Raw genomic sequence first — 72,089 nt, 5'->3', positions numbered from 1 at the left:
TGGTTTATCTGCTTTCATCCCTTCACCCTCCCCCGGCCATCATGTACAAATAGCCAGAACATTCCTTCTGTAGCTACCTCTAGATTGGTCACTTCCTGAAAATACCCAATATTCCAATTAAACAGTGCTACTTGCCCACCCTGTTTGGCCTTGACTTTTTCTAACACCCACAGTACCTGTATTCACATCTCCTGGCTATTCCATGCTCTACCCTGGTGTCTGCCCATCCAGACAAAGCCTTTGATGATGATGATGATGCTGATGATATGTTAGCTACTCTACACACACGTAATAGGTACCTGACATTTTACATACATTATCTCATTTGGTTCTTCCAACTAATATTATCCCCAATTTACTGATAAGAAAATTATTGTTTAAAGAAGTTAGGTTACATCCCAAAGTCACAGAAGCTCATAAGTTGACAGAGTTAGGGTTTAAAACCAAGGCTATCTGACTTTACTTTTTTTATTTTCTTTATTGATTTTAGAGAGAGAGGAAGGGAGAGGGAGAGAGAGAGAGAAACATCGATGAGAGAGAACATCGACTGGCCACCTCCTGCATGCCCTTTACTGGGGATTGGGGCCCACAACCTAGGCATGTGCTTTGACGGGGAATTGAACCAGTGACCTCTTGGTGCATGGGCCGATGCTCAACCCCTAGCCACACCGGCTGGGCTGACTTTAAAGTTCATAGATTTAACTATCTGTTCTACTACCTTTTCCTACCTTACAGCTTTCTGAGCACACTTGATTTAAGCTTCTTGTATGGTAAATATCACTTCATTTTTTTTTATTTAATTTATTTTTGTTACAGATATTCCCCCCCACACCAGACACCCTCCTCCCAATTTCCCCCACCCCCCAAGCATTGTTGTCTATGTCCATTGGTTACACATACATGCATATAAGGTATTTGGTTTACCTCATCCCTCCCGTTTGCCCCCTTCCTCTGAGGTTTGTCAGTCTGAACCACACTCCTTTCTATGTCTCTGGGTCTGTATTGTTCATCAGCATTTTTTGTTCATTATATTCCACAAATAAGTGAGATCATGTGGTATTTGTCTTTCTCTGATTGGCTTATTTCACTTAGCATAATACTCTCCAGTTCCCTCCATGTCATCTCAAAGGATAAGAGATCTTTCTTCCTTACAGTTACATAGTGTTCCACTGTGTACATGTACCACAGCTTTTTATCCACTCATCTATTGATGGATACTTGGGCTGTTTCCAGATCGTAGCAATTGTAAATAGTGCTACTATGAACATAGGGGTACATATATTTTTTCTGATGGATGTTTCAGGCTTCTTAGGGTATATTTCTAGAAGTGGGATTACTGGATCAAATGGCAGTTCAATTTTTAATTTCTTGAGGAAACACCATATTATTTTCCATAGTAACTGCACCAGTCTGCATTCCCACCAGTAGTGTACTAGAGTCCCCTTTACTCCACACTCTTGCCAGCTCTTGTTGTTTGATGATTTGTTGATGGCAGCCATTCTGGCAGGTGTGAGGTGATACCTCATAGTCATTTTAATTTGCATCTCTCTGATGATTAGTAACGTTGAACATTTTTTCATATGTCTCTTGGCCATTTGTATGTCCTGTTTGGTGAGGTGTCTATTTAGGTTCTCTCCCCATTTTTTAATTGGGTTCGTTGTCTTCCTTTTGTTGAGTTGTATGAGCACTCTATATATTTTGGAAATTAACCCCTTATGTGATGTATCGTTGGCAATTATGCTCTCCTGTATAGTGGGTTCCCTTTCCATTTTGATGCTTGTTTCTTTTGTTGTGCAGAAACTTTTTAGTTTGATGTAGTCCCATGTATTAATTTTTCCTTTGTTTCTCTTGCCTTAGGTGTTGTATCCGTGAAAGTTCTGCTGCGTGTGATGTCTGAAATTTTGTTGCCTAGATTTTCTTCTAGGATTTTATGGATTCATGAGCCACATTTAAGTCTTTTATCCATTTTGAGTTTATTTTTGTGTATGGTGTAAGTTGGTGGTCTGGTTTCATTTTTTTGCATGTAGCTGTCCAATTTTCCCAACACCATTTATTATTATTGTCTTGGGTCAATTTCTGGGTTCTCTGTTCTGTTCCATTGATCTATATGCCTTTTCTTGTGCCAGTACCAGGCTGTTTTGATTATAATGGCTTTAATTTTATTATTCACGTGTATACATCTTTTCTGCAATATTCAGTCAGCAAACTTTTTTTTATCATGTAATCCTTTTATTAATTCACATTCACAACAAAGAACAGATACTTAAATAAATAATAATAATGGAAGTTTTCTTATGTTAAAGTGTCACTAAGTAATATTTACAGAAATGAGGATAAATACCCAAATATTCCTTGGCTGTTGGTTGATGAAACTCAGAGATCTGGAGTTCTCTATATATTTCTGTTCTTCCATAGAAAATCTACTCTCAGCTATTGATGGACACTTGGGTTGTTTCCAGATCTTAGGTATTGTAAATAGTGTTGTTATGAACATAGGGGTACATATATTATTTCTGATTGGTGTGTCAGGTTTCTTAGGGTACATTCCTAGAAGTAGATCACTGAGTCAAATGGCAGTTCAATTTTTAACTTTTTGAGGTAACACCATAGCGTTTTCCACAGTGGCTGCTCCAGTCTGCATTCCCACCAGCAGTGTACTAAAGTCTCCTTTTCTCCACACCCTCACCAACACTTGTCATTTGATGATTTGTTGATGGCGGCCATTCTGACAGGTGTGAGGTGATACCTCATAGTTGTTTTTTGTGTTTGTTTTTTAAATCTTTATTGTTGAATGTATTATAGATGTTCCTCATTTTTCCCCCATTGACCCCCTCCTCCCCACTCCTGCCCCCCTCCCGCCTTTTCCCACACTATTATCTGTGTCCATTGGTTATGCATATAAGTTCTTTGGTTTATTTCTTCCCACCCCCCCAACCCCTTTCCCTTTGAGGTTTGTTAGACTAGCAATGAATTTGTACTTCTTAATCCCTTCACCTTTTTCACCCATTCCCCCAACCCCCCTCCCATCTGGCAACCAACAAAATGTTCTCTGTATCCATGAGATTGTTTCTCTTCTGCCTATTCATTTTGTTTGTAGATTCCATTGTCAATAGATATGTAATCACTGCCATTTTGTTTGTTCACATATTTTATCTTTTTCTTCAAAAAGACCCTTAACATTTCATATAATAATGGTTTGGTGGTGATGAACTCCTTTAACTTTTTCTTATCTGGGAAACTCTTTATATGGCCATCGATTCTAAATGACAGCTTTGCAGGATGGAGTAATCTTGGTTGTAGGTTCTTGCTTTTCATCACTCTGAATATTTCTTGCCACTCCCTTCTGGCCTGCAAAGTTTCTTCTGAGAAATCAGCTGACGGTCTTATGGGAACTCCCTTGTAGGTAACTAACTGCTTTTCTCTTGCTGCTTTTAAGATTCTCTCTTTGTCATGAACCATTTGCATTTTGATGATGATGTGTCTTGGTGTGGGCCTCTTGGGGTTCATCTTGTTTGGGACTCTCTGTGCTTCCTGGACTTGTATGTCTGTTTCCTTCACCAAGTTAGGGAAGTTTTCTGCCATTATTGTTTCAAACGAGTTTTCTATTTCTTGTTCTCCCTCTGCTCCTTCTGGCACCCCCAAGATGCGAATGTTGGCACGCTTGAAGTTGTCCCAGAGGCTCCCTACACTATCCTCATTTTTTTGGATTCTTCTTTCTTTTTGCTGTTCTGATTGGGCGTTTTTTGCTTCCTTATATTCCAAATCAATGGTTTGCTTCTTGGATTTACGTACTCTACTATTGAATCTGTGTAAATTATTCTTTATTTCAGTTAATGCCTCCTTCATTTCTTTTTTTTTTTTTATCCTCACCCGAGGACATTTTTTCATTTTTTGTTCAGGTAGAGTGGGAGGGAGAGAGAGGAACAGAGAGAGAGAGAGAAACATCTATGTGAAAGGAACACATCGAGTGGCTGCCACCCGCACAACCGACCAGGAACGGGGACAAACTGCAACCGAGGTACGCGCCCTTAGCGGGAACCGAACCCGGGTCTCTCAGGACCGCAGACCGACGCTCTAACCGCTGAGCCAAACCGGCCGGGGCCCTCCTTCATTTCTGACTGTGCATCCACCATTTCTGAATGGTCCTTTTTTATGCTCTTGAGGCCCTCACTAAGTTCACTAAGGTTCTCACTAAGTACATTGAGCATCCTTATAAGCAGTATTTTGAACTCAGCATCTGTTAGGTGCTTATCTCCATTTTGTTTAGTTCTTTTCCTGGGGTTTGTTCTGTTCTTTCATTTGGGACCTGTTTCTTTGTCTCCTCATTTTGGCTGCCTCCCTGTGTTTGTTTCAGTGTATTACTTAATGAGAGGTATGGGGCTAGCTGAGACCAGATGCTCCTTGTTTGAAAGAATTTAGGAAAACCTGAAGCAGGATCCAAGACAGGCCAATCCTATAGTAAAGCAACTGGCAATAGCTTGGGTGGGCCTGAAAATTGGGTGGGGCGGGGCCTCAGGGAATCACCAGAGCAGGGCTACCAGTGTGAGCCAGCTTGCTGGAGTCCCAGATATGGCTGGTGTCTGCCACCCCATGGAAGGGCTCACCAAAGGAACAAAGGCCTCTGACAGCATGTTTGTCCCAGAGAAAGCCCCCTCTCCAGCCCTCGCTCTAGTGCCAAACAGCTCAGTTCTTCCCTGGATGTCTCTGGTGCCCCTCGAGCTGCCTCCCCTCCAAGCTTAGAGAGAGAGAGTCCGATAAGTCCATGTGCGGGCCCTTTAAGGAGCTGCCTGGGACTCCAGCCGCATCATCTTCCCTGAGCCTCAGTTCCCGCTGGATTTTCCAGCCAGAAGTTATGGGGATTCTCTTCCTGGCACTGGAACCCTGAGCCGGGCATCTGGTGTGGGACAGGGAACCCTCAGTCCTCAGGGAGGACCTTCCCAGCCGAGGTATCCACCTGATTTTTATCCGCCACACGTGGGTGTGGGACCAGCCTGTTGCACCTCCGCCCCCTCCTACCAGTCTCGATGTGGCTGCTGCTTTAATTTAGTAGTTGTAGGACTTACATTCAGCTTGATTTCAGGCAGTTTTGAAGACGGTTGTTCTGTAGTTTAGTTGTAACTTTGATGTGGTTGTGGGAGGACGCGATACCGCGTTTACCTACCCGCCATCCTGACCGGAAGTCATTCAGCAAACTTATTTCTTGCCAGCCCCTTTGCTAAGAATTAGAGACATAGTGGGAAATTAAACAGGAATCCTTTCCTTCAAGGAATTCAATGTAATTGAGGATGGCACACACGTAAATCTGAATTTAGAATATAATACAGTGTGATAATTATATTATCAATATTTCCAAATGTTCTGAGAGTAGAGGTAGTGCTTCATTCTGCTGCCATAGAAGCAAAAAGATAAGAATATTATATTGTGTATCCTATGTCTATAAGTCTCTTTTCATAACTGCCTTGGAATGACTTTGCTTTGGTCAACAAGTCGAGTTAGAAAAATGATGACCCCCTATATGTATATAATAGTATTATGTACTTTTCTACCTTATAATAGTGTTTAGCTCTTTCCCTTTTATTAATTTCACAGAAATAATAATAATAATGATGGCCAATATTTTTTTGAGCACCTGCTTATCAAATGTCAGACACTATTCTAAGTACTTTACATGTAATGATTCATTTGGTCTTTCAACATCCTTTAAGGAGGGTACTATTGATATCTTTGCTTTATAGATGAAGAAACCGAAGCATGGGCATTGAACCTGTGTGCTAAGTCACATACTAGTAAGTGGCAAAGCTGGGTGGTTTCAATCATATGCTTAACTACCTTGTTCTCCTCCCTCTCAGTCCTACTTCTTTCATATTTAATGAAATAAGGTAGCAAAGAGTATCCTTTTTCATCTTCTCTTTCTCCTTTCTTCCCTTTTCCCCTCTCCTTCATGCTCTGCCTTTTTGTTGACCTCCTATTCTGTCCCAAACTATGCAGGGTCCTAGGAACACATATACAAATATTTAAAAAAACAATATACAGAGAAAATTAAGGGAACATAGATGAGGGACATTGAACCAAGATGGAGAATAGGGCTCAAAGAAGTCTTTCTGGAACAAATGATCTTGAGCATAGTTTTGAAGGGTGAATAGGAATTAACTACTGAGATATAGCAAGACTAAGAGGAAACAAACATAGGCTCTGGAATCAGATCTAAGTTCATTCAAATCAGGTTCTGGGTGAACTTGGGCAAGTTACTTAAACTCTTCCAGCCTCATTTCCCTCATATAGAATGGAATTTTAACACCTACCTTTCATGACTATTATGCATATTAAGAGTGATGACTAGCCCTGGCCAGTTTGGTTCAGCGGTTAGAGCATCGGCCTGCGGTCCTGAGAGACCCGGGTTCGGTTCCCGCTAAGGACGCGTACCTCAGTTGCAGTTCATCCCCAGCCCTGGTTGGTCATGTGGGTGGCAGCCACTCGATGTGTCCCTTTCACATGGATGTTTCTCTCTCTCTCTCTTCTTCTCTTTCCCTTCTACTCTATCTGAACAAAAAATGGAAAAATGTCCTCGGGTGAGGATAACAAAAAAAAAGAGTGATGACTACGGAAAGCATCCAGCACACAGCAGACCCTAATGCATTGGTTGCTATTACGATTGTTCATATCTCAGTAAGTGAAATATAGCTTTGCGCAGTGGCAGTATCGTAGCCAATGAGGTTTATCCAAGGCGCGATTATTGCTAAAAAACATAATAATAATAATAATAAGTGAGAGACTTCCGGTCAAGATGGCGGGTAGGTAAACGCGGTATCGTGTCCTCCCACAACCACATCAAAGTTACAACTAAACTACAGAACAACCATCATTCAAAACCGCCTGAAATCAAGCTGAATGGAAGTCCTACAACTACGGGATTAAAGCAGCAGCCACATCCAGACTGCTGTCTTCAGTGTGGTTTTATCATCACGAGTCTTCTGGCAAGATGGTGACAATAATCACCCAAGGTGGGACATCCAGACTGAATGGAAAGAGAGAGACTCCCTCATCCTTTTCTAAAGGGAGAACATTTTTATGGAAGCCTCCTCTGAGACTCTGCAAACCCACTTCTTCAACTGTGCTTACCCTGGAGATGGCGCTCCTTCCTGAGCCTTGAGGGTCAGTTGCCCCTGAGACCCCCTAAATAAATAGGGCTTGGGAAGATATTTAAATGAAAGAAGCAAGTTATTCTAAAGGAAAATAAGAGGACTAAGTACTGGGGATTTAATCAACAGTAAGTATTCACAGTTAAAAATCTCTAGGTTTAACTTTTGTCAACATTTTGGTAAATGTCATTTTTCATGCATGTAATAATGTTTATTCTGTCATAATGTGTGTTTTCCCTTCAACAATAATACATCATGAATATCCTTTTATGTCATAAAGAATTTTCTATAACATTAAAAAAAAAATAATAAGTGAAATAGGACCACTAAGTAATAAAGCTAGGCAAAGCATTAGAGTTATTTTACCAATAAGGAAATGGAGATCCGGAGAGAGGCCATTGTCACACGTTTAGTGCCAGTTGGAACTGGGATCCAGATCCTCTGAGAACTCTACCATTTTCCCTTCACCTGTCTGGTGTTCCAAACTCTTTTGTCTATCTACAAGTCAATCTACCTCATTCTCTAGCTTAAGGGAGCATTTCCCAAACTTTCCAATTATTTACATTCCATGTTTGTGATTTTTGTCATATTCTTGCAATAACATCTTCTGTATTTACTTAACATTTTTCTTCAAATAAATTTATTTCCACTAAAAGTATCTTAAATGGAAATTTTATATCACCATCATAAATGGGAAACCAACGATATCATCTGTGAAATCATAGGTTTGTGGTATGACAATTTCTTTTAAAGTACATTAAAATACTGAACTATTAAAATACATACAAGATCTTTCATCTACAATTATCTTTACTTCCCCGAGTAGAATGCATTCCACATCTTGGGAAATGCAAACCTATGTAATTAATCAGTGAATTCTTTTCATTGAACAGAACTGCTAGATTATGTCCCAATCTATCCTAAAACCAAACTGCTCTTTGCAGTGGGTGATTTATAATTCAGAAGGGACAGAGCAAAAGACCCAACTTACTTCCTGGCCTGTCGTGGACCCACTGTTATTCATATCAGCTACTCTCAGTGGCATCTCTAGTTGAAGACGGCCCCTCCTATTTTTCCTATTTCTTCACCCATTGGACTTTTAGCTACTCCGGCATAGAAAATGCACTAAAACCTAATGATGCTTTAGTCCCGTTTGTTTGGAAACTTCAACTCCCCGCTTCCAGCAGATACTATCTCTGGCTTTGGTGTTTAGAGTTAGAATAACCTAGATCAGTCCCTGCCTGAAAGGGACCACTGGTGAGGAATTGCAACCTTCCACATGGTTCAGGCCTCGTGCCTGCCAGAGCCACTGGCACAAGGTATACATTCAGAAGTCATCGCCTGAACCTGCCAAGGTAGAGGTGACTATGGCCACATCTGCTGCCACTAGGTGGACGTCAATGGCAACTGCACCATTCTCACCTATCAACTAGGTCTTGAACTTTGGCTCTAGCACTTTCCCATTGAGGCAGCCTGCTAGCTCCCTAATTCTCTGACACTCTGTGTTCCCCCTCCCTCCAAGTCCTCCTCTGGGTGAGGTAGCACAGGATGTTGCATACCAAACACTTAGCCTATTGATATTCTGTCACAATCTGTTCAACAAATGCTAGGCTTTTTTAGTGTGTGTGTGTGTGTGTGTGTGTGTGTGTGTGTGTGTGTGTGTTTGTGACACTTTGGTTATATTTTTAGCCAGGCTGGGGAGGGAAGGGAATTAGTTATTTGAGCAGGCAGAAAATGTATTGCCAGGTTTTTTTTGCCTAGCATACTCCTAAGCAGCTGTGAGCACCTTTAACAGATGGAGCTCAGGATATGCTCAGATCTGATTTTATCAGCATATATCCTGGGCAAGTTCTATGTGAGGATGAAGACTTCCTTTGTGCTTCTTTATGCTCTGTATTGTCATGGTTTATTGTTAGTACTCTCATTTCATTTCAAGGAAGCCAGCCTGGCTCAGCCATGATAGACACCTGTGTAGGGGTCACATAAGCAAAGACTGATGTTCCACTGGAAGAAAAAAGGTGGCAGGCCTGGTCCAGCACTTTATGATGAGCCCACTCCCCATCAGCAAGAGCACCTTATTCTAACATTTAAGTGTCAGAATATTCTTGGTAATCAAGAGAGAAATTAAAACAAACCCAGACAGACTAGCCATCTTCAACAACTGCCAACACCACCAGAATTACCCAGAATTCTTCTATCTGAAGGGCCTTGGACTTCTTGATGAAAACAAAAATAGGATGTTACATGTTGTTATTGATATAGCCTTTCATTAAAATTGGACACTGCACTTCACTTCTCAGGAAACATTAACTAATAAGTGCAACTATAACCCTGAAGAGTGTGTGGTGCAGTGGATAGAGCCTGAACTCTTGAATCAGAAGACAGGTAGGGTGGCTATTAGCTTCTGTTTTTACCCAGTTCAGATGGGCGTACAATACTTTGTTCTCAATCAGGAAGGCTGGGGAGAATCTTGTCAGACTAAACTTAAGTAACTTGGTCCATCCAACCAAGGCAAGACTTTCCTTTCTAGAAAATTATACACCTACCCTGACCTATGGAAAACTCCATTCCCATATTCCACTACCAAATATGGCACCCAGCAGGATTTAGTCATCTCTGAGGAGGGACAAAAAGAGTGAACCTTCACTAATCCAGTCAACATAATTCCCCTTTAGTGGGGAATTAAATTAAGATCTCAATAATACATGATGACAGTTCTGCTTTCTAGACTTATAGAGAAATTAGCCTCTAGCGCTAAATCCTAGTTATCTCTGACCGAGGAAATGAGCAGTTGATCATGTAACAGAGTTGTCATGTTGTAGGGAGCAGGAGTGGAAAGAATAGATTGATGACTAGGTGATGGATAAGTGAGTAATAGGCTGGAGACTTCTTGGTAAGTCAGACGGATGCTGGGCCGGGAAAAAGAGCTATTTATTTTGGAAATTACTTGCAAGCTGATAATTGTACTTTATGGAGTTACATGAGCCTGGGACACAGTAAACAGTAAGTTTCATAGAATTTCATAGCTTTAATGCCATCTAGTCGAATTTCCCAAGAGATGCCTGAAAGCCCCCTAAAGACTAAATTTGCTAGAAAATGTTTCTGATTTTAAGCATTTTGCTAAAGAAAAGCCAGCAGAGATTTTAAAAGTAACCCTCATATGTTATAGGTCTGTTTACTACTTCATGACCCTGGGAAAGTTGCTTCATTTTTATGGGACTTTGCTCAAAACGTGACCTTGGGCAAGTCACTTCACCTCTCCAGATATTTGTTTCCTCATCTATAAATAACAACCCCAGCTCTCTCTTGTCTGCCCCACAGGGTGGATAACAAGCTAAAGAAGATAGAAATGGAAGTGTCTTGGTAACCATAGGCATGGAATACTTTTTAAAACATAAAAAATGTTGCTATTAGCTCCTACATTCCCTTGCCAACCATACCAGAGTAAGCAATGTTTCATCCCTCTCCATTCTACTAAGAGGTTTCTCCTTCTTGCTCATAATTCCCTCCATAGAGCTGCCCACAGATGGGTCCCTACAGGAGCATTCTCCAAGGGGGTCAGTTCCGTGTTATCCCACACACACACACACACACACACACACACATAACAAGGAATAGGTTTGTGCTGGTCATAGCGTCTGCTGGGGGAGCAGCCAGTGTACAGTGAGGCTTTCAGTGGGAACAGCTGCAGGCCTCTTGCTTTCCCCACATCCTCAAACACCAGGCAGGGCCACTTATCCATAGGCCTCTGTCAGCATGGGTGGACCCAAGGAGCATGGCAGCAGCAAACCACACAGAGGATCCTCATAGTCTTCATTTTGGTCACAGTAAAACCTCATAATGACAAAGACCGTTGTTCATGCTAACAGGCCTTTAGCAAGTGTTTGTTATGAGTCAGGCCCTGTGCTTGCAACTGGGGGTAAGAGATGAGTCAGATGTGCTGCCTGCCCTTGAGACCTCACAGTTTAGTGGGAGAAACAGACTCATGAGTGCCATACACAGGATGTGTTATGACCAAAGCCTGTACAGTGTTTGGGCACAGCTAATGGATCACTTAAGTCTGTCTGGGGCTCAGGGTAGGCTTCTGAGAGGAGAGGAGATGGAACCTTAACAGGGGTGTAGAAATTCCTCAGGGGAAATAAAGTATATAGTGGGACATTTCAGACAGGGGGAGCTGCAAATACAAAAGCACAGAGAGATGTGAGTGGGCACCTCGGTTCTGAGTAACAGGGAGGCTGGAGTGTATGCTACACATCAGGGAGTGGAAAGACCTGAAACCAGAGAGGTAGTTGGGGACCCAAGGAGCAGGCCTTTATATGTCATGGGGAGCCACTGAAGGGTTACAGGGAGGAAAATGTCATGGTCACGTAAGGTTCTTAGAGCATTTAGGTGGCAGTGTAGGGCCTGTGTGGGAAAGGAGGGAAGATAAATTAACTGAAGGTATTGAAGTAAGGGACAGATTCAAGAGATTTAGAAGGTAGAACTGATAGATCTTATTATGAGAAATTCTAAGAGCTTCTGGCACAGGAAATTAAAAGAGAAAGAGGCAGACTGAAAATTTAGTGAGGGCTAAATTTTACATCAAGCATCAAGCAAATCAGACCTTGACTTCAACTTTTTGACTGCCTGGCCAAGATAGCCTATGTAATGTTTGTGGACTGGAGGTCAAAAGCTTTTATTACTAATTATTTTTACAGCTGCGGAGATGAATTCAGCAAATATGGCTGACTGGGCCAGTGTTCTCCTTTCCTTCTTCCCTCCTGCCCCACAGGTCTTAGCCCCAAAGCTAGTTGCTTTGTCAAGGAGGATGCCTTCCCCAGATAGTGGGTAAGGATTGACAACTAGCTGTGCTAGGATCTCCATACTAAGTTCTCTCTAGATCTATGCATTGTCACTAAGAACTGCATAATTCAGAATGCTCTGTTACCTATGCATATAAACAGGCCCACTGTGGGGCGAATTCTCCAAAGAGCTGGTATTCGATCTGGGTCTTGAAGGAAATCAAAGAAAAAATAAGGACACTAAAATGATATCCTGCCCGGTTTATTCCTTTTCTAGAGTACATCCAGAATGCTCTAGAACAACTGTCCAACAGAACTTTTTTCCATTATGGAAACGTTCTTCTGTTCTATCCAATATGGTAGCCACTAGTTGCATGTGGCTTACTGAACACTTGAAATGTGGCTACGTGACTGAGGCACTGATTTTTTTACTTATTTTTTGTTAAATTTAATTAGCCACCTGTAGCTAGTGGCTACCATAGTGGACAGCACAGCCCTGGAGCCCACTTAGCATGCCGATTCTGTTCTGCATGCTCACTCTGTGCTTCATTCTCCTTGTGACCCTTGCCTGTCTGTGTCCTCTTCTGCCTACTTCTTCCGTTTGATGTGCTAATTGGCTAGCTTCCAACATTGCTTCTGTTCCCTGGTTATTGATTTCCTCTCTCTCTCATCACAGCAGAACCCCAGACTATCTTCCAAATGACTCATACCTTAATACCTCCCCAACCTGTGCTGATGTGTGGGCCTGGATAAAGTAGCTTCACAGCATCCTGTCCTGCCACATTTGGCTCTTCATTAGGTGTTATTCACTCCTTCCTTTCCTTTCTTTGGTTTTTTTCCAGGCCACTTTAGCCAGCCAGTTAGTAACCTAGAATAGTCATTGTTTTCCCTCCCTGACAACTTGAGTTAGAGGAAGGAATAGCTGAGGTGCAGGTGTGTGTATTGGGGTGGGGAGGGAGGATTATAATTGATTGAATTAATACTTTGATTTGAGGTCTCTGGTAGTAAGTAAAGGGCTCCATCCTGAGGTCTTTTCTGCCAGGTGTTTTAAACCGTGATTTATATAAAGACAGCAATATTGATAGATTGATACATTTGTGGACGGAAAGGATTGATTAGGGATACAAAAAGGCTCTTGACAGGTCAAAGCACTGGGCCAAACCTAACATGATGAAATGTAATGATGACAAATCTCAGACCCTGTATTTAGGTGAAAATGTCTAATTGCCTAAGTACTAATATATGGTTTAGAAGACTTGGTTGTTTAGCTGATTATGAATCAGTGATGGATAACAAGGTTATATACTCTTGGAAAGCACTACTAGAAGAATCATATCCAAAAGAGACCTGCTCATTTGCACATAGATCAGACCATACCTAGATTACTGTTTCAGGTTCTGAGCACCTCAGTTTAAAAGGGAGGGAGACACTGACAAATTGAGTGACCATGGTGGTAAAGGGACTGGTAACCTGTCTTAAAAGGACCTGGGACAACTGAGCATTAGAAGAACAGACCGTGGGGACAGGGTCCTATCCTTATTCTCTGAAGGGCAGTCACAGAGCAGAGAGCAGACATCTCCAGAGGGCAGAGCAAAAACAAAAGAGTGAAAATGTGAGCGGATTTCAGCTCAATATGAGGAAAATGTTTTCAATTGTCAGAACTGTGAATTTTGGCAGTTTAAGCTGCAGAGGCAGAGTTTAGTAGAGACCCTGGAGGAACGATGTTAAACATGCCCCAAAGCCAGTCTGCTCAAATATTGATTGTCTCCACAGTGATGGATAGTTCATTCAAAATGTGTAAGCTTTATACTTGCTCACCCCAGTTAGCTTACAGGTTCTATATTAAGTGTCAGACTCTTCTCATTCTAGCTCAGCATTCTAATTAAATAACCTTGGCTCTTTGCATGTGGGAAACAGGTTTCAAGCACAGAACCTCTAGCACCAAGCAGAATGGCAACATAATTTTAGCTCCTAAGCAAAATGGGTTTCATAACAGCGCCAGTACAGCATGCACATTAACATTTGAATATGCTGGATAATAAATGTGCTAATTTCTCTGAGAATACTTGAAGAATAAAATAAGCTGGGATCATTAGAGGAGAAAGGGGCTAGCAATTTATGGCACCACTGCTGCTTGATGTTCAAAAGTACATGACGTTTCTCATCACAGGTAAAAGATAATTACAGTGATTATAAAATGTAATGAGAGTGGCAGGGAGTGATCAGAATTTTATTGGAAATAAGTTTGTGGTACAGTTTTTTTTTTTAAACCACATTCAGATGTATCACTAATAAATTAAAATTTGATCACATTTGGTTGTTTGGTTCCTTTGAACAGTTTAAATGTAAAGCCATTACTATATTTCTGATCTCAACTTTGCAGAAAATGCTGACTGTTTTCCCAAGAGATAGATACTGAGATGGGGAGGCCTCACATTGGACATGGGGAGGTGATAACCACGTTGTGCTGGAGTAGAAGCTGTTCTGGGGAGCTGGTGCCCACACCTTGGGTGACCTAGACCAGCAGTTCTCGTAGTCTGGTTTGCAGACCTCTCAGAGATTCTGATACTCTTTCAGGGGGTCCATAAGATCAAAATTATTTTCATAAGGTATCATTTGACTTTTTAACAGTATTGAAAGGCTACATATTATATGATTCAATGTATATGAACTGTCCAGATTAGGCAAATCTATAGAGACAGAAAGCAGATACACAGTTGTCAGGGACAAGGGGAGGCAGAAGGGGGAGTGACCATGCTCTGGAACTAGTGGTGTGGGTTGCACAACATTGTGAATGTACTAAATGCCACTGAACTGTATACCTTAAAATGGTTAAAATGGTGAAGTTTACCACAATAAAAAGACCCCAAAACATTAAAAAGTAAACACTGCACAGTGTACTGTATGAGAGGTTCTTCCCATCCAGACTTGAAGTTGCTTGAGATTTTCCTGGAAGTTCTCTATGCCAGGTCTTTCAGTAGCTATACTTTTTTTTTTTAACACCCTAACCGGAGTATATTTTTCCTATTGATTTTTTTTTTTTAGGTAGGGTAGGAGAAAGGGAGGGAGAGAGAGACACATCGATTGGTTGCCTCTTGCACGACCCTGACTGAGGACAGGGATCGAACCTGCAACCAAGGTTGCACACCCTTGACCAGGAATCGAACCCAAGACTCTTCGGTCCGTGGGCCGACACTCTAACCGCTGAGTCATACCGGCCAGGGCAATAGCTATAATTCTTAAAGTAATGAACATTTTTCTTCTTCCCTAACATGCTAGACCCTTTAAAGCTACTTCTTCGGACTTTGCCTAGTGCTAGTTTCTCTACTTGAAATATCCTTTCTGTCAACCTAGAAAGCTGTGTTTGTCCTTTGAAGCCCATTTAAAATGACACATCCTTGCCCTGGCTGGTTTTGCTCAGTGGTTAGAGTGTTGGCCCGCAGAACAAAGGGTGGCGAGTTCAATTCTGGTCAAGGGCATGTACCCAGCTTTCGGGTTTGATCCTCAGTCCTGGTCAGGGTTGTGCAAAAGGCAACCAATTGATGTGTGTGTGTCTCTCTCTCCTTCCTTCCCTCACTTCCTCCCTTCCATTCTCTCTAAAAATCAATGGAAAAATATCCTTAGGTGAGGATTAATAAATAAATAAATAAAATGACACTTCCTTGGTGAAATCTTCCTGAGCCTCCTCTTCCAACCCCATCCCGTGAAGAACTGTCCTTTCCCCCAATCTGGATTCTTACAGTACTTTGGTCATATTCCTTATATCGTATTCCTGATAAAAGATCTTATCACACTGTAACCATAGTTAAATATCACTTTTTGTCTGTCTCTCCTAAAAGGTGACTCTTAAGAACAGGAGTATTTTAGCCCTGGCCAGTCTGGCTCAGCAGTTAGAGCATCGGTCTGTGGACCAAAGGGTCTCAGGTTCAATTCTGGCCAAGGGCACATACCTCGGTTGTGGTTCGTCCCCTGCCCTGGTTGGGGTTGTGTGGGTGGCAGCCAATCAATGTGTCTCTCTCACATTAAGGTTTCTCTCTCTCTTTCTCCCTTCCACTCTGTCTGAAGATAAATGTAAAAATATCCTCGGGTGAGGATTAAAAACAATAATAATAAAAATTAAAAAGCCCTGGCCGGTTTGGCTCAGCAGTTAGAGCATCGACCCATGAACCATAGAGTCCCAGGTTCAGTTCCCGCTAAGGGCACGTACCTCGGTGGCCCGGGTTGGGGTCGTGTAAGTGGCAGCCACTCGATGTGTCTCTCTCACATGCATGTTTCTCCCTTTCTCTTCCTCCCACTCTCCCTCCTGCTCTCCCTCCCGCTCTATCTGAAGATAAATGCAAAAATGTCCTTGGATGAAGATAAAAAAAAAATTAAATAAAATAAAATTTAAAAAAAGAACAGGAGTATTTTGCCCCGGCCAGTGTGGCTCAGTTGGTTGGTTGTCATCCCGTGCACCAAAAGGTTGATAGTTTGATTCCTGGTCATGGCACATGCCTAGGTTGTGGGCTCGATCCCCAGTGGGGCATGCAGGAGGAAGCTGACCTATGTTTAGATCTCACTTCAATGTTTCTCTCTCTCTCCCTCTCTAAAAATTAATTTTTAAAAAAAATCTTAAAAAAAGAACAATAGTATTTTCTTATTATCCCTAAAGTCCAGTACACATAACACACACACAAATACAGCTATCCAAGTGTTGTGCTAATTAATAACTTTGTATTAAGTACTTTTTAAAAAGCTTTACAAACATTAACTTATTCAGTCCTTATAACTTTATATATATTTTACAGATGCTTATACTTAGGAAACAAAAACTTTAGGACATGAAAAGATGTTAAAACAGCAAGACCATATGATAACATCTGGTATCAAACATGGCACACAGTTAGTACTCAGTAATACCTGTTTCTTCTGACAAAAGAAAAAATAACTAATAATCTTAAGTAAATGAGATACATTCTTATGACTTGTTAAATGTTTTCATCTCTTTTTTAGACCACATAGTGTCATAGCTGGGAGGGACCTTGGTTATCTCCTCATGTAAGCTTGAGATAGGGCAGGGGAGCTCCAAGGTGGTTCTGTGGAAAAAATAAGGATGTGGAGCTTCAGGAGAGAGATCAAGAGTAGGGAAAGAAGTCTCCCAGATGCAGAAGAGTAAATAAGTTAATCAAGAGAGAAAGGGTAGCCCTGGTCAGTTTGGCTCAGCAGTTAGAGCGTCGGCCTGCGGTCCAAAGAGACCTGGGCTCGGTTCCCACTAAGGGCACGTACCTCGGTTGCAGTTTGTCCTCGGCCCTGGTTGGGTTGTGTGGGTGGCAGCCACTCGATGTGTCCCTTTCATGTCGCTGTTTCTCTCTCTCTCTCTCTCTCTCTCTCTCTCTCTCCCTCTCCCTCTCCCTCCCACTCTATCTGAACAAAAAATGGAAAATTGTCCTTGAGTGAGGATAAAAAAAAAAGAGAAAGGGTAGCTCAAGATGATTATTCAACCAGCACTTAGGAAACGCCCTCCCCAGAAGAAAGGCCAGAGGAAGGCATGACAACTGGGTGATGGGAGAGTCACAGTGCACAGTGCAGATGCCCCAGAGCCTGCATTCTCAACAGGAGTACACCAAGCTTCAGGTCAAAGGGCGCTGAGGCTTCCCACAGAAAACTGCTATGTTCTCTTGTCCCATCCCACCCAGAGAGATGGCCCCAGAGGCAACTACTGCCAACTCTTTTAGCTATTTCTTCTGATGTTTACTTGCATATTTATAAACACATGCTTCTGCTGCCACTTTAGACATTATCTATTGACCTCCTACTATTAGAAGATTAGGATCTAGCTCTCTGCTACCATTCCTAAAGCCTAGTGGGCACTAGTACACCGGAAACCAAGTGACCCATCTAAAAGGAGGGCAGCTGCTACTCAGCAGGCAATTACCAGAAAACACAGCTCCTGGTTGGCAGAATGTGTCAAAGTACATTCACCTGTAAGTAACTAAAACACAACTGAAAAACTGACTTATGACAGTGAAGCTCACACTAAAAGTCCAGGGCAATTCAAGCTTCAAGGTTAATTTGATTCAGCAGAACACCAATGTCATCAAAGCTGACGTCGATGTGAGGTGGCTGCCAACAAGGGCCAGGGCTCCTCACCCACATCCGGGCAGATAAAGATCACTTCTGGAAGCCTCTTTCTCAGGAGTCCCTAGCAAACCTCTGTTAACCTAGATGGGGTCATGTGCCTGTAGATAGTAGGGGGCTCCACCCAGATCACCTCTTCAGTAGGGACACACACATCCCTCAGCTACTGGGAATATTCTTGTTCTCAACCTTAGAAAACCACTTCCTCCAAGGTTTTACACACCCTCCCAGGGTAAAGCTGGAGGCCAGTGACTGGCTAACGTGAGAATAAGTTGTCCCTTATTTCAATTTGGAACAACTCTGAAGGGCCATGCCCACTCCTTTTTTAGTTTGTTAATCTTCACCCAAGGATCCTTTTCCATTGATTTTTAGATAGAGTGGAAGGGAGGGAGGGGTAGAAAGAGAAAGAGAAACATTGATGTGAGAGAGACACATTGACTGGATACCTCCCGCACAACACTGAGCAGGGCTGGAGATCGAACCTACAACCCAGGAACATACTTTTGACCAGGAATCGAACCCATGACTCTGGTCCTCAGGCTGACACCCTAACCTCTGTGCCAAACCGGTCAGGGCAATGCCCATTATTGAGGTACTGGTGGGATTAGCTGAGACCTTGGTTGCAACTACTACATTGCAACCATTGTTGTGGTCAGCTTCTCCCCACGTCCACCTGTCTTCTTCATGACCCCACAGGCGGACCTGAGAGCTTTCCTCAATAAACTTCTGCATGCAACTCTCCATCTCAGATTCTGTTTCCAGGGACCCTAATCTCTAAGACAGTGCTCATTTCTGAATCAATAAAGGTGACAAGAGGGGGACTATGCTGATGAATTAGGACTAGTTTGCATGCCCTGTCCTAGAACCAAGGGTGGGATCAGCCTCTCCCCAGGCACATAGGCTGAGCCAGGGAGGATTGAGACTGGTACAAAACTTTGAATGTTATAGAAAAGAGAAGAATCATACTGGGAAGGCAACTACATAGATTTTTTTTTTTCCAAAAAGTATAAAGGGTTTTTATTATTTGTAACATATGCACAATTATTTCAAATTAATAAATTTTTATTTAAGAAATTTCACATGTTCTGAGTTCTTCCACACTGCCTTAGTTTCTCCGAAGTTTGACTCATTAATTCCTTTTTGTGCTCAATCCAGTTGGCATTTCAGTCAGTCCACAGTTCTTTTCGTTGAGCTTCTTTGAGCTACACTTGAATATGGACATACTTCAACAATTCCCCATCTATATTGTTGGAACCCAATTTCTTCATGCAATTTACTTTAGTGCCACAGTTAGGGTCAGAGTAGGTGGATTGGCCTGGCTTATCAATTTTACACACCCTCTAAACATGAGTAAGTTAAAATCATATTCACTCCTAAACTATCACTCCCTAGACTAGTACAGATTGTCAGGATATACAAATACCTTTAAGTCCAGACATGTGTTCTCAAGGTAAAATCCTAAGAAAATAAGTCATCTTTGTTTCATTATCAACATTAAAATTAGGATACTAAATCAGTATGGCTGAGATTTCCCTTATAGTCTATGCTTTTAAAATTATTAGTTCTACAGTCCTGGAGCCAACATTTGTTTTAGGTATAATGTTCCTTCTTATATGTATCAAAACTCATACTGAACAATGAGTTCTGGGTTGCAAGAGAGGCTTTATTTTTCGCACCTGTATGCAGTCTTTTACACAGATCTTTTAAGAGAAGCCAGAAACAGTTTATGTAAAAAAATTCATGATATTTTAATGTTGGAAACTAATTGAGATATTTTTAAATGCTATAAAGAGCCAACAGATATGGTCCAATACCCACATTTCATCAGTTTGCAAACTTGGCCAGGTGTAGTTTGTAGGCCAGAGAGCAAAACTAGAACTAATAGTTACATGAAGTCAAGATTTCAGCTTAGGCCTTGGCCAGTTTGGCATTGTTTAGAACATTGGCCTGTGGACCTAAGGGTTGTGGATTCAATGCCTGGCCCCAGTTGGGGTTGTGTGGGAGGCAACCAATCTATATGTCTCTCTCACATTCATGTCTCCCTCTCTCTCTTTTCTTCTCCCTCTCTCTCTCTCTCTCTCTCTCTCTCTGTCTCTCTCTCTTTCTCTCTCATCCCCTCTCCCTCTCTTCTTCCCTCCCTTCCACTCAATCTAAAACTCAATCAAAAAAGCCCTGGCTGGTTTGGTTCAGCGGTTAGAGCATCGGCCCGCGGACCAGAGAGTCCCAGGTTCGGTTCCTGCTAAGGGCATGTACCTCGGTTGCAGTTTGTCCCGGACCCTGGTTGGGTCGTGCGGGTGGCAACCACTCGATGTGTCCCTTTCACGTCGATGTTTCTCTCTCTCTCTCTCTGTCTCCCTCCCACTCTTTCTGAACAAAATATCAAAAAATGTCCTTGAGTGAGGATAAAAAATATATATATATCCTCGGGTGAGGATTAAAAAAAAAAAGATTTTAGCTCAGCCTAAGGAACAGTTCCCTAATGATTTCAGCAACATAAAAGTGGAACAATGCACTTCAGGAGGAGGTGAGTTCCTTGGCACCAAAGTTCATGTTTGAGTCTTGTTAGAATTTGAACTATATTTGAGACCCTACTCACTGATAGCCATATAAAGTCCCACATATTCATAAAGTATCATTAATACAGTCTCAGCCTTATATGAATAGCAAGCAACACTGGGATTGTACCAATGGCACTTTGAAACAAGACTCAGTTTCCTTTTCCTGGAATATATACTCCACTCGACTCATCACTTTTGGATATTTACTTCAGTGTCAAGGGAAATAAAAGGTGAAAATATAATCATGGAATTCGTGGCCTGTTCTTACTTTAGATATAAAAATGCCACTAGCAAATCCCTTACAGACATCATGATAACCTCTGTTGCTTAGAAATTAGCATTATAGCCCTGGCCGGTTTGGCTCAGCGGTTAGAGCGCTGGCCTGCGGTCCGGAGAGACCCGGGTTCGGTTCCCGCTAAGGGCACGTACTTCGGTTGCAGTTTGTCCCTGGCCCTGGTTGGTCGTGCGGGTGGCAGCCACTTGATGTGTCCCTTTCACATCGATGTTTCTCTCTCTCTCTCTCTCTCTCTCTCTCTCTCTCTCTCTCTCTCTCTCTCCCTCCCACTCTATCTGTACAAAAAATGGAGAAATGTCCTCGGGTGAGGATTAAAAAAAAAAGAAAGAAATTAGCATTATATTCTAGCATGTCAGGGCTGGAAGCATCTCAAAAGTCATGCAGTCTTGCTCCTCTGCTCAACAGAAGACATAGAAAGGGGAATTACATAGTAAAGCCAGAACCAGGATCCAGATCTCTTTACTCCTGGACCAGAGTTCCTCTCACTGCAACCCAGGCAGACCATTTTTTGTCATTAGGCTGAAACAATTCCCTATTGTCCAGCTATCCTGGAGTGACAGGACGTCTGGGTTAATGGACTTTGAAGATTCTTACAGATAGGAGGTAGCCAGTTTCTGGTCCCCATTCTCTTTTAGCAGCCTAGAATGCCTACCCATTTATATGGATAGTTCATTTGATTCTGTTCATGAACAACCTGCTGAGGCTGTTGTAGAAACAAGTACCTGGCTGTTTGGTGAAAAACAGTGGCTCCCTAGTAGCCCCCTGCTCTCTCTCAACTTCTCCCTAAAACATATCTGAAGAAATTAGAAATTAGGAATCTTATAGACATATGTTTGTTTTGAAAAGGTATATGTTCTCATGGTTTAAAAAAGGTATCCCGCCCTGGCCGGTTTGGCTCAGCGGTTAGAGCATCGGCCAGTGGACCAGAGAGTCCTAGGTTTGGTTCCCACTAAGGGCACATACCTTGGTTGCAGTTTGTCCCCAGCCCCAGTTGGGATTGTGTGGGTGGCAACCAGTCGATGTGTCTCTCTCACATCGATGTTTCCCTCTCTCTCTCTCTCTTCCCCCTCTCTCCCTCGCACTCTGTCTGAAGATAACTGCAAAAATGTCCTTGGGTGAGGATTTTTTAAAAAAGGTATCCCTAAAAGTTTCACTCCCACTTCCTCCCCCATTCCACTTACCCTCTCCTACAAGTAATTTATCTGATTAACTTTTTAAAAAATTGTTTTGAAAAAATAAATAAATAAATAATTGTTTTGAGAGAGAGAGGAAAGGGGAGAGGAGGAGGAGAGAGAGAGAGAAACTTGCTGTTCCACTTACTGTTGTATTCATTGGTTGACTCTTGCATTTGCCCTGACTGGGGATCAAACCTGCAACCTTGGTGTATTGGGACAATGCTCTAACCAACTGAACTACCCACCCAGGGCTTATTAACTTCTTGTGAAACATTTCAAGAAAATTCAAGTCTATTCCTCTGATTCTCAAAATGATCTGGTAGGGTAGGGATATTTATTTATTCATCCTCACTTTACCTATGAGGAAACTGAGACTTAGACAACCTCAGTAAGTGAAAGAATGAAAAACTAACCAAGTTCACATTCACTGTTCTCTCCACAATGTCACTACACCTTTCAAAAGTCCCATGGTGGCCCTGGCCAGTTTGGCACAGCGGTTTGAGCATCAGCCTGCAGACATAAGGGTCTCAGGTTCGATTCCATTTAAGGGCACGTGACTCAGTTGCAGTTAGATCCCTGTCCCTGGCTGGGGTCATGCAGGAGGCAACCAGTTGATGTGTCTCTCTCACATCGATGTTTCTCTCCCCCATCCCCGACCTGAAAGTCAATGGAAAAATATCCTCGGGTGAGGATTAAATAAAATAAAATAAAATAAATAATAATAAAAAGTCCCACGGTGTGTGGTGAGAGCTTAGCTACCAGGAATGAAAGGTACAAGTGGGCCTGGAAGGCAGGCTGAGCCACTGAACAGTGGCTCCTTAAATTCCCTAATAGGACAGAGCCGCAGAGGGACCAACTGGCCCTAGCTATAAAGAGAAGAGGAACTCAACAGGCAAATGGCTTGCTGTCGAGTCATTGCTCCTTCACTCCATACATTTAATCTGTCACAAACCTCTATCAAGTCTTCCTGTGAAATTATTTATCCTGTCTGTCCCTCCCTCTTATCATAGCAAAAAAACTAGATTTCAGTTACCTCATGTGTGGGTCATTGTCACAGGGTTTTAATTAATCTCCTGGTGCAGAAATAGCTTTAACTAAATGAGTATGTATTACATCCAGTTTCCATTTATAGCATATGTGTAAATTAGGCTGGTCCTTTAAAAAGCCTAGTTTTTTATCCTTTAACTCCACATAGTAGAAACAACCCCATTAGTGTGTTAGTGAAAAGGGTCACACAAAGACATACCCAGCTCCAAAACAAGGCTGGACCCCCAGAAAGAAGAGACTTGTTCAGAAAATGAATGAATAAATTGCATTATATTCATACACTAGCATACTACTCATCCATAAAAAGAAATGAGCTACTGATGATGCACCCAACAACCCAGATAAATCTCAAAAATATTGAGTACAAAAAGTCAGACACAAGAATGTATGTGTAGTATGATTTCATTCATATGAAGTTCAAGAACAAGGAAAATCATCTTTTGGGGATACAATTAAAATAAGGGTTGCCTCTGATGGGGCATTGGAAATGGCACAGGGGAATGTGATAGTAGTGCTTGCTATCTTTGGGGGGCATTGGTTATACAGGTATATACCTTTGTCAAAACTCAACTGTATGCTTAACATCTGAGCATTTTACTGTATGTAATTATTTCTCAATTGGAGAAAGAGAGACAGAGAGAAAAGCCAACCTGCTGAGGCTGTCGTAGAAGGAAGTACCTGGCTGTCTGGTGAAAAACAGTGGCTCCCTAATAGCCCCCTGCTATCTCTCAACTTCTCCCTAAAACATATCTGAAGAAATATGGAAATTAGAAATCTTTCAACACCATGCAAAATCTGAGAGAAATGTAATGCCAGAGTCTTGGCAACACCTCTACTCTTTTAATCCTGTCGCAGCTGGATTAAGAAAATCTGACCCATTTTTGAGCTCATATACCAACTTTCATTCCATGAGCCTACTGCTTGAGAGAACCGGAAGGCCCTTGGCCCCTCCCACACCATCTGTCCTCTTGCAGTCTGGGGACATTCAGCCCTTTGGGAACAGACAGATCTCTGAGGCAGGCAAAACACCTTTGCTCAGCATCCACACACACTGTTGGGAGCCTCCTCTGCCAGCTTGCTTGTTGTTTTTTTTTTCCTTTCTTGAAATTCTATTTTTAAAAAATTTTCTTTAAGGTGGCGCTCTCTCACTTGCTCTCTCCCTCTCTCCCTCCCTCCCTCTCACTCTCTGTCTCCCAAGCACACCCCTGTCTTTCCCCACCCCCTCCCCCAAGGACCTTTTCCTTGCATCTCTCTCCTAAACTCCAAGGGCCCTTCTTTTGCCTCTGTAACTTGTTTCCTGAGCCCATTCCTTCTACAGCTCACTTCTACCTCCGTGACTTCCTAAATAAACTTTCTCTTATAAATTTTTTTTCAATTATAGTAGATATTCAATTGTATATTAATTTCAGGTGTACAGTATAGTGGTTAAGACATTTATATAACTTACAAAGCAATCCCCCTATAAGGCTAGTACCTGCCTGACACCATACATAGTTACTACAATATTACTGACTTTATTTCCTATGCTGTAACTTACATCCCTGTGACTCTGGTAACTGCCAATTTGTACTTACTGCTTAATCCTTTCACCTCTTTTCAGCCAGCCCCCAATGCCCCTCCTATCTGGCATCCATCAGTTTGTTCTCTGTAGCTATGGTCTCTTTCTGTTTTCCTTGTTGATTTATTTTGTTTTCTAGACCCCACATATAAGTGAAATCATATGAAACTTGTCTTATTTCACTTAGCATAATACCTCTAGGTCAATCCATGTTGTAGCAAATAGTAAGATTTCATTCTATTTTATGGTCAAATATATATATTACATTGTATATATGTACCACATCTTCTTTATCCATTCCTCTATAAATGTATACTTCGGTTGCTTCCATGTCTTGGCTTGTAAACAGTGTTTCATTGAACATAGGGATGTATTTATCTTTTCAAATTAGTGTTCTGGTATATCATTGATAAATATGTTCTCCCATTCAGTTGATTGCCTTTTCGTGTTGTTGATGGTTTCCTTTGCTGTGCAAAAACTTTATAGTTTGATGTAATTTCATTTGTTTATTTTCTCTTTTGTTTCCTCTGTCCAGGGAGATATATCATATATATATATATATATATATATATATATTTGTTTCCTCTGTCCAGGGAGATATATCATATATATATATATAACTGAGAGTGATAATTAGCTATATTTTCTTCTAGAAAATTTATGGTTTCAAGTCTTACATTTAAGTCTTTCATCTATTTTGAGTTTGTTCTTATATATGGTATTAAGAAAGTGGTCTAGTGTCATTTTTTCTGCATGTATCTGTCCAGTTTCTGGGCCCAATACTATTTATTAGAGAAATTCTCTTAACCCCACTGTGTATTAATTTAAATTTCATTTGTTTCAAACTAATAGATGGACAGAGATCTAAACACCAAATAGGACTACTACAGAGCTTGTCACCAAAACAGTTGTCTTTTGCCTTGCCCCTCCCATTTCACTCCCCATTCTCCAGAGACCATTTCAGTTTTTTTAGCTGTTGCCTCTAGTGTTTGTTTCTTTCATATAAATGTGGTTGTACTATTTTTATGTTTTTACTAATTTTAGACATTAACTATTGACTTTCTACTATGAAAGTAATGATCTGGCTCTCTTGTATTCTCACTTCCACACAGCTTTGACTTTCCCCAGCTTTTAGTATTGGTTATGTTAATGTGACTCCACAGTGTTTACAAATGAGCCATATAACATACTTATGTAAATATATTTCTTGTACAACTTTTTACTTTTCCTGGAGTGAAGAATTACCCCTTTTTATTGTTTTCACTTTCCTGCCTATCAGAACTATAAAATCACCTCTCAGTGTGGTTACATGGGTGGTAATCTTCATATTTATTTTCCAACATTCCTCTGCCCTCTTGTCCCATCTGTCCTGGGTTGCTTTCCTGGCCTACTGTATAGTTAGTTACTTTTGTGAGAGTGTATTCTCCAGTAGCTTCCTGAGAAAGGGTGCATGGAGGATTAATATTTTGAGATCTTGAATTTCTGAAAATATTTTTATCCTACTATCACTCTTGAATGACAATTTGGCTGCATGGTAAGTTCTGAAAGGAGGATCCTTTTCATCAGAATTTCTCCAGAAGGCGTCAATTGTTCCACTGTCTTCCAGTTCCCTTTGTTCTATTGCAAAATCTCATGCCATTTTGATTTTTGATCCTTTGTGACTTTTTTTTTTCTCTTAGGACACTTTAGGATCTCTAGTTTTCTGAAATCTCATTATAATATACCTTGGTGGGCCATTTCGACCTGAAAATCCAAAGGAATTGTGTTGGATTATTGCTTGATAATTTCACCTGAAATCGAGCTGAATGGAAGTCCTACAACTACGAAATTAAAGCAGCAGCCACATGGAGACTGGTGGGAGAGGCGGAGCCACGTGTAGTGGATAAAAACCAGGAGGGACACCTCAGCTGGGAAGGTCCTCCCTGAGGAGTGAGGGGTCCCCGTCCCACACAAGGCACCCAGCTCAAAGTTTCAGTGCCAGAAAGAGAACTCCCCATCACTTCTGGCTGGAAAAATCAGCGGGAACTGAGACGGAGGGAGGCTGAGGCAGCTGGAGCCCCAGGCAGCTCCTCCTAAAGGGCCCATGCACAGACTTACTCAGACTCTCACCCTCCAGGATCCAGCATGGGGGAGGCAGCTTGAAAGAAACCAGAGGCATACAGGGGAAGAACTGAGTTGTTTGGCATTGGAGTGAGGGCTGGAGAGGCAGCTTTCTCCTGGACAGACGTTCTGTCAGAGGCCTTTGTTCCTTTGGTGAGCCCTTCCCTGGAGCGGCAGACAGCCACCATATCTGGGACTCCAGCAACCTGGCTCACACTGGTTGCCCCTCCCTGGTGATTCCCTGAGGCCCTGTCCCACCCAACATTCAGGCCCACCCAAACTGTTGCCAGTTGTTTTACCATAGGTTGGCCTATCTTGGATCCTGCTTCAGGTTTTCCTAAATTCTTTCAAACAAGCAGCATCTGGTCTCAGCTAGCCCCATACCTTTCATTAAGTAATACATAGAAACAAACACAGGGAGGCAGCCAAAATGAGAAGACAAAGAAACAGGTCCCAAATGAAAGAACAGAACAAAACTCTGGGCAAAGAACTAAGCAAAATGGAGATAAGCAACCTAACAGATGCTGAGTTCAAAACACTGCTTATAAGGATGCTCAATGTACTTAGTGAGAACCTCAATGAACTTAGTGAGGACCTCAAGAGCATAAAAAAGGACCAGTCAGAAATAAAGGATGCACAGTCAGAAATGAAGGAAGCACTAACTGAAATAAAGAATAATTTACACAGATTCAATAGTAGAGTAGGTAAAGCCAAGAAGCAAATCATCAATTTGGAATATAAGGAAGCAAAAACACCCAATTAGAACAGAAAAAAAGAAAAAAAATCCAAAAAAACAAGGATGGTATAAAGAGCCTCTGGGACTTCAAGTGTGCCAACATTCACATCTTGGGGGTGCCAGAAGGAGGAGAGAGAAAACAAGAAAGCGAAAACCTATTTGAAACAATAATGACAGAAAACTTCCCTAACTTGGTGAAGGAAACAGACATACAAGTCCAGGAAGCACAGAGAGTCCCAAACAAGATAAACCCCAAGAGGCCCACACCAAGACATATCATCATCAAAATGCAAAAGGTTCAAGACAAAGAGAGAATCTTAAAAGCAGCAAGAGAAAAGCAGTTAGTTACCTACAAGAGAGTTCCCATAAGACCGTCAGCTGATTTCTCAAAAGAAACTTTGCAGGCCAGAAGGGAGTGGCAAGAAATATTCAGAGTGATGAAAAGCAAGAACCTACAACCAAGATTACTCTATCCTGCAAAGCTGTTATTAGAATTGATGGACAGATAAAGAGTTTCCCAGGCAAGGAAAAGCTAAAGGAGTTCATCACCACCAAACCATTATTATATGAAATGTTGAAGGGTTGCTTTTTTTATCCTCACCCAAGGACACCTTTCTGCATTTATCTTCAGATAGAGTGGGAGGGAGAGAGGACGGGACAGAGAGAGAGAAACATGGATGTGAGAAAGACACATTGAGTGGTCGCCACCCACATGACCCCAACCAGGGCCGGGACAAATCCAACCAAGGAATGTGCCCTTAGCAGGAACCAAACCCAGGACTCTGTGGTCCATGGGCTGACACTCCAACCGCTGAGCCAAACCAGCCAGGGCTTGAAGGGTCTTCTTGAAGAAAAAGATAAAAAATATGAACATACAAAATGGCAATGAATACATATCTATCGACAATTGAATCTACAAACAAAATGAACAAGCAGAACAGAAACATTCTCATAGACACAGAGACCATTTTGTTAGTTGCCAGATGGAAGTGGGGTTGGGGAAATGTGTAAAAAAGATGATGGGATTAAGAAGTACAAATTGGTTGTTAGACTGACAAACCTGAAAGGGAAGGGGGTTGGGGGGGTAGGAAGAAATAAATCAAAGAACTTATATGCATATATGCATAACCAATGGACACAAACAACAGTGTGGGGAAAGGCAGGAGAGGGGTGGGAGTGGGGAGGAGGGGGTCAATAAGGGAAAAATGAAGAACATTTGTAATACATTCAACAATAAAGATAAGTTAAAAAAAATATTATCTCCTCAAAGATAAAAGAAAGAAAAACAAGATGCTATGAATAATGAACAGTTAAAAAGATCAAGAGCCCTGGCCAGTGTGGCTCAGTTGGTTGGAGCGCCGCCCTGTGCATCAAAGGTGGCCTTTCAATTCCTGGTCAGGACACATACCCAGGTTGCATGTTTGATCCCGTCAGAGTGTGTATGGGAGGCAACCAGTCTATGTTTCTCTCTCTCTCCCCTTCCCTTCCTCTCTGTAAAATAAATTTTTAAAAATATCAAAATTTAAAAGAGCAAGAAAGAGCCCAGCTGGTGCGGCTCAGTGGTTGAGCGTTGACTCATGCACTAAGAGATCGCCGGTTTGATTTCCAGTCAGGGCACATACCCAGGTTGTGGGCCCAATCCCCAGTGGAGGGCATGCAGGAGGCGGCCAATCAATGTTCTCTCTCATCGATGTTTCTATCTCTCCCTTCCTCTCTCTCTAAAAATTAATAAACAATAAAAAGAGCAAGAAAGAGCCTTTGGAAATTAAAATGTTGTAACTAAAATGAAACAGATTTGCCCTGGCTGGTTTGGTTCAGCCCGAGGACCAAAGGGTCGTGGGTTCAATTCCCGTTCAAGGGCATGTACTTGGGTTGCAGGTTCAATCCTGGCCCCAGTAGGAGCAAGTGCAGGAGGCAACCAATTGATGTGTCTCTCTCATATCAATGTCTCTCTCTCTCTCCCCCTTCCTCCCTCCCTTCCTTCCACTATCTCTCTCTCTTTTTTTTTTTTATCCTCACCCGAGGACACTTTTCCATTTTTTGTTCAGATAGAGTGGGAGGGAGAGAGAGGAAGAGAGAGGGGGAGAGAGAGAGAGAAACATTGACGTGAAAGGGACACATCGAGTGCCCGCCACCTGCACGACCAACCAGAGCCGGGGACAAACCGCAGCCGAGGTATACGCCCTTAGTGGGAACTGAACCCGGGTCTCTCTGGACAGCAGACCGATGCTCTAACTGCTGAACCAAACCGGCCAGGGCGACTATCTTTAAAAATTCAATGGAAAAAAATATCCTCGGGTGAGGATTAACAACAAAAAAACAGATTTGGTTGTCTTAGATATTTTCTCTTAAATCAGTCATTTTCCCCAGAACATTTTCCCCAGAAAAGAATCCTTCAGTCTCTTGACTTGGGAGTTTAGCTATTAGCATTCTGGAACTAAGTTGGGGGGGGGGGGCGCAGCAGAGGGCTGGAAGGATCTCTCACCATTCGGGTTGTAGACTTCCACCTAATTCCCTTCATTTTATCTCTCCTTTTTTTCTTGAACTCTGATGAGTCAAATATTGGACCTCTTGGACTGATCCATTTATTTTATTCTTCCTTTGCCTGTAGTAGTTTCTTTCTTTTTTTTTTTTTAATATGTATTTATTGATTTTTTGAGACATAGAGGGAGAGAGAGAGAGAAACATCCTAGTGAGAGAGAGAAACATCAATCGGCTGCCTCCTGCAGGCCCCTACTAGGGATGGAGCCTGAAACCCAGGCAGGTGCCCTGACTGGGAATCGAGCTGGGACCTCTCAGTCCACAGGTCAATGCTTAGTCCACTGAGCCACACAGGCCAGGCCTGTAGTAATTTCTTTATCTTTTTTATTTATTTATTTATCCTCACCTGAGGGCATTTTTTGCATTTATCTTCAGACAGAACAGGAAGGAGAGAGGGGGGAAGAGAGAGACACGACTGGCTACCACCCAACCGGGGCCAGGGGCAAACTGCAATCGAGGTACGTACCCTTAGCGGGAACTGAACCTGGGACTCTCTGGGTCAACGGTCTAACCAGTGAACCAAACCGGCCAGGGCAGTTTATCTTTTTATTCTACTTTCTGAAAAAATTTTCTCAACTTTATCTGTAAATCCTTTTAAGGGTTAGGGAGGGAGTGGAGATAAGTGTGTATGTTAAATTTATCATGATATCCTTTGTTTTCTTCATGGATTTTTAGAGAGAGAGGGAGAGATAGAAACATGAGTGAGAAAGAACATTGATTGGCTGCCTCCTGCATGCCCCCAACCTGGGCATGTGCCCTGACTGGGAATCGAACTGGCAACCTTTTGGTGCATAGGTCGTGGGCTATCATGATATCCTTCTATCATTGAATACCTAGACTGATAGGATATTCTTTGGGGGAGAGATAAGTGAGAGTGTGATAAATAGAGGGTAGCATAGGATTAGTGGTGGTACTGTGCATTCTGAAATGGTATATTCTCTACTTCATGGTTAATGGAGAAGCACCCTCATCTGGGCCTCTGTCTCTGAGGCTAGCACTGCTCCTGAGCCCATTTCTTCAGAGAGGAAACTTCTAGTCTTCTGCCATTTGCCTACTGGCTCCATTTTCTAAACTCTCCTAGATGGGTACTGGTAAGGGTATAGACATATAAACAAACAAACAAAACAGAGGAGGTGGTCCAGAAGTAGACTGAAGAATATGTAAGAATTTAGCCCGGCCAGTGGTGGCTCAGTGGATTGAGCATCGTCCCATGGACTGAGAGGTCCTGGTTCCATTCCCGATCAGGACACATGCCCAGGTTGTGAGCTCCATCTCCAGTAGGGGACATGCAGGAGACAGCCAATCGATGTTTCTCTCTCACACTGATGTTTCTATCTCTCTCTCCCTTCCTCTCTCTAAAAAAAAAAAACCCAAAACATATTTTTTAAAAAAGGAAAATATAAGAATTTAAGTCACATTTCATGTTCATTGGGGAGAGATGGTTATTTAATAAATGGTATTGAAGCAACTAGCTAACCATTAAAAATAAAGAAAATTAGACCTTTACCTCAAACCATGCATTAAAATATTAGTCTATATAAACATTTCACATAAAAATGAAACCAGAAGTACCAGAGAAAAATATAGGTGAATATTGATATAATATTGGGGTTGGGAAGGCCTTTCTAAGCAGAACATGAGAGCATAAAGATTCATTTTAGCCCTGGCCAGTTTGGCTTAGTGGTTGGAGTGTCCGCCTGCGGACCAGAGAGTCCTGGGTTTAGTTCCCGCTAGGGGCATGTACCAAAAAATAAAAAAAGATTCATTTTATCCTAAATAAAATTAAAATTTTTTCATCCCCCCTCACCTCCCAATTGTGTGTATATCCATCCCAGAAACAAAATTTAAAAAACAAACAACAAATGGGGAAAAATAGTTTGAACATGTATATCAGACTAAGGGTTAATATTCTTAATATACACAGAGCACTTAATAATAAATAATTTTAAAATACCAACAGGCAACCTAACAAAGAAATACAAATAAGTTATAAATACTTGAAAAAATATCAGCCCCATTAGTTATATACACAAGTACAAATGAAAATAAGAATGGAATAGCATTGCCCTGGCTGGTTTGGCTCAGTGGTTAGAACGTCGGCCTGTGGTCCAGAGAGACCTTACGGTTCAGTTCCTAAAGGCACATACCTCAGTTGCAGTTTGTCCCCGGCCCTGGTTGGTCGTGTGGGTGGCAGCCACTCGATGTGTCCCTTTCACGTCGATGTTTCTCTCTCTCTCTCTCCCTCCCGCTCTACCTGAACAAAAAATGGAAAAGTGTCCTCTGATGAGGATAAAAAAAAAAAAAAGAATGGAGTAGCACTGCCAACTTACCTAATGGATAAAAATTTGTATGGAGATATAATTTATATACCATGAAGTTCACCCTTCTAAAGTGGACAATTCAGTAGTTTTTAGGATATTCACAGAATTGTCATCACCACTGTCAAATTCCAGAGTATTTGTTACCCCAAAAAGAAACCCCATACTCATTAGCAGTCACTCACCTTGCTCCCAGCCCTTGGCAACCACTATGCTCCTTTCTGTCTGTATGGATTTGCCTATTTTAGGTATTCTACATAAATGGAAGCATACACTATGTGGCCTTTGTGTCTGACTTCTTTCTTTTTTTTTAATTATTAGATTTATTGAGATGTCATTGGTTAATAGGATCATATAGGTTTCAGGTGTAGATTCCTATGTTACAAGATCTGTATATTGCACTGTGTGCCCACCATCCAAAACCAAATCATCTTCTGTCACCATATATTAGGCCCCCTTCACCCCGCATACCCCCACTCCCTTCCATCTGGCAACCACACTGCTGTTTGTGTCCACAAGTTTCAGTTTTATATCCCACATACGAGTGAAATCATATGGTTCATAGCTTTTTCTTCCTGACTTATTTCACTTAGCATAATATTGTTGCAAATGGCAGTGTTTCATTTTTTTCCTCATGGCTGAGTAGTATTCCATTGTGTATATGTACATTTTAAAAAATCTTTCTTTATTAATTTTAGAGAGAGGGAAGGGAGAGAAAGAGATAGAAACATCAGTGAGAGAGAACATTGACTGGCTGCCTGCGTACCACACTGGGATTTTGCCCACAACCTAGGCATGTGCCCTGACCAGGAATCAAACCAGCAACTTCCTGGTGCATGGGTCAATGCTCAACCACTGAGCCACATCAGCTGGGCACCACATCTTCTTTATCCAATCTTCTATCGCAGGAAACTTTGGTTGTTTCCACATCTTGGCCACTGTGAATAATGCTGCAGTGAACATAGGGTGCATATCTTTGTGAACACAGGTTTTCGAATTTTTCGGGTATATACCCAGGAGAGCGATTGCTGGATCATATGGTAACTCTATTCCTAATCTTTTGAGGAATCGCCAGACTGTCTTCCATAGTGGTTGTACCAATTTACATTCCCACCAGCAATGAATGAAGGTTCCTTTTTCTCCACAGCCTCTCCAACACTTATCATTACTTGTCTTGCTGATAATAGCTATTCTAACAGGTATGAGGTGGTATCTCCTTGTAGTTTTGATTTGCATTTCCCTAATTGCTAGTGAGGTTGAATATCTTTTCATATATCTGTTGGCTGTTCGTATGTCTTCTTGGGAGAGGTGTCTGTTCAGGTTCTCTGCCAATTTTTTAATTGGGTTGTTTGGTGTTGAGTTTTATGAGTGCTTTGTATACTTTTAATATTAAACCTTTGTTGGAGCTACTGTTTGCAAATATTTCCCATTTGGTTGGCTGCCTCTCTGTTTTGTTGTCGTTTTCTTTTGCTACACAGAAGCTTCGTAGTTTGTTATCATCCCATGGCTTCTTTACACAACAATATTTTCAAGTTTCATTTATGTTGCAGCATATATGAGTATTTCGTTCCTCTTATGGCTAAATAATATTCCATTATATGGATGTATTAGTTTCCTATTTGCTGCCATAACAAATTACCACAAATTTAATAGCTTAAAACATGGATTTATTATTTTACAGTCCTGTAGAAGTCCGAAACGGCTATCACTGAGCTAAAATTGGCATGTTGACAGAGCTTCATTCCTTACTGGAGGCTCCATGGGAGAATCTGTTTCCTTTTTCCAGTTTCCAGAGGCCATCAACATTCCTTGGTTTAAGACTCTCTTCCTCACCCTGGCCGGTTTGGTTCAGTGGTTAGAGCATCAGCCCATGGACCAAAGAGTCCTGAATTCAGTTCCCTCGGTTCACGCTAAGGGCATGTACCTCGATTGCGGTCAGTCTCCGGCCCTGGTTGGGGTTGTGTGGGTGACAACCAATCGATGTGTCTCTCACATGGATGTTTCTCTCTCTCCCTTTCTCTCTCCCCCTCCCGCTCTATCTCAAGATAAATGCAAAAATGTCCTCGGGTGAGGGTTAAAAAAAAAAAAAGCTGGGTACATATATACAATGGAACACTATGCACCTGTAAGAAAGATCTCTTATCCTTTGAGATGACATGGAGGGACCCGGAGAGTATTATGCTAAGCGAAATAAGTCAATCAGAGAAAGACAAATACCACATGATCTCACTAATTTGTGGAATATAATGAACAAAACAGACCCAGAGATATAGAAAGGAGTATGGTTCAGACTGATAAACCTCAGAGGGGTGGGGGGGGGTAGATAAATCAAAGAATTTATATGCATGTATGCATAACCATGGACATTGACAACAATGCTGGAGGGTAGAGGGAGGAATAGGACAAGGGGTCTAGGCAGGGGAAAGGAGAAACATCTATAACAAAAATAAATTAATTTAAAAAAAAGAAACCTCATAGCTATTAGCAGTCACTTTCCATTCTCCCCTTCCTGTAACCTCTGGCAATCACTAATTTGCTTTCTTACTCTATGGATTTGCCTATTCTGGACATTTCACTTACACGTCATCATATAGTATGTGGCTTTTATATCTGGTTTCATTCATTTAGCATAATATTTTTTCTCTCTCTCTCTCTTTAGCATATTTTCTCTTTCATTTTTTGTTAATCCTCACCCAAAGATATTGGAGCCAGGGATCGAACCTACAACCCAGGTACATGCCCTTGACTGGAATCGAACCCAGGACCCTTTGGTCCAAGGGCCAATGCTCCAACCACTGAAAAAACTGGCCAGTACTAGCATAATTTTTTTTTTCTATTCCTCACCCGAGGATATTTTCCCATTTATCATCAGATAGAGTGGGAGGGAGGGAGGGAGAGACAGAAACATCGACATGATAGAGCCACATCGACAGGCTGCCTTCCGCAAGACATGACCAGGGCCATCGGTGAACCGCATCTTGAGATACATGCCCTTGACTGGAATCAAACCGGCAACTCATTGGTCCGTGGGCCGAGAATATTTTTCCATTTATCTTCAGATAGAGTGGGAGAGAGAGAAACATCCATGTGAGAGAGGCACATTGACTGGTTGCCTCCCACATGACCCCAACCAGGGCTAGGGATAAACCACAACTCAAGGTACATGCCCTTGACCAGAATTGAACCTGCAACTCTTTGGTCCACGGGCTGCCACTCTAACTGCTGAGCCATACTGGCCAGGGCTTGAGTTAATTGTTGTATATGGTATGAGGCAGAGATTCAACTTCATTCTTTTGCATGTGGATATATAATAGTCCCAGCCCATTTGTTTATAAGACTATTCTTTTCACATTTGAATTGTCTTGGCACCCTTAGGTTTTCAACCTTGTCATTAGTTGAAAACTGATTGACAAAAAAAAATTTAAAGATAACACCTAGTTTAGGCAAGGGTGAGGGGACGTCTTACACACTGCTAATGGGACTAGAAAAGCAATACAGCTTCTAAAGTGTAATTTACTATACATATTCAAATCTGAAATGTACATATGCTCTGATTCAGAAATTATACTTCTAGGAATTTATTTCAAGGAGCTAACTGCACAAAGATGTTATGTTTAATGGTGAACAATGGGAAGAAACCTAAATCAGTAGGAAACCAGGTAAATAAATTATGCTACATCCATACAGTGAAATATGATGCAGACTTTTAAAATGATTAAGTAGACTTATATTTATTGACTTGGAGGAATCCCTGTGACTTACTGAGAAGTGAAAAATAAAAGTATGTTACAAAGCACCATTTATAGTATTATACATTTATATATTTTACATATGCATGTACATTCATAGAGATAGCTCAGAAAATATTCACAAAAATGTTAACAGTGGTTGCCACTAAGTATTGGGATTTGGGCTGGCTTTTATTTTCTTCTTTATACTTTTTTGCATTGCATGCATTTGCTACATGAATATGTATTGTCTTTATATTCAGAAAAAGAAAAGCTATTTTCATTTTGTAGGAACATGTCAAGGAATATATATTGTATAGGCTACCCAATGGCATGGAAATATGTTTATAATATATTGTTAAGTGAAAAATGTAGGTTACAGGATCATCATGCTTTTTAAAGAATTTTAAATGTAATATATACAGTATTTCCTAGGTACTATGGTAGTTTTTTTCCTACTTACTATTTCTAAAGTAAGGATGTCTCTTATAATCACTATGAATATTTAATGTAGTGGGTTTCCCCCTTGCTTCCTCCCTGAAAAGCTGTTATTAATGAGCTGATGCTTCTGGCAATCTGAGACTTGAGAAAGTGCCATATGTGTATAGAAAGAAGACTGAAGGAATAGACACCAAAATATAATCAGTGCATGCTTAGCTCTGAATTGAGATTTTATTGTCTTCTTTGTTAAACATAGTTTCTAAGTTTTCTATAGTATATGCACAGATAGACATAAAAAGAAACCTGGCTTCCCTGCTTTCCTTCTTTATTATTACTTTTTCTTTTCTTTAACGATCTACTTGGCTTTATTAGGTGATACATGAATTGGACAGCACCTCATCTAGCAACTAGAAGGGTGCTCCTGTCCTGCTTTTCCAGAAGTAGAATGTGAGGGTATTGGGGACTTTTGACATTTACCAAAATGAGACTAGCAAATTAGGGAGCAACAAACTACCTCAGGAATGTCAGAGTCTTGAGTGAGGGAAGAGTACCTTGCATGGCCACCAAGGGGCCTCTGGCAGGGGCAGAACTGGCAAAGCTAGCTCCAGAACAGATGGGAAAGTTCAGTCAGCAGTAGCAAGACTCTTGAATAGTTCTGTGTGGACAAGGAAATCCCTGTGAGATAGGAGAGAGTCCAGATGGTGGGCATACTGGCTAATTATAGAGGGGAAGCATATCCAGCACTGTGGGGCCACTCAGATATTTTCAGTCTAGCTCTGGAGCACATCCACAGTTCATGAAGAGAAACCAAGGACTGCATTAAACAGAAAATAAGTCCACCCCTTTTGAGATTCAGAAGTTATATTGGTTTGGGGTGAGCCCATTCCTCAGTCAAAGGGGCAAGGTTAACCACAGGAAACGAAGAACAAGGAGCAGGGGTGGAGGACAACAGAACTTCTACAGCCCCCATGGAAGCCAGCAGGCTCTGGGCCTCTACTTAGGTTAAGGGAGGGCCTGGGCTTGCAGTGAGTGTGGCAGGGACACAGAGGAGGGTGCCAGGCACTGTGCCAGGCAGAAACTTCACCCACATGATCATGTCTAATCCTCACAACAGTCCTGAGATGAGCAGCCTTAGGCTCAGAGAGGTTTTGCGATTTGTCCAAAGGCCTCATTAGAGTCCTTCTCTGAAAAGGGGAAAACATTCAGCAAAGTTAATACTCATATTTATCATGAATATTAACTCATTTTTCGTAATGGTAGGTGGAAAAAAAACAAGTTTCAAAGAAATCTTCAATCTGATCCTAATATTATTTTTTCAAAATTATGTATAATATAGAAAAAAGTTGCAAGGATATACAACTTAATGGTGGGTGTATCTCAATGGTAGGAATTTAATTTTCAAATTTAATTTTCTGTGTTTTTTTCTCTCCCGCCTCCCAACAATGAGCAGGTAAATCTTCTTGAAGCAAAGAAAACAAAAAAGGTTTTTCAGAAGCAGTTGTGAGGACTGGTGGATCAAAGTAATGAGAATGAATTACAGTGAGACCTTAATGACAGAGAAATCCAGATTCTTACTCGCTGAGTTCCACTTGGCTTCTCCAAGTCTGTTTCTTAAACAATAAAAGGGGATTATAGTCTTGTCCTAGTGAGCTGTTGCCAGGATTAACTGAAATGCTGTATACATGAAAGTCCCAAGCACAGCACTTGGCATAAGGATGGTGCTTAATAAATATTAAACCCGACTTGATAGTCATATCTCTTTCTTGCTGCCCCTGGAAAGCCTAGCACCTACAGCTGTTTTAGAGAGCAGAAAGGAATCTGGTTCCCTTGGCAAGGGCTCCTTATTGGACATGCAGCTGCCTACACACCTGACACTCGCCCCTCCTCTATTTTTACCATCTGGAGACTTATAGGATCTCATTCTTATTAAACTTTGATCTAACTATTGGCCTCTTCCTCTCCCTTTGTCGCAACAATTTTAGCTGCCTAGATAATATTCTAGAGTACATGTGACAGTATTTTCAACAAAATACACACTTGAAGAGCACCTATGTTCTAAAGATGCTCAGGCTCCTACTCTCTATTTATATCATCCAGAAATATTCATATGAGCTCACAGTCCAGTTGAAATTTTAGATCCTTCAACAACTCCCATGTGTTGTCTAACTGCTATAACAGGTACACATGCCATGCTATGGAATGTCAGAGGGCAGATTTAGCAGTGGATGCACATGTGTATAAGAGAAGAAGCTAAGAATGGAAGTATTCAGTTTTTAAAAAGTAATGATTTCTTCACTCTACATTGTGCATTATAGCTTCATATACTGTATTTACAAAAGAAAAAAGGTCCCATTCTGCCGAACTGGTTTCAAAGCCAGTTAAATCAACTCCTAAATGGGGCTGTTTCTACTCATCTTTAGATTTATTAAAGTTTGTTTCCAGCCATAGAATTTGTGGAAGGCTTGGGTCATGCGATGGTCTGGCCAATGACCGCTGGTGCAGAGGCAGTGGAGTGGGGAGCAAGTCCAAGGAGTTACAAATTAGTGTACTCCTCCAATTTGGAGCATTGGAATACACACACATTCTGATTAACAGGCAGTTTTAAGACTCAAAGGGGTACCAAAACCAGGCATTATTTGATATTTTCATTACTTATTAGGCAAACAGGAATGTCAATGGAAGTAAAAAATATTTCACCCCTAGTTCAGACTCCCTAATAAACTAATAAGCTGTTTTCACTTTTCCTTATTCCCTTTCAGCCCTTATTCAAATCCATAAATTCACGATCATGATAACCATGGGTTAGAAACAATTATATATTCTACCTCTTTCTCACACCCGTATGCATACTCAGAATGATGTTAAGTACAGCAATATTCAAAACCAGGGCACTGTGACAACAGCCCCTTCAGGCCTGTGGACTGACAGTCCAGTGGAAGATGTTGGCAGGGCAGTGAGACACACCCTGTTCTGCCTGTGTTATTTATGCCTCTGGCAGTGAAGCCCCTGACAAAGAAGCATGTCACTGGAACACATGCTCTTTGTTCACAGAGGTGCATGCCAGCACCGGCTGTGTCAGAGGGGACAGTACCGGGTCTGTAGTCTATCCTCCTTTGGTTCTTTTTATTTGCTGCACATTATGGCTATGTTTATTAATTACTTTGTAGTTTAATCTTATAAAATACACATTTATCTTGTGAGGAAAGAGTCCTTCATACCCTTGAGTTGGTCATAGAGGTCCAGTTCCCAAGATTTGCCTGGTTTCTCCCTAAGGATCAGCACCACCTACCTCCCTCATGAGCCACCAGGTTACCACTCTCTCTAGCACAGAGCTACCCTGTTCAAGTCTCCTTCAGCATCTCCCCTTTACCTGCAAGATGGCACCTGCATGTTCTTTTTGGTATTAAAGGTCCTCTACAGATGTTCCAGACCTTGTGTTCCAAGTCAGGCCCCCATGCTAGGAGTTCATGCCAGTCAGACTGATGGTACAGCAGAAAAGATGGCAGGCTTTTGGACCCATGTGAGTTTAAACCCTAGCTCCACTTCTTGTTGGCCATGAAGCTTAAATTCAGTTCCTCATCTGCAAAATTATTAAAATACAATCTACTTCATAGGAGTGCCTTTGGATTAAATGAGAAAGAACATATTAAGCCATAGAAGTGGATGATCAATCATCGCTTTTTAGCTCATGGAACTGATTCACTAGTTTTTCATGAAAGCCTTCATCTCATGGCCCTGTGGTTCTCATAACCTTACAGTCAGACCTTGTGCGACACTCCCCTCACCCTTTTCCCCAGTTACGGAGATGTCTGCTAAGACTAACATTTTAAACACAAGACTCAGGAAACAACCTACCAGAAAGTTTTTGCCTTTTCCATAGCCTTTTAAAAACTTTATTTTGCTTTGAAATTTTAATTAATTACATACTTTAAAAATCTATTTAAGTGGTTTTGTTTGCCACAGGTAGAATGGGAGGGAGGAATCTTTAAGAAAATCTTTAGGTCAATACACAGAATTGTTTTTCTCTGTTCAGAAGTTGTTTCCAATCTTTGGAGCCTTTTGTCTATATTAAAAGTAAGGTGGTTTCTGACTAGACACGTGACGTATTAATTCATTTTAAGCCGAATACAACGTTGTTACTCTAGGTCTGCAAAGCAAACTTGGTGCTCTAACCCTGGCTCTCAGGGTGCTCTCTGAACCAGACCATTACAGAGGCTACCTGCCAAGCTTCACCCAAACCGAGACCATCAAGAATTTACACACCTCACAGGGGTCCCCTAAGAAATAATGGGATAAAAGTCTTCGGACAAACTCTGTAAAACTCCAAGGCCACATTAGAAATGCTAATTGCTGCCTCGCTAGCCTACATTTAAATGTTAGAAACCCAGGGAGATTCTACTGAACTCGGAATCGCTAGGCTCCTCTGTGGCTTGGACAAGTGGCTGGAGCTCGCACCCGTCCCGCGACTCCACCCGATGCCACGCGGTACAACACGGGGCAACCGCGATTCCGCTCCCGGGGGTCCTCTTAGCCCTGGCATGACCATCCGGCCAAGGAGTCAGCAAGGTTCAGGCTGTTGACTCACACCGTGGGGAGCAGAACCCACGTCCCGCGCTCCCTTCAAGTGTCCCTCCTTTGCGGGCGTCTGGCTGGCTTGGTCGAGACTCCTCAGCCGGACCTGGTCTTACAGACCCCGAAGCTGGACTATAAAGCCCCCTCCCCTCCCCGCGAGCCCTCGGGCAAACGTCCTAGCGTGGGCCGGAGACCCGCGTCGGGGCGCAGCGAGGTGGGGTCCGGGGGGGTCTCAGCTCAGCGGCGGGCGGGGAAGCCCCCGAGGAAGGTCTTACATCAGCCACCCCACGTGCAACCAGAGGGAGGGGAGGAAGTCGCTCCAGTCCCCGGGGCTGCGCCTTTCCCCCCAGCCTCCGCCCCTCCCGCTGAGTCTCCCCGCCCCGTCCTTGGTGCAACCGCGGCCACCTAGTCGAGCGGCGCCGCGCGGGGCCGAGTTGAGCGGAGCAGCCGCCTGCGCCGCGTCGCCGGTTTAAGCGCAGTGCGGGGCCGCGGCCGGGGGCGGCGGTAGTGAGACCAGCGCTGCGCTCCAGCCCCCTTTTCCCTCCATGGTTTCTCTCCGCTCCCGTGAGTAACTTGGCTCCGGGGGCTCCGCTCGCCTGCCCGCACGCCGCCCGCTGCCTAGCACCGCGCCGCCGGCCTCCGCCGACAGCAGACCCCTTCCGACGGCCCTAGCTGCGCAGGCCGGGACGCCTCTCCCCCCTCTGCCCCCGCCGCGGAAAGTTAAGTTTGAAGAGGGGGGAAGAGGGAAACATGGAAATGAAGAGGAGGATCCACCTGGAGCTGAGGAATCGGACCCCGGCAGCTGTAAGCAGAGCCCCCTTCGGCTCCCTCTCCCTCCGATGACTTGCATGTAATGGTGGCCACCTGCGGGGCCCCGGCCGCGGGTTCTCCGGCCCCGGCGCGGGGAAGGGCGCAGCTCGCGGGCTCGGACGGGGAAGGCGGGCGGGCGGGCGAGCGGGCGGGCGCGGAGGGGGGAGCGAGCGCGCGGGGATTAACTCTTTGGCGCCCGCGGGGCCCCGCGGCCGTCAGGGAAAGGCGGTGGGGTGGGGGAAAGCAAACTTTGAGCTCCTCGCCAGCTGGGGTCCTTCCCGGAGGAGCGCGTGTGCGTGTAGCCGGTGGCGAGGGAGGGAGGAGGGGGTTGTGTAACGCTGGGAGCCATGTTTGCAGCCTCCCGGGATGCGCGGCCCGGCGGGGACCGGGCCTGCCGAGGAGCCGCGCGGCCAACCCGGGGTGGGCCCGCTGCGGGCCAGGCTGGGCTTCGCGCGCCCCGGGCCGGCCGGGGAAAGGGCTGGAGCGCGGGGGCGGGGGCACCCCAGCCCGGCCTCGGGGCTGGCGTCCGCCGGGCCGAGGGCAGGGGCCGTGAGGCAGGGAGAGCGCTTTTAGCCTCGGAGGGGGGCGAGAAGCCCCCTGGGTGCGGGGGGCTCCGGCGGGCGCGGCCTGGCGCGCGCGGAGCGGGGGAGGGGCGAGCCCGGGCAGCGGAGGTGGCGCAACCGCCGCCCCTCCCGAGGCCAAGTTTGAAAAAAGGACGCGGTTCCCGCCATTTTTCAAGCCTAAAAATAAAACTTTCTTCACCATTTCTCTCGCTTCTCTTTCGCCTCCCGGGCCTTCCACACTCTCGACCTTTCAGGGCGGGCCCCGGTCGGCCCGGGCCAGCCGTTGTAACGGCGGCTTCGCTCTCCCTCCCGCGCCGCGGCGGCGGATTCCGGGGCCCCTGTCCCGGAGGCTGGCCCCTCGATGTGGGCGGGCGGCGGCTCCTCGCGCCAGCCGGGGCGCGCCACAGGCCGACTCAGCGCCATGTTGGCGGGCACCCGTCTCCCTCCGCCGCCAGAGCCGGCCTGCGGGCTCGGCCCTGCCCGCCAGCTCGCCGCTCCCCCGGCCGAGCTCGCGGCTGGTTTCTGCTCGCCTCGCTGGGCTCCGCTCTCACTGGCGGAGTCGCGCGCCGCCGTCGACTCCGCTCCCCTCGGGAGCGCCCCGTCCTCCTCCCCCCTTCTTAAAAGGGCAACGCCAGGCTGCCGGCTCCTCCCGGGCCAGGCGCCGGGGGTGCGGGCGGGCGGGCCTCGGCGGCCTCTGCCCCCGCAAATGCACCCGACTGGGGCCTGCACTCGCGGGCCGCGGCCGGCGAGCGGCGGGCGGCCTTTAAGAATCGCCTCTTGCTCCTCCGCCCCTGTCCTCCTACCCTCCCTGGAGCGGCTTCCCGCGGCCGGGCGCGGGGCCACGGTTCCCGGCCGCCGCTCGGGGGAGCCGCGCCTCCGCCAGACCCCGTCTTCGGGTGAGTGGCGCGCGCTGGCCCGGGGCACCCCGGGGAAGTCCCACCCCGCCCCAGTCTAGCGGCGGGAGCGTTTCGTGCAGTCAAGTAGCTGTGGGGAACAAGTTACCAACTTGTGGAAATTCAACCGGGGTTTATTACCGGGTGTGCACGAGGTTTTGAATCCCCGAGGTCACCACGAATGAGGCGCGGGGCGCCGCACGGCGTGGCCACCCCGAGTGCCCCAGCGAACTCTGAGGGCACGAGCCTCTGGACAGTTGCACCCGGTCTTAGGGCGGAGGTTGGACCGCATTCGCCCCGTCGGTTCGTCGGTCAGACATTTTGTGTCGGCCACGTGCTACATACTGAAGGGTTAAGATGCTCCGCACTGAACTCGTGCAGTTGTGTTGTTTGAGTTGTTCATTACAGATGTTTACGTTATTGCTGAGTAGTTGTAAGGGACTAGAACGTGGAGAAATTAAATGAACCAAGTTTCCAAAAGAAAAGGACCCACATGGGTCTAAGTGGTTTGAAATCTAGAGTTTGAATTCTTTGGGCGTAATCTAAAGGACTGTTAAACCGCGGTGTGGCTCTGGTGGAGCGTGGGCCCAGGCGCCCAGGGCCGCAGGTTCGATTCCCGGTCAGGCCCAGGCCCAGGTTGTGGGCCCAGTCCCCGGTGGGGGCATGCAGGAGGCGGACAATGGATGTTCTCTCTCATCGATGTTTCTATCTCGCTCTCTAAAAGCAATGAAGAAAAAAATAACAACAATTAAGTACTATTAAAGTAAGTACTCAGTGAGACTTGGGGTAGTGAATACACAATATAATATACAGATGATATATTATAGAATTGTACACTAGAAACCTATATAACTTTATTAACCAGTGTCATCCCAATAAATTCGATGGAACTGTGAAAAAAAGGGGGGGGACCTTACAGCACTTTGATTGATTGATTGATAGATAGATAGATAAATAAAGTGTTTAGTAAAAACAGTGTTGCTCCCTCTGAGAAATACAACTGGGCTGGTGTTCCCACTACATGGAATTTTTTCATATATGAGATAATTCATATATTGCTTTTTTAAAGTGTGCATATATCTGCAAATGTTAATTTTTCAAATAACTTGGGCTTTGCCCTCTTGCCACACACAGGCCAGAGTCATGTGGCTATTTAATTAAAATTCAATTAAAAGGTGAATTTGACAGTTGCACTATCCACATTTCAAGCGTTCATAAGCCACAGTTGACTAGTAGCTACACTCTTTTGGACAGCCTACAGTAATTCAGTGGTTTATTAAATAAATATTTGTGTGCCAACAGTATGCCAGGGCCTGGAAAAGCAGTGTGGGACAAGGCAGAGAGCTGCAGCCCCTTCCCTCTCGAGGCCTCAGACCCCTGTGGTCCCTGTCGCACTGGTGCAAGTTAGGGGCCTTGAGGGTGTTGGAGGAGCCAGCTAAGATTGTGGGAGTAAAGAAAGGCTCCCCTGGGGACTCTGACAAGGAAGGAGACTTTGACCAGTAGGAGTTAGGTTCTTAGGAGAGGAAAGCTTTGACCTTAAACAGAAGGCTTTTCAGGGGGAAAAATGCTGTAGATTTTGAAGAGAAGTTAAAAAGGGTTTTTGCACAAAAGCATCATTCTTAAGGCAAATGAGAACTTTTAAGATGACTCCTTTAAAACCAGAGTCAACTAGTTGCTCAGTGTGGCTCCTTATGTTTGTGTGGGGCCAGCTCTTAGAGAATAGGCTTGGGCTCTGGGATCCAGAAGACTTGTCATTTGGGGAAAAAAGAATTCTTTCTACATTGAATGTATGAGCAGAAGGCTCTTGAAATGCACAAGAGTGTATCCCATGGTTGACCTTTATATCATGAAGTGAGAACTAAGTGTTTGAGGGGAGGGTAAGAGGAAGTTTGATTATAAATGTTAGGTTTGAGGGGGTTCTTATTTTATTTGGGGGTTTGCAGAAGACTCTGGTAATACTTTACCTTGTGTTCTTTGGCCAAAGGTTTAGATCAAGATAATAGATTCAGTTCATCTATTACTATAGCCTTGTTCTTTATAAACACAGGTATAGTCATTTCTCTAATGGGAAGAGGATTAATAATAAATGTATAACTCAATTTTTTCTAAGTCCAAAACAGCTCTTTGTGTCAGAGGTGTGTTCTCATAGTGGGGGGGCGGGGGGGGGGGAGGCGATTTTTAAAAACCAGTTTTTAAAAATAATCTTCATAAAGAATGGTGATAACCTTTTAAAAATACAGGGAAGGATAGGAAATATTTTATATAAAATATTTGTATTGTCAATTACTTTACTGAGGGATATGCCTTCTCTCCTGAGCCATATAACTCTCTCCCCTGCTCACCCAAGTAAATTCTGTTGCTTCCTACTTGTGGAGAAAGGTAGAGGTCTCAGTGTCTATTCCCTGAACTTCTTGCTCTCCCACTTATAAACTCACGTACACCTGTGCCCATCTTAGCTATCTTCTGCACAGGAAAAACTGCCCTGCCTTCAACGAGAGTAGAATGATATGTCTCATTTTAATATGCATTTGTATTACTACTTGTAGTTGAATAATTTTTTTTAATGTCTACTGATGATTTGTATTTTATGGCTTGTCTGTTTTTTGTCAATGTTTCTTTTGCAGTGTTTATTTTTTCCTCACTAGGGTGGAAATGATATTCTCAAGAAAAAGTAAATAAATGCAAATACCTAGAATTATCAAGCAAGGTAACCAAAAAAGTGTTAGAGGGGTTGATTGCCTTTATAAATAAACAACTCAGTCCTGGCCGGTTTGGCTCATTGGTTAGAGTGTTGCCCCTCGGACCAAAGAGTCAAAGGTTCGATTCCAGTCAAAGGCACGTACCTTGGTTGCAGTTCAGTCCTGGGCCCTGTCTGGGTCATGTGGGACATAACCAATTGATGTGAGATCTGTGTTTCTTTCTCTCCCTCCTACTCTTATCTAAAGATAAATGGAAAAATGTCCTCGGGTGAGGAATAAAATAATTTTTGAAAACCTTCATAATTCAGTAACAGACTCAAATTTTATATTCTTTTACCTAGCAATAGATTGTGAGGAAACAATCCTAATTACAGAAGAAATTTTACATGAAAAGATATTATGGCATTATTTATAGTAGGAAAGATTGGAACTGTGTTCTATAAGGAGGATTGTAATTTATGGTACATCCATACAATTTCTTTAGCTATCAACAGATAGTCAGAGTTTTGTTTTGTTTTAATCCTCACCGAGGATATTTTTCCATTTATTTTCAGATAGAGTGGGAGAGAAGGGTAGAGAGAGAGAGAAACAGAAACTGATGTGAGAGACACACATCAACTAGCTGCCTCCCACACAACCCCAGCCAGGGCCGGGGATGAACTGCAACCGAAGTCCATGCCCTTGACTGGAGTTGAACCCGAGACTCTTTGGTCTGTGGGCCAACACTCTAACCACTGAGCAAAACAGGCCAGGGCCAGTTTAAAGTATGCTAAGTTATATAGTTTTATCTCACCTTTATTTAAAATACACAAAGTCTGAAAAAATATACCACAATATCAATAGTGATGAACATTAATATACTTTGCATTCATGTTATTATGATCAGAAAGTAGGATTTTTATATTCAAGTTTTCTCTCATTTCATCATCTCAATCCACTACAATCTTGACACAAACCCCTACACAGTATTCTTAAAGTCTAGCAGTGTCTTTTTTACCTTTATTTTAAAAATAGGTTAACATTCTCATTGTTAAAGTACAAAAATAGGGCTCTAGAGAAGTCTCCCAGTCACTCATTTTCTCCCCAAGAGATGATTTCTATGAGGTTCTATGTACTATAAGAAAATGAATGTGTGATATATTAAATAGAGAATAACATACATCTTGTATGGTTTTTTTGTTTGTTTGTTTTTTTATCCTCACCTGAGGACATTTTTCCATTTTTTGTTCAGATAGAGTGGGAGGGAGAGAAGAGAGAGAAACATCGTTGCGAAAGGGACACATTGAGTGGTTGCCACCCGCATGACCCGACCAGGGCCGGGGACAAACTGCAACTGAGGTACGTGCCTTTAGCGAGTACCGAACCCGGGTCTCTCTGGACCACAGGCCAGTGCTCTAACCACTGAGCAACCAGCCAGGGCCATCTTGTATGTTTTTCATCCCACAGTGTATCTTGGAAATGAGTCCCTTATTGATGGGCATTTAAGTTTTCTAATTTTTTTCAATCACTTCTTGCGCCTTATTTCACAAGCCTTTCTAGGGTATTCAAACTAATGCTTCACTTTGGTGTATTCCTGATTTTTTTTTTTTTTTTTTATCCTCACCTGAGGACATTTTTCCATTTTTTCTTCAGATAGAATGGGAGGGGGAGAGAGAAGAGAGAAACATCGACGTGAAAGGGACACATCGAGTGGCTGCCACCCGCACGACCCAACCAGGGCCAGGGCCAAACTGCAACCGAGATACGTGCCCTTAGCAGGAACTGAACCCTGGTCTCTCTGGACCACAGGCCGATGCTCTAACCGCTGAGCCAAACTGGCCAGGGCTGGTGTATTCCTGATTGTTCTCAAGTCTCCTGTATTCCTGATTGTTCTCAAGTCTCCTTTGCAGGATCCCCAGGGTTCCATTCTTGGTACTCTTTCTAGGAGTTCCATCCTTTCACTACTGTCTCCCTCCTGGTGACTCCCAAATATGGACTTTACAACCCAGACCTCCCCTGAACTCCAAACCCTCGTGTCCAGCTGCCTGGGGATCCTTTCAGCTGGATATCCAAGGGAACCTTAAGCTTGGTATCCCTTTTGTTATTCCTTACTGCCTCCCTCAACAAGCTGTTCTTGGTTCCATCTAGCTACGTGGGTCCCATTTCTCTAAACCAGAACCTCAATTCCTCTATATCATCTTATGTACTCAATAGCTAAAGCTGTGAATTAGAACCACTTTAACAGACTTGGCTGAGGAGCTCAATTGGGTAGAGCATCATCCAGACCTAGCAAGGTTGTGGGTTTGATCCCCCATCAGGGAACCATACAAGAGTCAACCAGTGACTCTTGTATAAACAAGTGGAATGACAAATCCATGTTTTTTCTCTCTCTTTCTACAATCAAATTAAGAAAAAAATGTAGTTTTTAAATGAACCACTTTAACATTTTTTTCTCCCAGTTTCCTCCTTTTAATTTCTGTTCTGCTGTTTGGTTCAGCAAACATGTAAACTGACATTTAAATGCTTTGTGGTAATTTTTTATGATTCTAGTTAAGAATTTCACTATTTGAGAGAAATTGCACAAAAGGTGACTTCACCCAGTAAGCTGGGGAGCAGAATGGCTTAAGAGGCAGTATGGCTAACTAATGCCTCCTCATTTGGCTTTTGGCATATTAGTGTCATTCTGTATAATAATTTTGGATTCTCTGTCAGATAGAGTCATAGAAATCTCCCAAACCAAATTGGACCATTTTAGTAGTATACTTAGGTGTGGGGCAATTACAATTGGCCTTTTGGAGTTTATTCTTTAAGTAAATAAATAAAATCTGCTTGTAAAAACAAACCAAAAAAGTTAGTATAGATATGCATAAGGAGACAACAAAGGTTCTTGTCATTCCCTTGTTCCCTTTCCCCAGATGTTACCTTCTCAGCATTTACTATGTCCCAAGCACTACTCTTAATAACAACTTCATGAGGTGAGTACTAAGATGAGGAAACGGGCACAGAGAGGTTAAGTGACTTACCCAAGACCACACAGGTAATAAGTGGCAGAGCCAGCGACCCAGGCATCTGTCTTCAGAGCCCTGCTCTCCTCAGTTGACCTCTTAGGTTTTCACTGTGCTGATTTTCATCAGAAGAAGGAAGAATAGCAGAGGTATCTAGAGAAGAGTGGGAGGAAGGAAAGAAGTAAAAGGGCATAATAGGACTGAATGCATCCTAGCTGAAAACAGGGCTTCTGAGGAGGAAATAGGCAAGGCAGTGAGAAGTTGTGTTGAGGGTATCACTGAGTATCACTGACTATAAATCTGTTTCCTTCTCTGTAAATGGGGGAAGGGTGTGGTAGTGCAAAGAATAACAAGTAAGTTCTCAATAAATTTTAATTTTTTTTTTATCCTCAACCGAGGACATTTTTTCATTTTTTTGTTCAGATAGAGTGGGAGGGAGAGAGAGAGAAACATAGATGTGAAAGGGACACATCGAGTGGTTGCGACCTGCACAACCCAACCAGGGCCGGGGTCAAACTGCAACCAAGGTACGCTCCCTTAGCGGAACCTGAACCCGGGTTTCTCTGGACCGCAGGCTGACGCTCCAACCACTGAGCCAAACTGGCCAGGGCAGTTCTCGATAAATTTTAGCAATTACTAGAGTAGGCTTCTTGGATTCTGTACAGGAGGATGAAGACGTTACTAGCTCCTATCTTCATTTTAGAACTATCAACGTCTCCCATATACATGTTTGCTTAATGCTATTAAACTTGGTAGATTCACTGCAAGAGTGACTTTGGCAGTTAAAACTAATTTACATCACTATAAATTGATCAAAACATTAAAAATTTGCAAGCTTCAGAGTCACCCACAGAGCAAAAATGGCAATGAGGATTATTATAGTATTCACACAGTAGACTGATTATCAAATAATCAGTATTCAAAATCTTCAGATGTGATACCCTTGAATGAATTTGAGTTCTGAATTTCAGAATCTCCAAAGAAGGAGATTTTATGGTCTGAAAAAGGAATTTAAAGTCTGATAGTTCTCTCGTCTATCATTTTCACATATAACCCAAATCAATCTTTGTTTTGAATTAAGGCCTCTTGCATCTTGACTCCTTCCTAGTGTCAAGATATCTTAGTAAAGATTAATAAAACTACAAGTGGAAATGAATAGTGCTACCAAAATCTCTTAGTGATCTTGATAGGAAAAGTAAAGCTTTCCTATTTTCCTTGTGTCAATCTCCTGGGCCTTGAGATAGATTCAGCCTAAAGGGGTGAGGGGTATCTTCACTGCATTTGTAGTTAAAGTTAAAGCTACCCCTTTGGGAACAGACTTGGGAAAAGAAATAGGGGATATACAGTTTCTTACTTACATCTTAAGAACTGTAGTTTCTGTCTCTGGAAAGGAAAGAGTTTAAATCTTTATTTATACCATGGTATAACATTCCACCCTTGGTATCTATCAGTATATTGTTACTAAAGGCTTAATCATTTTTCATTTATTTATAACTGTGATCTAGGTCTTAAGTAGAGGCTGTCCCTATATGTGGTGTTTTTACTGGGTAGTTATGGTTGAAATTTTTACTTTTTTTGTTCTTTGTTTTCTGTATGTTTTTGAAAGCTTGTCTTCTTTTTTCTTTGTCATCTACAGGTTCAAGAACTTGTCCTGGACAATTGCAAATCAAATAATGGAAAAATTGAGGGCTTAATAGCTGAATTTGTGAACTTAGAGTTCCTCAGTTTAATAAATGTAGGCTTGATTTCAGTTTCAAATTTCCCCAAACTACCAAAATTGAAAAAGGTAAGTGCTTTTTCTTTTTTTCTTTGGTACGTGCCCCTAGCGGGAACTGAACTAGGGCTCTCTGGTCCACAGGCCGACACTCAACCGCTGAGCCAAACCAGTCAGGGCGTAAGTGCTTTTTCTTTAACAGTAAAAGAGAACCATCCAGGGAGGGGGGGAATATATGATTTTACCTGTAAGGAAGCATTTAGTGTAGCAGAAGGCACGTGGCCTTTGAAACTGGGCGTATCTGGAATTGAATTCCAGCTCTGTCGTTTCCTTAGGTTTGATGGGTGATCTGCACGTTACTTAATCCTTCTAAGGCTCAATTTCCTCACCTGTAAACTGGTGATAGCACCTGACCTTACAGAATTGTTGTGATGTTTGGAAATAATACATGTTAGATGCTAAATAAATAGTAGTTATGAAGAATAATTATTTTGTGAATAATTTATTATTTAATTGTTATAAATTTGTTATTATAATGTTAGATACATTTTGTTTTTGGTGTGCTCTGGTTTAGGAAACACAGGTGCCTACCATATCTTATGTTTGTTGATTAAGGGTGAGTTTATGTAGTAAATACTTTTCAGATCTATAGTCTTTATGATAATTCTAACCCATTGCATAATTTTTAATGTCTAGAAGTTTAAAATGTGTTGTGACTTAACTGCAAGAATTCATTGTAATAAAGCTGTATTTCCCTATTCTAGTAGATGGCCCATTGTTAGCTTCTTCATTGGTCTGATTGCAAACCAATCACTATCTCCCTTCAACCCACCACCCCAACTTAACAAAAAACAAAGAGGAATGTTTTCTCTCATCCTTGCATATTTAACTGTAACAGAGCTTCAGAATGTCAAAAGTGGAAGAAACTTTGATCTAGCCTACTCCCTTATTTCGCTGGCACACTGATAGACCTAGCAAGGTATAGTAATTTGCCTAAAGCCACCCACAAAAGTGGTTAGTGCTAAAGCCCAAATTAGAACCCATATCTATTTCCCAACCCACTATCTTTTCTGTTACCTACAGAAAAGTATGTGGTCATGTAAGTGTTGCAGAATTCTTTACTGTTTCGGTGTTCACTTTACTAGGGAATTTATGTTGAAGCTTTTTTGTCTAAACAAAGATACACATTGAAAGAAGTCTGTAATCAAATTTTAGCCAAGGGCAGGTAGGCTGTTTCTATAGCTTGCTTTTGAGTCCTGAGAGGGACTTGTATTTTGCTTTAGTACATGAATTAAAAACCAGAAATACTTTTTACTTACTTGCTTTATTTAGGTAATAAATGCTCAGGAAGTCTTTATGGGTTTCAGAGTAACCTGCTGCTTATACCAAAGAATCTTGTTATATTTAAGTTGATAAAATATTTTTCCTTTCTTCTGATAAGTATGTACTTTAAAGATTCAACAGTCATCTTTTTATTTACGTGGGTTATTGGTGACACTGGAAGCTCTGATTAGCCCATTAAACAATTAGTGGCTTTTTAGCATCTGTCTACATAAATTTGATGCTAGCAGATCCTAGTAGTATGTGTTTTGTGTTCTATTTTCCTAGCACCCTTATACATCTTTCTAAATTACTTTTGTCTATACTATCAGACTTATTCAGAAGTGTATTGTGACCATCTATATAGAGGCTTTATCAAATCCTTCTGAAGTCTTATTTTATCTTTTTTTTTTTTTTTGATCCTCACTCGAGGACATTTTTCCATTTATCTTTAGATAAGAGTGGGAGGGAGAGAGAAACATTAATATGAGAGACACATCATTTGGTTGCCTCCAGCGTGACCCAACCAGGGCCGGGAATGAACTGCAACTGAGGTATGTGCCCTTGACCAGAATCGAACCCGCGACTCTTTGGTCCACGGGCCGATGCTCTAACTGCTGAACTGAACTGGCCAGGGCATTCTGAAGTCTCATTTTAATCGGTTACTTGTAGAGTTAATGTGGGAGGAGTGGAGACATCTATAAATCAAACTTCAAGGCAGATAGATGTTCTCATAGCTAATGTGGACCTAATTTTCTTCCTACTCTAGAGCATGAGTTATTTTATAACAAGAAACAGGATCTGAAAGAAATTTGGATAAATGTCACAGGTTTCCTAAATTTACACAATACTTTTATTTCAAAATAAATATGCCATTAAATCTGATGGATTGCCTTGTTACTTCTAGTCCCTAAGATATTCATGTTGAAAGGATGTGAATATTATATATATGTTGATTTTTCTGACCAACAAAAAGAAGTCTTCTCTTATTATTTTGATTTACCAATAACTCGATAAAGCTAACACTTGAGTCTTTGTTGATTATAGACTTATATTTTTAAATGTGGGTGATGTTTAGATATTTGACTGGAATATCCCATTGGAAGGAAAATTTTTTCTGAAATGTTGCATTCTCCTTTTCTAAAATATTTAATAACACCTAAACAACAGACCTGAATTGCTTTATAAACTCATTATTTCAACAACTATTTAAATGTTTAAAAGGTCCTCTATTCTGCATCATATGTTTATATTGTTACATGCTGTAGACAAAATTACATGACATTTTCCTGCTTCTTTAAAGTATGTAGCACAGTGCAGAGGGCATGGATTCTTCTGAAACTAGCCTGTCCAGCTTCAAATCGTAGGCCCACCACTGTAACAGCTGTATGCTCTTGGGCATATTACATAGTCTCTGTGTAGTTTATTTTCCTCATTTCTCTGGGGGTAATAATTCTACCTACCACATGGTGTTATTGTGAGATTAAGGAATCGTGTGGTATGGGTAAAAGTAGGTTTACAGTTATGAGTAGGTGAAACACAGAATTTATTCTTGTATTATTATTTATTATCGTATTATTTTCCACCTACTTTTGCCCATTCCTGTATTTCTAGTGCTTTGAACAGTACCTGACACTTAAAGTACTATGTAAAAGTTAGATATAATTACTGTTGTTGGTACTTAAAATAAGGGATTAATACCAGCTATGTGGCTTAAGTTTTCTCATCTGCAAAATGAAGAAATTGAATTAGATGCTCTTGACTACCTAATGTTTTCAGGCTTTAATATCTTTCACTCTAAGATGCTAATATTCCTTGTTGAAGGTTCATTTCCTTTATTGGCACACCACTTGCTGTGCTACTTGACCTGCAGCTAAGTAATTAGAGTAGGTTCTTGTAAAGGCCAGGTTTATGCAAGAAGTGGCCTCCAGGGAGTTGGTTGTATCAACCCTGAAGCTGTTGCCCCACTCCCTTTCCTGAGGTCATGGACTTTCTTTAAGGGCTTGTTTTTGGGCTTGTACTGCTCCTATATAACCTTCCGAGCCAATTCCTTAGTGGCTTCCAGATGTAGAACTCCCACAATGTGTCAGCACTGTACAAAACCAGATTGGGTTTCAAGTGGGCATAGCGAGCTTTGCTTGGCGCACACAATAAGCTGCTTAGAATGCATGGACCATGTACCCTTCTTGGCAAGTATAGAGTTACAACTTCTTAAAGAATTGTAATTTGCTTTGACCCACTTTTTTGGTTAGAAAATGGATTCACTGATGTTAAGGAACAGTTTTGTATTGTTTTTTTTTTTTAATCACCCGAGGACTTTTTTTTTGCATTTATCTTCAGACAGAGCGGGAGGGAGAGAGGGAGGAAGAGAGAGAGAGAGAAACATCGATGTGAGAGACAAACATCGACTGGTTGCCACGCACACAACTGCAACCAGGGCCAGGGACAAACTGCAACCAAGGTACATGTGCCTAGCGGGAACCGAACCTGGGACTCTCTGGTCCATGGGCCGACGCTCCAACTGCTGAGCCAAACCGGCCAGGGCTAAGGACCAGTTCTTGAACAAACTGTTAAAATTAGCAGCTGGTTAAGAAAACACAACTTGTCTCATCCTGTCCTGTCTCTCCTCCCTCAAAATGTTGCTAGGATCTATAAACTACTTATTTGGGTTTCATCAAACAAAATGAACATACATGCAATAATAAAAACAGAAATCGTTTGATCTTGGTATTTAAGAACTACGTTTGCTCTTTGGAACACCTTAATGATATGTTTCTCTCTGTGTATTTTTGTGTGTGCTGTATGCATTTCATCTTGCAGCTTGAGCTCAGTGACAATAGAATCTATGGAAGTCTGGACATGTTGGCAGAAAAACTTCCAAATCTCACACATCTAAATTTAAGTGGAAATAAACTGAAAGATATCAGCACCTTGGAACCTTTGGTGAGTACTTACGAATTTGCAAACCAGGACTTATTGGGTATTTTCATATATCTTTATAGTAAGGGAAATGATTGGAAGTAATTTATTACCTGATACTGGGGAATTCTTTTTTTAAATTTATTTTCTTAATTGGGTGGCATATCTTAATTGTACATGGAACAGAAGTCCAAAGACAATTCCAGTAAGTTTTAGATTTCCTGATTCATAATCTTCTTCTCTAGTTGGATCACTGTTACCCAGAATTTTGCATAGGAACCCCCAAATCCTCCTCAGTCTTACATGCTGGGATAAGCTATGGAAAGTTGTTTATGTGCAATGGATATAGACTTGCTGTGTGGCCTTGGGAAAATTGCTTCTTTTTCTCTGGGCCTCAGTTTCCTCACTTATGAAACAGGATAATAGTCCCTGCCTTACTTACCTCACTTAGGAGTTCTGAGAATAAGGAAATGCACTTACTTTACTTTGTAAGTTGGGAAGCCTGTGCAAATGGGGGTCCAGCCTATGTGGACGTTGTAGTGGCCAGAAAAGAGCTTTTCTTTTAGCTGACATCTAGAAATTTCTATGAATTCAAGATTGTAAGTGACTGCTTTCCCTAAATATGGCAGTCTATAAATTTGTCATGCGGGTAGGATTCCATTTTAATGAGGCTAACTTAGTGTATATAAAGTCAGCATTTTTGTTAACTTCCAAACATTAATTGGGAGAGGGTTACACAGCAGATAGGAGTTATCTTTCAGGATCCAGAAGAGCAGAACCCAAGAGGATAAGCCATCTTCTGTTATCTGTCTTTTCTGATGTCACAGTATATTTATAATATTTGAATTTCACATTAGTTATACAGAAAGTTCTGTTAATATTTCAAAGGAAGAAGATAGAGTTCAATTATTCTTTCAACAAAGAGGATTTCCTGTCAGAATTATAAGGTCTTTTCCCTCCTAATTAATAATTGAAATGCTGTTCCAAGTGTAGATTTAATCATCTTTAACTGAGTCACTTTATGTGTATGTTTCATTAAGTGGACCATATCTAGCTAATATTTCTCATAAATGTTGGGAGCCTGTTTCTCACCTTTACTCCATGAATTTTTGCCCTGTTTTTCTGCTAAAGATAGATACACCCAGATACTTAGGCTTCCTCATTTTTACTAGTTCTATTCTTTTTCTCCAAACCAATCCCCATTTCCAGTGTTTAAACAAACATTTATTGAGTTTTACTATATCAAGGACATTAACATTTGTCCATTGTATCCTCATAAACCACAGAAGAAAGAATGATTGTAGAGAAAACCAAGTTTAGAAAACTTAAGTAATTACTCAATGGTCATAGGATAAATTGCAGAATAGGGATTCAAATCCAAGTCCACAATTCTGTGCACTGTTCTTGGGACCTGTTCTTCTCTTTTTACCTACAAATTTATTCCATACTGAAGTTGACCTAAGCTATTTTAATAGGAGCACTAAATTAAGTGCTGATGGTCTCCCAGTAAGACATCAGGGTCACTGTGAGCACAGTAACCTCTTTTCTGGAACAGAGTACCAGTAGTGCCTTCCCATGCTAGATCAGTGGCTATTGCTTAATTCTCACGGCAACTGGGTCCTCTTAGATGTTTCATCAGAAGCCTTTGTCAGTGCCCTAGCATACAAAAGCAGAGCAGAAGCAAACGTTGTGTATGGGAGCTATTTGTTTGGGTGTTCCTGACCTGTTCAGTGATGTATGAGGACCCTTTGGTGGCTGTGAAAATCTTAGTCCCTGGGACAGTAAAGAATGAGAAACAGTCATTATTGTATTTATCCTTTTTGGAGAATCTGCTTTGTACGATACTCTGTAGTGGATGGATGCTTTATTTATGTTATCTCATTAGTAATCCTCAAAGAACATTTCTACAAAGTAGATAGAAATAGTATGGCCCTCATTTTACACGTGAGGAAGCTGAGGTTTGGGAGAGAGGTTGAATACCTCATCCAGAGACACACACTTGGCTAGCCAGTGAGAACTGCAGTGTTGCACACGCCCAGGGCTTTCTGGAAAAGCCTGAGTTCCCACCCTTCTCTGAATTTGCTGCTCAGATTCTTAGGAGTGCTGTATCTCCTGAAGTTAGAACTTGGAATAAATATAACTGTAGGAGAAGATGAAAGGAGCAAATGTTGGGTCCATTTTGAATTCTGAAAGTATTCTTCAGTGGGGAAAAATAACATCCTCATCCTCACTAACCACGTAACATTTTGAACCCTGTCTACATTGAGCCCAGATCTTACAGTCAAGGCAATGATTGTGAATTCCTCTGTTTGCTACAGGGACATTAATTGAGAGACAAAGAAGGCATAAATTCAAACTTCCTTAGATACTTTTTTAAGAGACCTGGGCCATCCAAACCATCCCCCAAAGCCCCTCTATAAATTCTAAGAAGGCAAGCCCTGGCCAGTTTGGCTCAGAGGTTAGAGCATCGATTTGTGGACCAATAAGTTGCAGGTTCATCCCCAGCCTTGGTTGGTGTTGTGCAGGAGGCAACCAGTGGATGTGCCTTTCATGGTGATGTTTCTTTCTCTCTACCTCTGTCTGTGTCTTCCTCTACCTCCTTTCCACTCTATCTTTAGATAAATGGAAAAATATCCTCAGGTGAGGATTTAAAAATTCTAAGAAGGCAAGCAAAATTATTGTTAGTAAAATGTTTAATGTTTATTATGGCTAGCCTATTTTAGGGCAAGTTTATAATATGACAGAGTTGTGGGGGGGGGTTTTCTTGTGTGTTGTTTTTTTTAAAGCAGTATTTAAACATTACATTGGGCTCCTGAATGATCTGTGTATTTGGGACTTAAAGTGTAATTCTGCTACTTCATATTTATATAATTTTATATTGATATTTTAGAGACAAAGGAAGGGAGAAAGAGAAACATCGATTGGCTGCTTCCTGCATGCCCCCTTACTGGGGATCAAGCCCACAACCCTAGCACATGCACTGACTGGGAGTCAAACTGGGACCTTTCAGCCCACGGGACGATGCTCAATCCACTGAGCCACACCAGTCTGGCAATAATTCTACTAATTTAAACAATTCTAGGGTATTACAGTTATTTGTGATTTTGTTGTTTATTTGTTCTCACTTAGTTTTCTAGCATACTGTTTGACATGTCCAAATTATAATGGGCCCTTTCTCAAGAAATAACCAATAATATCACAGATTCATAGTTTCAGAAACAGGAGAGCCTTGGAGGCCCTGTGTACTGGGATAGTTGATAGAACTAGATAAAGGGCTTGGGGCACTGTAAAACATTAAAGATCAGAGGTTGTGTGCATTTTTGTGCATCTTTTTTCCTAGGGAATAATCTTGAGAAATACATGGCTCATTCCTTGAGCAATTAATTTTAGACTGAGCCTCTTTGGGAAAGCCACCTAGATTTACTTGTGGCTATACCCTAGTTGGTATACAGGCAACCATTTTGTGAAGAGAAAAGAGTTCCCAGTATGCTAGCTAGTTGTCTGGGGTGATATTTTCAGCATTTTTTTTCTCTTTGCCAAGGATTCATACCTGGGCTTCTGGACGTCGGGGCCTGCCCAGTGGGGAACCTAATCTAAAAGGTACATGACATAAAAGCAACTCTCCCAATGATGAAAAGGACTGGGGACAGCTTTCTTAAGACCTCAGGGGACTGACTTACATAAACACATTATTTGATCCACAAACCCTTGGATCATTTGTACATTGGTGTTTTGAGGAGTACCGTTTCCTGTTGCTGTAACCCTGCTCTGTGTTCCCTGTCTGGCTCTATGTTCCCAAGGGCTGTTCAGTGAAAATAAAACAAGTGTGGGAACCTCATCTTTGACCAGGATGATGTAGATTCTGTAAGTGCAGAGGAAAGTGCTCTTTCCTCTAAAGGGCTTGATAATAGATCATTTAGGCTTTATCAGCTGTACAGTATAGTCTCTGTCACAATTACTCAGCTTTCCCGTTGTAGCACAAAAGAAACCATGCATAATATATAAACAAATGAGTGTGGCTGTGTTTGAATAAAACTTATTTTACAAAAACAGGCAGTTAGTACCCTGGCCAGTTTTCTCAGTGGTTAGAGCTTCAGCCTTTGGACCAGAGGGTCTCGGGTTTGATTCTCTGTTAAGGGCACATACCTGGATTGTAGGTTCGATCCCCAGCCCTGGTCCAGGTGTGTGTGGGAGGCAACCAGTTGATGTGTCTCTCTCTCACTGATATGTGTGTGTGTATATGTCTCCTCCTTGCTCCTCCCCTTCCCTCTCCTCCCTTTCCCCTCCCTTCCTTCCACTCTATCTAAAAAAGTCAATGGAAAAATATCCTGGGGTAAGGATTAACAAAAAATAAAACAGGTGGTGGGCCAGAATGGGCCAACAGACCATCTTTTGCCAAGTCCTGCTTTACAGCAAAGACTTTTCAAATCATTTTGTAACTCCCTAGAATTACATAGATACCTCAAGTCTTGAAGACAAGGTTTTGTTTAATCTGCACTTCTTTCCAGGTCCCTGTGAATGTTGAAATAGCTTTCCCAATAAAGCATCAAAGCCTTTAAACATCAACATTCATTTTATTTTAATTTTTTTAGCTTATCTTTATTGTCAAATGTATTACAGATGTTCCTCCTTTTCCTCCTATTGATCCCCTCCTCCCTGCTCCCGCCCCTCTCCTGCCTTTCCCTACATTGTTGTCTGTGTCCATTGGTTATGCATATAAGTTCTTTGGTTTATTACCCCCCCCAACCTCCTTCCCTTTGAGGTTTGTCAGTCTAACAACCACTTTGTACTTCTTAATCCCTTCACCTTTTTCACCCATTCCCCCAACCCGCCTCCCATTTGGCAACCAACGAAATGTTCTCTGTATCTATGAGAATGTTTCTGTTCTGCTTGTTTATTTTGTTTGTAGATTCAGTTGTCGATAATGTGTTTATTGCCATTTTGTTTGTTCTTTTTTTCTTTTTTATCCTCACCTGAGGACTTTTTTCCATTTTCTGTTCAGATAGAATGGGAGGGAGAGAGAGGAAGAGAAAGAGAGAGAGAAACATCAACATGAAGGGGACACATCGAGTGGCTGCCACCCGCCCAACCCAACCAGGGCCGGGGACAAACTGCAACCGAGGTATGCGCCCTTAGCAGGAACTGAACCCGGATCTCTTCAAACCGCAGGCCAACACTCTAACCGCTGAGCCAAACTGGCCAGGGCTGTTCATATTTTTTATCTTTTTCTTCAAGAAGACCCTTCAACATTTCATATAATAATAGTTTGGTGAACTCCGTTAGCTTTTACTTGTCTGGGAAACTGTACGGCCATTGATTCTAAATGACAGCTTTGCAGAATAGAGTAACCTTTTTTTTTTAATCCCTACTTGAGGACATTTTTGCATTTATCTTCAGATAGAACGGGAGGGAGAGAGAGAAAGAGAGAGAGACAGAAACATCCATGTGAGAGAGACACATCGACTGGTTGTCACCCACACAACCCCAACAGGGACCAGGAGAGAACTGCAATCGCAGTACGTGCCCTTAGTGGGAACCGAACCCGGGACTCTGGTCCACAGGCTGACGCTTTAACCGCTGAGCCAAACCGACCAGGGCTGACAGAGTAATCTTGGTTGTAGGTTCTTGCTTTTCATCACTCTGAATATTTCTTGCCACTCCCTTCTGGCCTGCAAAGTTTCTTTTGAGAAATCAGCTGACAGTCTTATGGGAACTCTCTTGTAGGTAACTAACTGCTTTTCTCTTGCTGCTTTTAAGATTCTCTCTTTGTCTTGAACCTTTTGCATTTTGATGATGATATGTCTTGGTGTGGGCCTCTTGGGGTTTATCTTGTTTGGGACTCTCTGTGCTTCCTGGACTTGTATGTCTGTTTCCTTCACCAAGTTAGGGAAGTTTTCTGTCATTATTGTTTCAAATAGGTTTTCGCTTTCTTGTTTTCTCTCTCCTCCTTCTGGCACCCCCAAGATGTGAATGTTGGCACACTTGAAGTCCCAGAGGCTCTTTATACCATCCTTGTTTTTTTGGATTTTTTTTCTTTTTTTCTGTTCTAATTGGGTGTTTTTGTTTCCTTATATTCCAAATTGATGGTTTGCTTCTTGATTTTACCTACTCTACTATTGAATCTGTGTTAATTATTCTTTATTTCAGTTAATGCCTCCTTCATTTCTGACTGGTCCATTTTTATGCTCTTGAGGCCCTCACTAAGTTCACTGAGGTTCTCACTAAGTTCATTGAACATCCTTATAAGCAGTATTTTGAACTCTGCATCTGTTAGGTTGCTTATCTCCATTTCGCTTAGTTCTTTTCCTGGGGTTTTGTTCTGTTCTTTCATTTGGGATGTGTTTCTTTGTCTCCTCATTTTGGCTGCCTCCCTGTCTTTGTTTCTATGTATTAGGTGGAGTTGCTATGTCTCCTAGGGTGGCCTGTGGTAGTAGGTGTCCTGTAGGATCCAGTGGCACAGCCTCCCTGATCTCCCAGCTGGGCCCTCGAGGTGCACCCCTCATGTGGACTTTATACCCTTCTGTTGTAACTGAGTCTTGATTGCTGTTGGCATGTCAATGAGAGGGATTTACTCAGATTGATCAGCTGCAAGGACTGGCTGGGCCCACTATCCACCGACTTCTGACTATCCTGGATGTTCAGATGCGAGGGGGCCCACCACACAGAGCAAGACTTACTTCAGCAGGGTTCTAGTACCCACTGAGTCCATTCCTTGAGTGTGTCACTTGTGGAGATGGTTGGATGATGGTGCTTCATGGTCTTATGAAGCTGTCCACTGGGTGTGCTGTCTCTGGGGTCAGGTCAGCCACTGCCTGTGTTCTACCTGGGGCCACTACCTGGGGCCACCAGGCATAAGCTACAACGTGATCTGCAGATAGCTGCTTCTTGTGCTGGGCTTAGAGGTGCCCAGGAAAAGCCAAGTTGTGAACCAAGGCTGGCTGCTTCTAGTGCCAGGCCTGGGGCCACTTAACCAGAAATGTGGGGCTTGCTGAGACCAGATGCTGCTTATTTGAAAGAATTTAGGAAAATATGAAGCAGGATCCTAGACAGGCCAATCCTATGGTAAAGCACTGGAAACAGCTTGGGTGAGCCTGAAAGTTGCATGGGGCAGGGCCTCAGGGAAACGCTGGGTCAGGGCAAACAGTGTGAGCCAGGTTGCTGGAGTCCCAGATGTGGCGGCTGTCTGCCGCCCAGGGAAGAGCTCACCAAAGAAACAAGGACCCCTGGCAGCACCTCTGTCCAGGAGAAAGCTGCCTCTCCAGCCCTCGCCCCAATTCCAAACAACTCAGTTTTCCTTCATATGTCTCTGGTGCCTTTCAAGCTGCCTCCCCAATGCTGGAGCCTGGAGGGTGCGAGTCTGAGTAAGTCCCTGTGTAGGCCCTTTAAGAGGAGCTGTCTGGGGTTCCCGCTGCTTTTTACAGCCAGAAGTTATGGGGACTTCTCTTTCGGGCACTGGAACCCTGACCTGGGTGCCTGGTGTGGGACAGGAACCCCTCAGTCCTCAGGGAGGACCTTCCCAGCCAAGGTATCCTAATTTTTACCTGCCACACGTGGGTGTGGGAGCAATCTATCGCACCTCCGCCCCTCCTACCAGTCTTGATGTGGCTGCTTCTTTAATTTCATAGTTGCAGGACTTCCATTCAGCTTGATTTCAGGTGGTTTTGAGTGATGGTTGTTCTGTAGTTTAGTTGTAATTTTCATGTGGTTGTGGGAGGACGCGATATCACATTTACCTACGCCACCATCTTGACCAGAAGGCTCAACATTTATATTTTGCAACTTAAATTCATGTAGAGATTCTCTTAATATTTTTTTATTACTTCTTTCATAGAGAATACCAAGCCTTTTCTCTTGATTCAGAACCATTAAAAGTTAACATTTATGAAGCTATACGGCATGTGCTCTGCAGGCTTGTTGCTCCTATTCTAAAAGGCACCAGGCTATGTAGCACTTCATGTTTTCTGTTTGCTTTTTATAAGTTCACACTCTCTCCTCTTTTCCCCAAGAGGGTCTGCTGTTACTCTTGTTGCTTTCTCCTTAATTGCCTGTAATAATACCTCTGCCCTCCCAACCTCTTAATTTACCCGTAATCAAAACTTAATCGATGTGGGGTTGAAGTACTAATACACTGATGTCATAACAGATGAAGATATGAGTAAAATACCTGAAAATTTTCCTATCTACGTTGATTGCTCAGAAAGCTTTTCATGGGCCAAGTTTTTAGAACTTAACTATTTTAGGTAAATGAAATTAAGGTCCCAGATAAATGAGGTATTCAACAAAGTTTCAAGATACGGTAACATCAAAAGAATTTTACATGGAAAAGTCTGGTGGTAATTGTCAGTCTTTTCCCCAAAAATTAAAACAGAAGAAAGAGTGTAATGTTTCTTATTTCTCAAGTTGGAACCCAGAGTTCCCCTTCCTTTTCCCCAGCCTGTGTTGATTCTTGCCTTTCCAGAAAATGTCTGCATCACCACACTTTGTGCTTTATTATATTCCGTTCTCTAGTTTTTCACATCTATGTTCCCAAGTAGAAATTTCAGACACCTTGAGATTGATTTGATTAATTGATTGAATGAGTTTTTCTATACTACTACCCCAGAGTATTAAAGACTATGCTTGATATCCCAGCAAGTTCTTACTGGGCATTTGATTACTCAAATGTTTAAATTTAGTGTTTAAATTCTCTGATTGGTCTCAGACTGTGAAAATCCAGTTTTAATAACTAATTTTTCAAATTTCTATTTTTTAAGACTAATGCTGCCTGAAAAAGACGGTTCTTTCAAGAAGGGTAGATGTAGAAGGGAAGGACTATTTAAAAATCTAGTAGCTTCTAATATAAAGGTTGCAAAGAACTTGAAATGTTTTCCTATGTACAAGGCTTGAGTGAGTATTAGCTAATTGAATATGAACCTAGAATTTTACCTTTTTAGAGATGGATTTTGGTGCTTATGTTCCTTTGGTTTAGGAGGTTTTTTTTTTATCCTTCAGAAAAAGTTGGAATGTCTGAAAAGCCTGGATCTTTTTAACTGTGAGGTTACTAACCTGAATGACTACCGAGAGAGTGTCTTCAAGCTCTTGCCCCAGCTGACCTACCTGGATGGCTATGACCAAGAGGATCGAGAAGCTCCTGACTCAGATGCTGAGGTGGATGGTGTGGATGAAGAAGAGGATGATGAAGGTGATTGGACATAACATCCAGTGAACCTAATTTCTGCCTTTCCAGGGTCCTGATAAAGCTACTGAATGTTCTTACTGTTGTTGAGAAAAATAATTTATATGCATGCATATAAGCATTCCATAAAATTTGGAGTTAGGGCCTCTGTTTAATATTAATAAGCTCTTAGGACATTGATGCCTTTAAATGATTCCAAATAAAAATGATTTGTTAGCTAACGTCTTGAATTTCAAGCCTAGAGATCATAGACTGCTCCAACCAACCCGTTGATGTACTTGTGATTTACAGTTCACTGAAGAGACCATTATTTCATGTCTCCTGCCTTCCTCCTAGCTGTTCCCCTGTCTTGGTTACTGCTTACTTATCCTTACAAATTCATCTTTGTCAACACTGCCAGGAAGACTTTTCTGACACCTGCGAGAGGTTAGGTTCATGAGCATGCTAGAACATCCCCTTGCTACCTCTTCCATAGCACTTGTCACTCTTTGCTGTTCTTGTCCCTTCTAACTATACTTATGATTATTTTCTTAGGTTGAAGCTTTTTTCTTTATTCATAGTACCTAACACTTAATAGGTACTTGGTACATGATTGTTATACTCAAATATAAATAAAATGGCTTTCCTGCCTTAAATATATGACTAGAGTTTAAGGAGGCAATGATTTCAAAGTACTATGTATGTGTTGGACTCCATTTTTCATTAATAAGGTAAATAATCTCTGGCTATAACATGGAATTAGAATATAGTTTTTATTTTTGACATTTGATCAAGATTTTTTACATCCAGTTTATCTTTAAGAATCTAAATATTTTCTACCCAAAATAACCCTCTTGATCAGCTTGTGCTTTTCTTGCACAGTGACACATTGAGTCACTGTTAGGATAAATGGTTTCTCGCTTCTAAGTGGCTTAGAGGAAGCAGAGCAATTAGTTTTCACATCAATCAGCATGAAGAAAATGTATTCTATTAGAATTCCTGATGTTGTTGGTGTTACTGTATTTGAAGCATGTTTTATTTTTTACTTCTAAGACCTTTATAGTTGTAGCTGTTATATTTATGTCTATGACCTATTTTGAGTTAATTTTTAAAAATTTTTTTGTTTCCTTTATTGATTTTAGAGAGAGAGGAAATGAGAGAGAGAGAGAGAGATATGAAAACGTCCATGAGAGAGAACATCTGTTGGCTGCCTCCTACATGTCCCCCACTGGGGACTGGGCCCATGACCTGGGCATGTGTCCTGACCAGGAATCGAACTGTCAACCTCTTGGTGCATGGGTCGATGCTCAACCACTGAACCACGCTGGCCAGACTTGAGTTAATTTTTTAATTTTCATTTTCCCGTTAACAGTTGACATTCAATATTATTTTAGTTTCAGATATATAACAGTGGTTAGACATTTATACTATTTATGAAGTGTTCCCCACAATAAGTCTAGTACCCACCTGGCACCATACAGTTATTACAACATTGTTGACTGTATTCCCTATTCTATATTTTATTGAAGCATAATTTTAAATACTTCTTTTCTTTAAAATAAAAACACACAAGACAGAAATGATCAAGAAAAGCATAGGAGGAAAAACATCAGGCAGTTGGGTGGGGTTATTGGTGTAGTACTCTGGAAGTATTTTTATAGTTTTGTTTTGCAGGAGGTTTGAGGCATGGCAAAAAGATAGGATGGTATGTAAGTAAGGTGGTAACGTGGACACAAAACAGGACAAATAGGACATCTTACTTTGTTCCAAATATTTATGTCACTTATTCCCCTCACCATAGGTTTTCATTTATTCCTAAAAACCTGTTGTGCCTCTAGTTATCTATTTAGGTTTGTTTTAAACAGGTTGAATGGCCACCTGTGCAAGAGACTGTAAAGGAAATTCTTTGCAGGGTAGAGGGTTCCTGAGAGAAGCTCAGTCAAGGCAGCAAATATTTGAGCATTTACTATGTGCCAGACACTGTGGAACATAGTTTTGAAAGAGAAAACACCACATAGTTTCTGTCTTCTTGGAGCTTACCATCTCCTAAGAAGAAAATGTTAAATAATCACAATTGAGCCAAGTGTGTGGTAATGAAGAAGCATCAGGTGCTTGTGTGAGTAGGGATTTGGTGGTCTGGCATGGCATGTCTGCCCAAGAAAGTGATTTTTGTTGTTGATCCTCACCCAAGGATAATTTTTTCCATTAATTTTTAGAGGAAGGCAGGAGAGAGAGAGATCGGTTGCCTGCCTCATGCACAAGCCCCAACTGGGGCCAGGGATGGCCAACATTCTAAACATTGAGCCACACTGGCCAGGTCCCAAGGAAGTGATTTTGAACTGAGATTCAAAGGTTGAATCAGCCCTGGCCAGTTTGACTCAGCAGTTGAGCATCAGCCTGCGGACCAGAGAGTCCCGGGTTCGGTTTCCGCTAGGGTCATGTACCACACACAAAAAAAAGGTTGAATCAGTATTAGCCAAGCAGAGAAGAAGGGAAGGGCATTCAGAGGCTAGAAGGCAGAAGACAGCAGAGCAAGCTCCAGGACCCAGAGAGGTAAGGACTGCCTCACTAGAGGCCTCCACCAAATGTAATTGGAGACACAGGATGGAGGTGCCTCCCAACCTGCCCCCGCTCCCACTCATCACAAGGTTATTAATGGAAATCTCCCAAGTTCCCCATTGGGCAGCTTTGTGGTGGTACCCTTACCTCAAAAGGATTTTGTTTTGTTTCAGTTTTTTTGTAACTATTTACTATGGAAAATTTTTGTCATAGACAGAGGTAGAAATAATAGTGAAACTTTCATGTTCCCATGATTGAGCTTCAGCAATTACTGATTCATGGCTGACTATGTTTTTACATACACATCTCTACTTTCTTTCCCTTTCCTTACTTGGAATCAAATACCAGACATTGTATCATTTCCTTGTGTACATCTAGTCTACCAGGAGTCCTGGCCTCCAGGTTTTGTGGGATTCTGTTGGACAAAAAGACTGAGCTACAGCACCTTGGGAGAAAGGATGACTGTGGTTCATGGTTTCCCTGACGTTGGTGTAGCCTAGCATTTGTCCTGTGGACCAAACCATAGTTCCCCAACACCTTAGCAGGTGTATGGAACATCAGGGGTATTTAATTAATTTCTTTTGGACTGTTTCCAGAAGGAGAAGATGAAGAGGATGAGGAGGATGAGGATAGTGAAGAAGAAGAGTTTGAAGACGAAGAGGATGACGATGAAGATGAAGATGCAGAAGAGGATGAAGATGACCTCCTCAGTGCAGAGGTCAGTGCAGCTCTGCTTCCATTTCCTATTTCAAATTAATTAAAAGTATACTTGGGGGGGCGTACAGCTGGTGTAGCTCAGTAGTTTGAGCGATGTCCCATGGACTGGGGGGGTCCCAGTTCAATTCCAGTCGGGGCATATGCCTGGGTTGCAGCCTCGGTCCCCAGTGGGAGGCATGCAGGAGGCAGCCAATCTGTGTGTCTCTCACATCAATGTTTCTATCTCCCTTCTTCTCTCTGAAGAAAATAAAAATTAAAAAATAAATAAAATTAGTTAAAAGTAATATATTTTTTTAAGAAAGAGAAAGGCCTTCTGAAGAAATTAGTATACTTGTGAATATCAGACTGATTAATTTAGCACTTATAACCCCCACCCTCTTTTAATAAATACTAAGTGGAATGCTTACTGAATACTAACTGAACACAGTGGTTGGTTGGCTCTGCAAATAAGTTTTGACCCTTGAACTTTGGGAGGAAACAAGTTGCATGTTCATTCAGTAGGGTGAGAAAACTGGAAAGACTGAAAACTGAAGGTTTGTCTGTGCCTTTTTTGTATTGAAAGAAAGGGTATGTTGAGCAAGTCTGGATTTGTTCTTGTGTACTCAGCTTAATTCAGCAAATACATGCCTCCTGTGTTAAAGAGATGGGGATATGTCAAGTTAAATAAGAATGTGGTCCTTTCCTGAAATTGCAGGTAGTCTAGTTTAATGGAACACCTAGTAATACAATATCTCTGAGGAGCTGAATACCATAGAAGGACAGGAGAAAGGAGTGACTTGACTTTGACCCTCAAGGTTTGTGAGAATAGGCAAAGAAAGTTAGACATATCAAAACATATGTTTTTTTTTTTTTTTTTTTTTTTTTAGTGCAGAAATAAGGCTGAACCTTTGTATAATCTCATAGATGTTTAATGAAATTAAGATCCTGAAAGAAGCTTTTTTTGGTAACAATAATAATGTAGAAATCTTTATCCAAACCTGCTTTGAAATACAAGATTTTTAAGTCATTTCTCATTTAAAGTTGTATACTAATTAAATGTGTCTGGCAAATAAAATGCTTACCTCTGAAAAGCTTTTTTTTTTTTTTAATCCTCACCTGAGGACATTTTTGCATTTATCTTCAGATAGAGTGAGAGGAGAGAGGGAGGAAGAGAGAGAGAAACATCAGCGTGAGAGATACACATTGAGTGGCCGCCACCCACACAACCCCAACTGGGTCGGGGACAAACCGCAACTGAGGTACATGCCCCCAGCGGGAACCTAACCCAGGACTCCGGTTCACAGGCTGACACTCCTAACCGCTGAGCCGAACTGGCCAGGGCTGAAAAGCAATTTTTAAAGAAAATTTTAAATTAAGCTTAAGAAAAATCAACAGATCTCAGTACATCAAAGTGGATAAACATAACATTACAGTTTTCTCCTTGATGGATTATTACATTTATTGGGAAATTACATCGTTTTTATACTTTTCAACTTGGCAGAATTAATCTAATAGTGATACTTGCCATTATCATTCTCTAGGAAGAAGAATTTAGACATGATGGAGAAGCTGATGAAGATGAAGACGATGATGATGACGATGACGATGAGGATGAAGGTGGGTATAATGCATGCATTTTGGTTGTCCTCAATTAAAAAATGGGATGAGGGCAGCTGTCCATTAATTTAGAATTTGTAACCACTGAGAAGAAAATAAAATGCCCTTTTCCTTGGTCGTCTTCACAGGCATTTGTATAGCCGTCAGTGTGTCTATGCTCACCTACTCTATAGCAGGCAATTAAGAATACCTGTTGGAGGGAAGGAGGCCCAGTTTTTAGTCTCCCTGCTTGAGCTGTGTTTGTAGACCCCATCATTTGGGTTACTGCCAAGCAGGAGATTTCTGTGTTTTGAATTTTTTATTTAAAAAAGTCTTAATAATTGGGTCATAATTTTTGCAGGATATATACATATCACCTTTCCAAGTTTATCAATGTTATCTCTCCCAAACCAAAACTAGTGAAATGTCTGTTTATTACTTAGGAAAATACAGATTCTCATGCTTGTATAGGTTTTATAAAACCAGGTTGTTTGCTGTGCTTTCCATTGGCTCACACTTTTTCAGCATCTATTCTCTGTGCCAGGCACTAAACTAAATTTACAATGATAGAACAATCCTTAGACCTGGTTTCTGCCTTCAAGGAGCTTTATGGAACATAGTTTGACACAGATTTAGTTAATTTAATTGAAATAGCCATGAATTTTTGCTAGTTGAAAAACAATGATAAATAGGTCTCTGTGTCTCAAAAACCTGAGGAGTCTAAGAAATATATTTTTTTTCCTTTATTGATTTGAGAGAGAGAAGAAGGGAGGGGAGAGAGAGAGAGAAACATCGGTGAGAGAGAACATTGACTGACCGCCTCCTGCATGCCCTCCACTGGGGATTTGGCCCACAACCTGGGCATGTGCCCTGACCGGAAATCGAACTGGCGACCTCTTGGTGCATGGGTTGACACTCAACCACTGAGCCACACCGACTGGGCTAAAAAATATCTATCTTTTTAGTTAATATTAACTTGCTACAATTTGAGTCTTGCCATGTTCATGGCTAAATACTTTGTGTTATCTCAGTTATCTTCAGAATAAACCTCCAAGTTAGTATCATTGTCCCCATTTTATAAACAGGGAAACAGGTTTAAAGGGAAGGGGTTAAATCCGCCCACCCAAAGTCAGTCCTTAGTGAGCATGGGCCACTAAGTGAGCATGGGCCACTAAGTGAGCATGGGCCAAAAATAGGCTAGCTAACTCCAAAGTTCTTGCTGTGCATTTTCATAACTGCTAATGTCTCATTGGACCAACAACTGTAAGAAACTTTTGGAAGACTACAACAAAATTAAGAAAACTGGTTTAACTTTGCTATGATTTGAGGTGCTTCTGCACCTTTTGCCCTTCTCAGTTCTGTGGTCACTATGCTTTTTAAAATCAATACCTCTTAATTAACAACCTATCAAATCAAGCTGGCCTCTTTTTTTTTCTGTCTCAGCCGTCAAAAAATTCATTGCTTTTACCTTCGTTAGCAATAATCTAGGCAAAATACTTTTCCAAATGTCTCAAAGTGAATTTTTGTTATTGTACAGAGGAGGAAGAAAGCGGGAAAGGTGAAAAGAGGAAGAGAGAAACAGATGATGAAGGAGAAGATGATTAAGACCCCAAATAACCTGCAAAAGGACTGTTCAGTATTGGTTGGACTGCTCATATGGATTTGGTAGCTGTTTAAAAAAAAAAAAAAAAAAAAAAAAAGTAGCTGTGATACAAACCCCAGGATACCCACCCACCCAAAGAGCCAAAGAATAGTTCCTGTGACATTCCGCCTTCCTCCATTTAGTCCCTTTTGGAAATTCACCACCAAGCTTGGGGACTGCACCCCAACAAAATTGTAAGCGTTGTTAGGTTTTCTTGTAAGACTCTTGCTGTAGCGTGGATAGCTGTGATTGGTGAGTCAACCGTCTGTGGCTACCAGTTACACCAAGATTGTAACAGCATTTTTACTTTCTGTACAACAAAGAAGCTTTGTAAATAAAATCTTAACATTTTGGGTCTGTTTTTTTCATGCTTTTCTTTTTAATGAGATTTTTTTACATTAGGACATTTTATGTGACAACTGCCAAAAAATATTTTTAAGAATTTAAGTGAAATAAACACGTTCCTCTTTGGTAAAGCCTAGTTGTATGCTTACATTTTTAAATTAGACTTTAATTGTAAGCTCATGTTAAAACACACTGAAGAACTGGTTTCTTTGGTGTTTTTATGCTTTGTTTATTGAGGGGAAATGCACAAGTGTGTAGGATCTTTGAGCATTTAAATCTAATCCTTATTTTTTATAACTGTGGGAATAAATGAGGTAGATGTTCTAAAATAATGTTTGAAATTCAGTGCTCTGGAGCCCCTGAAAGCAAGTCAAAATAATATTAGGTTCAAATAATCGTTGAATTAAGAAAAAGGATAATATAAAGAAAAAGGCCTTACCCTGAGTCCTAGGAGATCTGAATTCTAGTTCTGGCTCTGCTACTCATTTCCTGGGTGACCTTGTGTTGATCTCTGGATCACCTCCCAGTATATAAAATTGAGGGGGTGTGACCAAATGGCTTCTGAAATCTTGCAGCACTGATGGTCTGTGACCCTCACTGACAGGAAGGTCTGAAGAAAAAAGTGTGCTTTACACCAATGCTGCAACATGTAGGGTTTGACTGACAGGTGAACAGAGTCTGGTTTGTTACCAAGACAGGCGTACTAAGGAGGAATGGCATGTGAAAAGCTTTGCGGAAGAGTGAGTAGGCAGTGCCTGAGGTCAGCTCAGCTTTTTCTGAGATGGAAATTTTCTCTGTTCTTACAGATCTTAAAGGGATTTGGGGTAGGGGTAAGATATTCTGCAGTCTGTATTTCATGGCTCAACCACATAATGTGTGACTGCATTGTCAATTTTTTTGTAGTGGAAGATTTGAGGATTATTTTAGCTATAAACTACTAAATGAGCGAGGATTTTACATGTGCAAAAGCAATGCTAAAGATTGGAATCTAATTTGAATTTATATCTAGAAAAAGTTACATAATGCATTGGAACCCCCAAAACAGCTTTTTAAAAACTGAAGTCTCGACTCTAATGTAGATTTGATTTG

The 72,089-nt window shown here is 42.0% G+C and overlaps 1 protein-coding gene, 1 non-coding gene and 1 pseudogene across 3 annotated transcripts; 2 read left to right on the top strand and 1 right to left on the bottom strand.

Moving 5' to 3' along the window:
• Positions 1 to 6,679: 6,679 nt before the first annotated feature.
• On the top strand, positions 6,680 to 6,760 carry LOC118630396 (annotated as a pseudogene).
• A 12,875-nt stretch (positions 6,761 to 19,635) lies between these two features.
• Positions 19,636 to 19,759, bottom strand: LOC118630368. The gene has a single exon (XR_004959606.1). It is a non-coding gene; the product is annotated as a small nucleolar RNA SNORA40 (small nucleolar RNA).
• Positions 19,760 to 41,790: 22,031 nt separating this feature from the next.
• ANP32B (acidic nuclear phosphoprotein 32 family member B) lies at positions 41,791 to 70,861 on the top strand. 2 transcript variants are annotated; one of them, XM_036261546.1, is made up of 8 exons: positions 41,791 to 41,910; positions 50,692 to 50,841; positions 54,910 to 55,032; positions 64,000 to 64,189; positions 67,318 to 67,439; positions 68,959 to 69,034; positions 70,551 to 70,666; positions 70,737 to 70,861. In XM_036261546.1, the coding sequence occupies exons 1-7, from the start codon at positions 41,857 to 41,859 to the stop codon at positions 70,616 to 70,618; spliced, it is 783 nt and encodes a 260-aa protein (XP_036117439.1). In that variant the 5' UTR covers positions 41,791 to 41,856; the 3' UTR covers positions 70,619 to 70,666; positions 70,737 to 70,861. The 2 variants fall into 2 exon arrangements, with proteins under 2 accessions (XP_036117439.1, XP_036117438.1); XM_036261545.1 differs by lacking the exon at positions 70,737 to 70,861 and having other exon boundaries at positions 70,551 to 70,686.
• Positions 70,862 to 72,089: the final 1,228 nt, after the last annotated feature.

Source organism: Molossus molossus, unplaced genomic scaffold, assembly GCF_014108415.1.
Source record: "Molossus molossus isolate mMolMol1 unplaced genomic scaffold, mMolMol1.p scaffold_m16_p_14, whole genome shotgun sequence".
NCBI lineage: Eukaryota > Metazoa > Chordata > Mammalia > Chiroptera > Molossidae > Molossus > Molossus molossus.
The sequence above is the reverse complement of the archived record's forward strand: the minus strand, read 5'-3'. Positions and strand labels throughout refer to the sequence as shown.

Excerpts from the sequence above, each read along its gene's own strand:
- ANP32B (XM_036261546.1), top strand. The coding sequence starts at position 41,857 with ATGGAAATGAAGAGGAGGATCCACCTGGAGCTGAGGAATCGGACCCCG. Across the intron at positions 55,033-63,999 it reads TCAGCACCTTGGAACCTTTG|AAAAAGTTGGAATGTCTGAA; the intron begins GTGAGTACTTAC and ends TTTATCCTTCAG. Across the intron at positions 67,440-68,958 it reads ATGACCTCCTCAGTGCAGAG|GAAGAAGAATTTAGACATGA; the intron begins GTCAGTGCAGCT and ends ATCATTCTCTAG.